This window comes from Plecotus auritus, assembly GCF_963455305.1.
Source record: "Plecotus auritus genome assembly, chromosome: 4".
Lineage (NCBI taxonomy): Eukaryota > Metazoa > Chordata > Mammalia > Chiroptera > Vespertilionidae > Plecotus > Plecotus auritus.
In genome coordinates this window covers 81687493-81759581 of record NC_137775.1, presented here as the reverse complement: position 1 = coordinate 81759581, position 72089 = coordinate 81687493, and the positions used below count along the sequence as shown (strand labels likewise).

Here is a 72089-nt window from a genome sequence, read left to right as displayed (position 1 = left end):
CCCCAAGAAGCCAGCCTGCCCCTTACCTACCCCACTATCACTCTCCATGCCACAGCCTCACCATGACTGGCCCAGCAAATGCAATTGATGTGACTTCATTTCCCTTGAGCCCTTCAGTTGTATGTTCGTATCTCTCATGCAACATAGACTCTGTATTTCTGCCCTGACTTCTCCCAGAAAGTAATCAAGGCCGGACTTGATACTTCAGTTACTTCTGTGGTTCTGTCTAGATTTTAGGTTGTAAATTCCTATATCCTCCTCATCTTGGAACATCCCTCCACTACTCACTGACCTTTCCCCAGGGGGGCTAAAGTATTGACTAAATTTGGTTGAATTTATGCCCCCTTATTTTAGAGGAAGCTTAAAGAAGAAGTGGGGTTAATAGGGTTGTCAGGTAAAACACAGGATGCCCTGTCAAAGTAAAATTTCAGATAAACAAAGTAACTTTTAGTATAAGCATGTCTCAAAGGTTGCATGGGCTATACTTATGCTAAAAAATTTGTTTGTTGTTTATGTGGAACTCCAGGTTCACTGGATATCCTGTATTTATATTTGCTAAATCTGGCAACTCTAACTGGGAAACATGTTGAGAAAGGCATCAATGGGGAAATACAGCACATTTGTTTGAAGTGTGCTGGAGGGAGAGACTGGAAGGAAATGTCGTTGTTTGACCCTCTTCTGAGAGAACTCTATGATTTTTATGTCTGTTACAGCATTCACCTGTTCCACGGTGGCATCATCACTCAGCTGGAGGGCAGTGGGCACACAGGCTGCTGTGCCCTGAAGCCCCCTGGGATGTCTGTAGGTGGTCCCAACCGGCCACACACTTGCTCCCCGCTCACACTGTTAATGAGCCAGGTCATCGAATCCCACAGAAGGAAAGGATCAGGGAGGTAATTTTTCTAGAGAAAAGCACTAGGTTAACATAAGTGATGTATCAGGCCACGAATGTCCTCTTTCCCCTTTATTGGAATAGTCTTTTGTACCCCTTTTCCATCTACATGTTCATTTCAAACAAATGAAGCCACTCCCTCTCACTAAAATGTTTTCTCTTTCCTAACATAATATCCTTGTCTCTTTCTTCAACCCCGGAACCCCCTTTTAAATATGTTTTCTCTGCTGTTTCACACCTTCATGCATTTCCGAGAAACAAATTAAAAAGGTTCATTTCTGTAAATAACCCTTGAAAAAATAAGATGGTAAGCGTGTGCGCGCACGCGCACACACACTAAAAGACCTTGCAGTTCCCTCTGATTACTCTGAACTCCACTCTCCCAGGCAAACAGCAGAGAGAAGTAAGTGCTTTTCCCTCCGTGGGGCTCAGCTTTCTGAAGAGCGGAGGAGGCAGCGGAGTCCAGCAGAGCACCCGGCAGGGAGCAGAACGCACTGCCCTCATCCCCAGTCAGTACCAGGCAGATGGCATCTTTGGTTTTTTATCTTTACTTTCATTGAAACGAAAAGAAGCACCGAGCCCCAGTCCTACTCTTCTGTTATTTTAAGATGTAAAATCGTCTTTGCATATCACAGTCATTTTTAATGTAAATTCCAATTTTTTAAAAATTTCTTTTTCAGTTTCCATTTACATTCAACGTCATTTTGTGTTAGTGCCAGGCCCACGATTCTAGTCACTCTCCAACGATTTCCGCTCCGCAGCCACGTTTTCCTCTTTCTCTTTCCCCTTAACTCTGTGAAGTCTGCCTTTTGCTGCTAATGGCTCAGCTGAAACTGTTTTCTTCCAAAGGTCACAGTAACGAGAGGGGCACAACACAGATGCTTCTGAGAGGGAAGGAGATGCTACCAATAATTGTAACAGTTAGGACCACAGGTGTGAACACAAACTGTCCCTGTCGAGGGCCTCCCACCTGATGGATCCAAACCTCTCTGCCCAGCATTGCTCTGGACCTTCCACGGCATCTGACAGGCTCACCACCCCTCCTTCTGGAACTTTCCACTGATCTCTTTGACAGCCAACTCTCTTGACCTTTATTGATCTGACTTTTGTTGTTAATTCTTGTTAAAAATTTTGTTTTAAATCATGCTGCCTTGGGTATAGGGATCCTCAAGGGGTGAGTGCAGCCGCTCACGGGCACCGAATCTGCCCTGAGACTCAGCAGGCAGGGCCCTGGCCCTCCTGGCACCCCACCGCGTGACCTCTGCAGGGGAGGGCACAGCTGGTACTGAGCGGGGGAAGGTGATGGGGCTCCCAGCAGCCGCCAGGGCTGTGAGAGAGGTGGGACGTGAGCCATTGTGAGCCATTGTCCCAGCGGATCAAGTCAGATTTAAACTATTGAGAAGGCTAAGGCCCGAGCAGAGTATTAAGCCCCTCAGAGCCCTGTGAGGCCACACTGGTCACAGGCGCGCGATGCCCGCCGGGTGGTAACAGGGTGAACAGGACAGAGGGAACAGCATGAGCAAGAGAATGGGTGAAGGTGTCTCAGGGTCTGTGATTGCAGGGAGAGGGGCCTTGGAAAGGTTTCCCTGGGGCAGGACCACAGCTCAAGGTCTAATCTAGGAGCAGCAAGTCACATCTCTTGGCCAAGGCTGGAGACAGGGAGAATGAGGATAGAAGCAAAACATGCAGAACTGTGAGACCTCATCATACTGGATGGGAATCGGCCGAAGTATTTAAGAGCTGCTTTGCCTCTGTATCTATGATTCAGCAATTATTTATAAGAAACTATTACGTGCATGACACTGAACTAGTGACTGTGGAACCCACCCAGGGAGTCAGACCTTGTCTCAGTGTCTGAAGAGCTTTTAGCTACAGAGGAGACAAAACACAAATATACACTGAGTGGCCAGATTATTATGATCTCTGAATGCATAATAATCTGGCCACTCAGTGTATATGCTTCCTATATAATAAAAGGCTGATATGCAAATTGTCCCCTCGACCAAGAGTTCAACCAGCAGGCAGGCTGGCCAACCGCCCATGTCCCCTCCCCCTGGCCAGGCTAGCCAGACCCCACCCATGCATGAATTCATGCACCGGCCTCTAATACACACACACACACACACACACACACACACACACACACACACACACACTCTGAGTGGCCAGATTATTATGCGTTCAGAGATCATAATAATCTGGCCACTCACTGTGTATGTATGCTTATATAAATTAAGGGCCGAGTGGGAGTGACTTGGAAAGCCCTTATTAGCCAAACCAAGCTTCCCAGATATACAACCCTCCCCCCTCCCCCCGCCCCACTAAAGAGTCAGCAGTGAGCTCTTCTTGATGCAGAAGGAAAACACGAAAGAGAATAATGCATGGTAGAGTCGGAGCAGGAACGGCTGCCTTAGACCACTGCTTCGTCTTTCTTCGGAGACATTCCCATATTCTTTCAGTGGCTATTCATTGAAGACCTACTATGTGCCAGGCCTGTGATATATTGTAAATAGGCTGGAATTTGCAAACAGCAAAGGGTAGGGAAGCAGTTCATAAAATTCCAGGTTGCCATTGGAGACTTTTTAGCTTTGAGTCTCCAAGAAGAGGCTTTCCGACGCCCAAAGTCCTGTTATCCAAAAACTTAGCAGCCAAAGCAGAGCAGTGCCCTTGCTTCCCTGAGCAATGCCCTGGCTGGTGCCTGAGTGGACTGTAAAAAAAGAGCGTAGGAAATGGATCTTTGCAAAGCAGCCCAAGAGACAGACACAGAATTCTTCATGGTTGTCTCTTGGGTTTGACCCAGGGTCCTTAAGGAGAGAGAGATGCAGGGCATGGCTAGAGGCACAGAATATCGTGTTAGAAATCAACTAGAAACCATCTATAGCCAGCCACTGTTTACTGGGCACCCTGCATGCCAGGCGCTGTCCTAGGGGCTTACGATGTGCTGGTGAACACAAAAGCCCCTGCAGACTTACATCCTACTGTGGGAGGCGGACAATGAATGTAACACATAAGCGTGAAGCATAAAATCAGACCTTGGTATGTGCCATGAAGACAGACCGCAGAGGCAGGGGTAGAGCGAGATGATGTGTGCAGGAGTGGGCGCACACTCTTTTACACAGGAGTCAGTGAAGGCCTCCCAACAGGGCTACCTTTACGTGTGAAGAGGACGGAGATGAGGGACGAGTCCTGTGAATAGTGGGGAGGAGAGCAAGCCTGGCGGAGGGAACAGCAAGTTCCAAGGCCCTGGGGCAGGGCATGCTTGGAAGCAGAGGGACAGGCCGGAGCCCGGTGTGTCTCTGACATAAAGAGATTGTTATGAAAGGAGAGCAAAGAGGATCCTTGCAGACCAAAGTAGTGATTTTGAAATTAAGAGATACTGACTCTTCTCATTTTTGGAAAATGAGAAGAGTCATCTAACAGAAAAGGAAGAAGAAATATTCTAGGCAGAAAAAACAGCACATGCAATGGCACAGAGCGGGGGCTGCCCAGCATTGGGAGAGTTGCTGAGAGTTGATATTGGTGGAGGCCAGGTCAAGGGGAGGTGAGCCTGTGGGGGACGAGGCGGCCAGGCCACAGTGCACCTACTGTGTGCAAGGATCACAGGCTATGAACGGTCTCCTGGGCAGGAGGTGAGTACAGGCTAGAAATCAGGCTGTCAGCAGGGCCACGCTCCCTCCGAAGGCTCTAGGGAACCTGTCCTTGCCTCTTCTGATTGCCTTCAATCCTTGACATTTCTTGGCTCGAGGGAGAATGACTCCGGTCTCTGCCTCCAGCTTCACATGGCTTTCTTCCCTGTGCATCGCCAAATCTCTCTCTCACAGGGACACCAGTTATTGGATTTAGGACCTTCCTTAATCCAGTATGACATTATCTTAACTACATCTGCAAAGACTAATTTCCAAATAAGATCACACGCGCAGATAGTGGGGATTAGGACTTCAACATATCTTTTTGGAGGACACAGCTCCGCCCACAGCACTGGTTTACATCCATGGTGTGCCAAGAGGCTGGTGAAGGGCACAGTCCACTCACATACAGGCAATGAGACATGCATTGTCCACTGAGAGTTTAAAAGCCATACAAAAACCAACTAAAAGCCAGTCTTTTTTTATTATCACCATTCTCCCAAAATTCTGAACAACATCAGTAGTGAAACACTCCTTCCTACCGGGTGACCATTCCCGCCACACCCCACACCTCCCCACATGTACAATGGTGTTGGTGCACCACTCAGATTCATTTCCTGAATACAAAGCACCTCAGACTGGGTGGTTGAAACCAGCGGTCGCCAACTGGTGGTCCGTGAGGTCCGAGAGGTTGACAACAGCTGGTTTAAACCACAGAAACTCATTTTCTCCCAGTTCTGCAGGCAAGAAGCCCAAGGTCAAGGTGTTGGCGGTGTTGGTTTTCAGAGGCCTCTCAGCGGACTTATAAATGGCCCTCTTCTCCCTGTTTTCACATGGTCTCCTGCTGTGTGTGTCTGTGTCCAAATTTCCTCCTCTTACAAAGGACTCTAATCATGTTGGATTAGGGCCCACCCTAATGACCTCATTTTCATTTAATTACCCCTTGAAAGATCCTATCTTCTAATAGTCACATACTGAGATACTGGGGGGTTAGCACTTCAATATATGAATTTGGGGTGGAGGGACACAATTCAACTCCTAACACCACTGACACCATCTATGTAGTATTTTAGGTTGTACAAAGGTAGTGACAAAAATCCTACTTTTGCCCTAGCTTGTTTGGCTCAGTGGATAGAGCGTCAGCCTGCAGTCCAAAGGGTCCTGGATTCGATTCCAGTCAAGGGCATGTACCTGGGTTGCAGGCTCCTCCCCAGCTCCAGCCCAATTAATGTGTTTCTCTCACTCACATTGATGTTTCTCTCTGTCTTTCCCGCTCTCTTCCACTCTCTCTAAAAATCAATGGGAAAATATCCTTGGGTGAAGATTAGCAACAACAGCAAAACCCTGCTTTTCCCAGGACTCTCAGTCACACATTTTCTAGCATCTGTGGTCACAGCTGTTACCGCAGCATTTCACTGATGGGCTCCTAGGAACAGTTTCACAGCCATTACTTGATAAAAGAGGTTCACAGTTAAATACATTTGGAAACAAAACAAGTAGCAGGGTTCCCCAAGCTTATTTTATTACAGAACCCCTTTCTTATTGGCTTACCTGCAAATGCCTCTCAGAGGTGCCCTGTGGAACAAAGTAGAAAAAATAAAAGCTTATTTATGGCAACATAAAAATTGCAATGGTATTTTTAGGAGTATATTTAATTGCTCTTACTTAAAACGCACACACACACACACACAAAAAAAATAATGCCACTTATTAAAAATGTAATAATACTCTTGTGTATGCATTTTACTGCAGACAACAAAAAGATAAATAAAAATGTGTACTATTGTCAAGACTACATTTTATGACTTGAATCTAGGACATAGATATGAACTTGAGAGTTGAAGAAGAGCTGACTGATGGTAGCTCTAATGTCAGCGAATTGAGACCCGCTGGCTAACAGTAGTTACTTCTCACCTGGTATGAGGCTGATGGTAAAGATGGCATGTTCCAGCGAGGCCCTGGAGTGACCTTAGATCCACTAAAAGAATAGTATAAAGAGTAAAATAAGCCCTAACCGGTTTGGCTCAGTGGATAGAGTGTCGCCCAGCAGACTGAAAGGTCCCAGGTTCGATTCCAGTCAAGGGCATGTACCTTGGTTGTGGGCACATCCCCAGTAGGGGATGTGCAGGAGGCAGCTGATCGATGTTTCTCTCTCATGGGTGTTTCTAGCTCTCTATCCCTCTCCCTTCCTCTCTGTAAAAAAATCAATAAAATATATATTTTTTTAAAAAGAGTAAAATAAAATCACCCTGAGTTGGACCAACTAGAGGAATCATCGTGCATGTCTCGCATTGCTTTCCTTCCTTTTACTCTGCTCACCACATTTACGCTGTGACGGTAATTATGTTGCATGTTAAATTCTATGTCCTGTTTTAGTACTTAAATTACATCACAGCCTGTTGGAAGCTGCCCATTGCCTTCACTAGCAGAGAGGTGTGGACAAGGAGTCCGGAAGGCTGGTCAACCTTGAGGCTCTGGCAAGGGTCAGAGCCATATACCCACTGTCTAGTTGAGACAAAGGGAGCTGAAGCAACTTCCACCTTTTAGTCTCATGTAAATCCTTACTGATAAGATAGTCTGCCTGTTACTGGAAATTGCCTGCCTAAGGGCTATAGGTGGATCCCAAACCAGAATAAAAGGGATCGCAAGGCCAGAGCAAAGCGGAGTCCTCTCTTGGGCTTCCACCTGGCCCCCAATTCCCAAATTAGTATTTTCTTGTCTTATCTCTTTCATTTGCGTGCGGCCTCCTCCAGAGCCCGAACCCTGAACCTGAACCCCACACAGGACGTGGGGGGGACACTTGCAACAGCCACTTCTCATGTCATTAGAAATTGTTCATAAATATCATTTCTAACAATGCTACATAACACTTATTCTACACATTAACATGTAAAACCATTTCCTTGTTGGTAACTTTGGGTTGCCTAATTTTTTTTTAATTACAAACAACACTGTAAGGAGACATCTTCAGAATATATATATATGTGTGTGTGTGTATATATATATATATATACACACACACACACATATACTCTGTATTTCTGATAATTTCTATAGAATAGATTCCTAGAAATAAAACTACTGAATATGAAATATAAATATTTAAGGCTTTTAAAATTAGTGCTATTGAAGTATAGGAAAGTGCCCATTTTGCTATGTCTATGTCAGTACCATTATGATACTCTTAAAAAAACAACTCTGTTAATTTGATCAGCAAAATTGATTTTATTCTAATTTTTATTTTCTTAATTACAAATGAGTTTGTATATTTTTCTTATATATAAATTTGACTACTCTGACTGCCCATACAAGTGGCATTAGACAATGTTTGTCTTTTTGTGACCGGTTTATTTCACTTAGCATAATGTCCTCAAAGTTTACCCATGTTGTAGCATGTATCAGAATTTCCTTCCTTTTAAAGGCTGAATAATATTCTAGTATATGCACGTACTACCTTTTGCTTATCCATTCATCGTTGATGGACACATGGATTGCTTCCACTTTTAGCCTGTTGTAAAGAGTGTTGCAATAAACACGGGCGTGGAAAGATTCCTCTGAGACCCTGCTTTCAGTTCTTTGGGGCATATACTCAGATATGGGATTGCTGTGTCATATGGTAGTTTCATTTTTGAATTTTTGAAGGATTGCCATGCTGTTTTCCATAGCAGCCATGCCATTTCACAGTCCAGTGCACAAGGTTCCAACTTCTCCACATCTTCACCCCCATTTGTTTTCTGTTTTGTTTTGGTTTGTTTTTATAGTGGTCATCCGAACGGGTATGAGAGGACATCTCGTTGTGGTTTTGATTTGCATTTCTCTGACTAGTGATGCTGAGCACCTTTCATATGTTTGTCGGTCATTTGTATATCTCCTTTGGAGATTTGGCTATTCAAGTTCTTTGTCCATTTTTTAAAGATGAGTTATTTGTGTGTGTGTTTGGGGGGGGGGGGTTGTTGCTGTTGTTGTAGAATTATAGAAGGTCCATATATATTCCAGATGTGTAAATTCAGGTATATGGTTTGAAAATATTATCTCCTGGGGAGAGGGGGAAAGAGATCAACCGAAGGACTTGTATTGCATGCATATAAGCACAACCAATGGACACAAGACACTGGGAGGTGGGATGAGGGCATGCGACAGGAGGTAGGGGAGACTGGGGGAAGGTAAATGGGGGGGGAAAAGGAGATATATGTACTACTATGTGTAATACTTTAAACAATAAAATAAAATTTAAAAAAAAGAAAGAAAATATTATCTCCCATTCCATAAGTTGCCTTTTCACTATAATGATTATTTCCTTTGATACACAGAAATGTAAAGTTTGGAATAGCCCCATTTATCTATTTTTGCTTTTGTTGGCTGTGTTTTTGGTGTCATATCCAAGAAATCATTGCTAAATCAAATGTCATGAAAATTTTCCCTCAAGTTTTCTTGTAGGAGTTTTATAGTTTTAGGTCTTGGATCTAAGTCCTTGGTCCATGTTGAGTTGACTTTTGTATATGGTGTAAGGTAAGGGTCCAACTTTATTCTTTTGCAGGTGATATTTAGTTTTCCCAGCACCATTTGCTGAAAGGACAGTCCTTGCTCCTTTGAATGGTTTCGGCACCCTTGCCAAAAATCCTTTGACCATAATTGTGAGGGTTTATTTCTGGGCTTTTTATTCTGTTGCATTGGTCTATATGTCTGTCTTTATGCCAGCCAGTACCATGCTGTTTTGAATACTGTGGCTTTGTAATAAGTTTTAAAATAATGAAACCTCCAATATTGTCCTCCCTCCCCCCTTTTTTCCCCAAGATTGTTTTGGCTACTCAGGTCCCTTGAGATTTCATGTGAATTTTAGGATGGATTTTCTATTTCTGTAAAATACACCATTGAGATTTTGATATAAATTACGCTAAATTTGCAGATCGCTTTGGGTAGTATTGACACATTCATGATATTAAGTCTTCTAATTCATGAACACTGTGTGTCTTTCCAAGCTTTATCTTTTTAAAAATACTTTTTTCATATACCTTACCTTTTTTAGGCTATCTTAATATCTTTAATTTTCAATGTTTATGAATGCTTTAACATTTTGTCATATTGTAGCAAATATTTTCCTAGCTAGTTATTCACCTATCCATTTTCTTGACAATTTTTAAAAACCTTATTAAATTTTGGAGGATGATATTGCTTTAAAAAATATGGGTTTCAAATGTACAATTCTATAATACATCACCTGTATATTGCATTATGTGTTCACTACCCAGTGTCAAGTCTCCTTTTATCACTATACTAGAGGCCCAGTGCATGAAATGTGTGCACTCGGCAGGGGCGGGGTGGGGGAGGGTTCCTCAGCCCGGATTGCAAGAGGGTGCAGGCCAGGCCAAGGGACCCCACTGGTGCACATTCAGGGCTGGGGAGGGACGCGGGAGGTTGGCCAGCCAGGGAGGGACCTTGGGAGGGCTCCAGGGCCTGTCTGGCCCATCTTACTCAGTCCCGATCAGCCGGACCCCAGCAGCAAGCTAACCTACCAGTTGGAGCATCTGCCCCCTGGTGGTCAATGCACATCACAGCAACTGGTCGACTGGTTGACTGTCTGCCCCCTGGTGGTCAGTGCACGTCATAGTGAGTGGTTGAGCGGCCTTAGCATATCATTAGCATATTACGCTTTGATTGGTTGAATGGATGACCAAACCAGACACTTAGCATATTAGTCTTTTATTATATAGGATATGGGGTGTCCTTCCAAAAAATGTAAACACACACTTTGAATAATTATAAAGGCAGTGTTTACTAAAATACATTTCATTTTTTAAATTAAGCTATCAGAGGAGAAACCAAGATGGCGGCATAGGTAAACACCTAAACTGCTGCCTCACACAACAGTTTCAAAACTACAACTAAAGGACAAAATGGACATCATCCAGAACCACAGGAAGGCTGGCTGAGGGGAAATTCTACAACTAGAAGGAAAGAGAAAAGCACACTGAGACTCACAGGAGCTTCAGAAGGCAGAGGTACAGAGGCGCGTGTGTGCTCTGAGAGGGCTGGCAACTGAGTACGCAGCTGGCTTTCTTAATTGGGAGGGAGACAAAAGCTCCCGGCTGCTCTGAACTCCAGTTCCAGGTGAGACTCTGGGGACCCAGACTCATACGGGGAGAAACTGGACTGTCTGGCAGCGGGCGAAACTTGAGGGCAGCTTTCTCTCAGAGGTGCTTGCAGCGATTACCACGGGACACTGAGACCCGGGCCTCTTAGGGCAGGGCTGACAGGAAGCCATTGCTGTATGCTCCGCCCTGAGATCCCGCCCCACGAAGCCATAGCTGTTTGCTCTGCCCTGAGACTCCGCCCAATCCAAGCTGAGCGCAGAGGCTTTGCATATGAATGACCTGGTCCTTTGAATTCTAAACTTACCTAACAAACTGCAGCTGAGTCAGTGAGACCCAGAACATCCAAAAGAAGGCCCAAGGCACCGCAGCAGCTTGCATTGCTTAAACAACTGGGCCTCATCTGGGCACCTCCAAAACCCAAACAGAAGAAAAATCTGCAGATCTCTCCGTAGCTCCTGCTGGGTGGCCTCAGGCAGAGGCTAAATTAGCACCTCCTTGGAGATCCAAGAGCCAGTGTACCCAGGGGTGAGAGTGGGACCATCCAGATTACAACTCCTCAGATCCATAAGGGACACACTCAGGGGGCAGACTCAGTGAGCACCAAAGCCCCACTGAAGCAAGTCTTGTCTCATAAGGGTGTCTCCACCACAGAAGTTCTCCCAGCGTAGACACAACTGATCCTCACAGCCAATTGGCCTGGAGGTCAATTCCTCCCAGTGATACCAACAACAATCAAGGCTTGACTACAACAAGACTGTGCACACAGCCCACAAAGGGGTGCACCAAGAGTGTCCACCTCAGGTAACTGGGGAGGCTGAGCCACTGGGGCCTATAGGACACCTAGCACACAAAGCCACTCTATCAACACAGGGAAGCAGCCAAAATGCGGAGACAAAGAAACAGGTCACAAATGAAAGAAATGGAGGAAAGCAAACTACTGGATATAGAGTTCAAAACCATGGTTATAAGGTTACTCAAGAATCTTCTAGAAAAGGCCGACAAATTTAGTGAGACCCTCAAGGATATCAAAAAGGACCAACTAGAAATTAAACATACACTGACTGAAATAAAGAATAATATACAGAGATCCAACAGCAGACTAGAGGATCACAAGAATCAAGTCAGAGATTTGAAATACAAAGAAGCAAAAAACACCCAACCGGAAAAGAAAAAAGAATCCAAAAATATGAAGATAGTGTAAGGAGCCTCTGGGACAACTTCAAGCGTACCAACATCTGAATTATAGGGGTGCCAGAAGAAGAGAGAGATCAGGATACTGAAAACCTATTTGAAGAAATAATGACCGAAAACTTCCCCCACCTGGTGAAAGAAATAGACTTACAAGTCCAGGAAGCACACAGAACCCCATACAAAAGGAATCCAAACAGGACCACACCAAGACACATCATAATTATAATGCCAAGAGCAAAAGACAAAGAGAGAATATTAAAAGCAGCAAGAGAAAAACAGTTAGTTACCTACAAGGGAGCACCCATATGATTGTCAGCTGATTTCTCAACAGAAACTATGCAGGCCAGACAGAGGTGGCAAGAAATATTCAAAGTGATAAATAACAAGAACCTACAACCAAGATTACTCTACCCAGCAAAGCTATTATTCAGAATTGAAGGTCAGGTAAAGAGCTTCACAGATAAGAAAAAGCTAAAGGAGTTCATCACCGCCAAACCATATTATATGAAATGCTGAAGGGTATTCTTTAAGAAGAGGAAGAAGAAGAAAAAGGTAAAGATAAAAATTATGAACAACAAATACATATCTATCAACAAGTGAATCTAAAAATCAAGTGAATAAAAAATCTGATGAACAGAATAAACTGGTGAATATAATAGAATCGGGGCATAAAAAGGGAGTGGACTGACAATTCTCGGGGGGAAAGGAGTGTGGGGGGTGCAGGAAGAGACTGGACAAAAATCGTACACCTATGGATGAGGACAGTGGGGGGTAAGGGCAGAGGGTGGGGTGGGAACTGGGTAGAGGGGAGCTATGGGGGGGGGAAAAAGAGGAATAACTAATAATGTGAACAATAAAGATTTATTAAAAATAAAGATAAATTTAAACAAAAAATAAAAAATTAAAAAATTAAATTAAGCTATCAGCTGTTAAAGTGTGCATACATTTTGGGGGAACATCTGTATTTGACCTCCTTTACTCTTTTCAACCTCCCCCTCACCTCCCTCTGGTAGCCACCATATTCTTGTCTGTGTCTATGAGTGTTCGTTGGTCTTGTTTGTTGCTTTCAGTTTTATATCCCACATGTGAGTGAAATCCTATTGTTTCTTGACTTTTTCCATCTTTTTTCACCTGGAATGATATTCTCAAAGACCACCTAGGTTGTTGCAAATGGCAGTCAGTCTTTCATCTTTTCTTATGGCTGAATAGTATTCCATTGTCTATATCTACCATATCTTCTTTTTTAAAAAAGTATATTTTTATTGATTTCAGAGAGGAAGAGAGAGGGAGAGAGAGATAGAAACAACAATGATGAGAGAGAATCATTGATTGGCTGCCTCCTGCACGCCCCCTACTGGGGATCGAGCCCGCAACCTGGGCATATGCCCTGACCAGGAATCAAACCGGTGACCTCTTGGTTCCTGGGTCAACGTTCAACTGGTGAGCTACACCCAGCTGGGCTACCATATCTCTTTTATCTAGTCATCTAACAAAGGACAATTAGGTTGTTTCCGTGTCTTGACCACTTTGAATAATGCTAAAATGAACACAACGGTACACATATCTTTATGAATAAATATTCTCAAAATTTTCAGAGAGATACCCAGAAGAGGGGTTGCTGGGTCATATGGTAATTTTATTTTTAATTTTTCTGAAGAACCTCCATACTGTTTTCCGTAGTGGCTGTACCAGTTTACATTCCCACCAGCAGTGAATGAGGGCTCCTTTTTCTCCATAATCTTTCCAACACTTATTATTACTTGTCTTGTCTTGTTGATAATAGCCATTCTAACAGGTGTGAGATGATATCTCATTGTGGTTTTGATTTGCATTTCCCTAATAGCTACCCTGTTTTCCCGAAAATAAGACAGTGTCTTATATTAATTTTTGCTCCCAAAGACACGCTAGGTCTTATTTTCAGGGGATGTCTTATTTTTCCATGAAGAAGAATACGGTACACATTTATTGTTAAATGAAAATAAAGGAAATTTATTACCTGTATACGGTACGGTAGTACGGTAGTTGTCAACACAAACCAGACAAACTGTGAATCCTACAGTATCAAGAATTTACTCATTTATTCAATGACAATCATGTCATCATCTTCTGGAACATCATCATAACAATCCAATTCCTGAATTTCCTGGTGAATTTCTTGTGACTCCATTTCTTTCAGAATCAGTGGACCAAATCTCTCATATTTAGCAATAGCACTGTCTTTAAATGAGTACTTCTTGTCAAGGTAGCCTGCTCGCAGTGCATTTGCAATGCAACTGTCAGGGATTTTCTCCCATGAATTCTTCACCCAAGTCACAACTTCTTGCAGTTTAGGTTTCACAAAGTTTCCACGCTGATTTCTCTCCATTCTATTTTCAATGTAGTCATTAATTTCCATGCGCAAATTGTCTTTGAATGGCTTGTTTATTGCAATATCAAGAGTCTGGAGATAGGCCGTCATTCCTGCGGGAATCATTATCTGATCTATTTTTCTTTCGTGAAGAAATGTCTGCATGTCTTTAGCTTGGTGAGTGCTGGCTGCATCCCAGACTAGCAGACCTCTTTGGCTCCCTCGCATAACAAGCGGCAGCATTAAATCAACCCACTTCCTTATAACTGCTTGTGTGGCCCAGGCTTTTTCAGTTTCAAGAATAAAAACGCCCCAAACACGTTCAATCTTTTCCTTCTTGCCCTTAGAAATGATTAAAGGTGGGATTTTAGTGCCATCCAGACAAATTGCCAAAATACAGGAAACACGTGCACTTTCGTAAGCAGTGGAGGGAATGTACGCCAAGGAGGCACCCTGCTGTTCAATTGTTGTTTGAGATGATTGGCCCATAAACACTGCAGTTTCATCCATAGCAATCATGTTGGAAAGATTGTATTTAGAGAAGTCAGCATCATCAATAAAGGACTTGAATGCAAGTGCTCGCTTAATAACTTGAGTATCTTCCAACCTAAACAATGTTGTAGATCTTCTTAAAGACAGTTCACTTCGCTGAAGGAAATTATCCAGCCAGTGTTGTGATGCTTTGAAGTCTTCGGGGGCTATGTCAAACTGTGGTGCCATTGCAAGGGCAAATTCTTGAATCTGAGCCCTATTCACAACCAAAGCCTTTGCTCTCCTGTCAACAACCCATTCACAGATCAGGTCTTCCAGCTCGGAAAATAATGGTTGCCGACCTGATCCACACTTGCGCTTTTTAGCATTTCCCTTGTCCACTTGTTCAATGAGGTTACCATACTCTGCTCGCCATTTTCGGACCAATCGGATACTCAACATCTTCTCTTTGCAGAAAGCAGTAAGATTTTGGCCCCAAGAGTCTTCCACGATTCCTTTCTTGTACTCCACGGAGTAGCTTTTTCTTTTTGCGCTCATTTCTAGGGGTAAAAAAAAAGGAATTGGGGTATCAAGGTGGGGGGAGGGGGAATCACTCAAAATGACACAGGGGGGATCAGAGGGGGGAATCAAAATGGCACAGGAGAATCAGAGGGGGGATTACCATTTTAGTAACCCCTTTTGATCCTCCTGTGTCATTTTGATTGCCCCCTCTGATCCTCCTGTGTCATTTTAAGTGATCCCCCTCCCCCCACCCCTGTGCCACTGAACACCTTCAGCAGACATCCCCCCTACCCCTTTATCAGACATTTACCCCCTGGGGCCTGCCTGGGGACTGTCACTGGGCTTGCTGGGGCCTGGATCTGAGCTGGAGCAGGGTCTGCCACTGACTGAGAACCTTCAGTCATCATGAAGGCGGCCGCGAGCATCAGGTAGTTTCACCAGAGACAGACCAGCACTCACCACCTTCGCCGCATCCCGTCCGCTCTAATCCTTCTGTTCTTCTACATGCATCTGCGAAAGTCTCCTCCTCTCTCTTGCCCTGCGCTCACCGCTCACTCCGACCTCCGCTCCGCCTCCACACAGCAGTGACGTCAGGACTCCGCATAACGTCACTGGTTGCTAGACACCAGTCAGGGCGGCCCTAGCGACCAGTTTATGGTAAATTAATTTTCATTCTGAGACAGAGCCTGGGGGCCTTACTTTCAGGGGATGCCTTATATTTCACTCAGAAGGAAACCTGTAAGTAGCTCTTATTTTCGGAGGATGTTTTATTTTCGGGGAAACACGGTAGTAAAGTTGAGTATCTTTTTACATATCTGTTGGCCATCTATATGTCTTCTTGGGAGAAGTGTATGTTCAGGTACTCTGACCATTTTTAAATTGTATTGTTTGTTCTTTTGTTGTTGTTGTATGAGGGTTGTTTTTTTGTTTGGGGTTTTTTTTTTGCGGGGGGGGGTGCTTTTTTTTTTTTTTTTTTGCTGCAGGACTTTTATTTAGATTCACCTACTAAGAAGGAAGATGATCTGGAGAAAGTAGCTTCTAAGTCATATATATATATATATATATATATATATATATATATATATATATATTTAGTTCTTTATCTATAATAATAAAAGCATACTATGCTAATTAGACCAGGCATCCTTCTGGATGAAGCCAGGGCTGCAAGAGAAGCCTGGATCCTGGGTGCCAGAGGGAAGCCAATGCTGGCAGTCGGGGGAAGGAAGGCCTACTCTTGCATGAATTTTGTGCATTGGGCCTCTAGTATATATATATATTTCGTTATTTGTATATTTTGGATATTAACCCCTTATCAAAGGTGTTGTTTGCAAATACTATCCTTTCCCATTTGGTTGGTTGCCTTTTTGTTTTACAGTTTTGATGGTTTCTTTTGCTGTGCAGAAGCTTTTTAGTTTTTAGTCTCATTCACTTGTTTTTGCTTTTACTTTCCTTGCCTTCGAAATCAAATTCATAAAATCCTAAGACCAAGGTCCATAAGTCCGGTAACTGTATTTTCTTCTATATATTTTATTGTCTCATATCTTTATATTTAAGTCCTTGATCCATGTTAACTTTTGTGTGTGGTGACAAATAAGTTTCATTCTTTTGCATCTGGTTTTCCAGTTTTCCCAGCACCATTTATTGAAGAGGCTTTCTTTACTCCATTGTATGTTTTTGGCTCCTTTGTAGAAAATTATTTGCCCATATAAATATGAGTTTATTTCGGGGCACTCAAATCTGTCCCACTGGTATGTGTTTTCTTGCCAGCACCATGCTGTTCTGATTATTGTAATTCTGTGGCATGATTGTAGCTCTGAAATCAGGTAGTGTGATACCTCCAGCATTGCTCTTTTTTCCCCTCAGGATTGCTTTGGCTACTTGGGGTCTTTTGTGGTTCTGTACAAATCTGATAATTTTTATTTTATTGCTTTTTTAAAATGCCATTGGGATTTTGATGGAGATTGCATTAAATCTGTATATTGCTTTGGGTAATATGGCCATTTTAACTATGTAAATTTTTTTTAATCCATGAACATAGGATATCTTTCCATTTCTTTGTGTCTTCTTTAATTTCTTTTAAAAATGTATTACAGTTTTCAGTGTATCGGCCTTCACATTCTTTAAGTTTATTCCTAGGTATTTTATTTTTCTGTTGCAATTGCAAAATGAATTTTTTATTTCTTTTTCTGGAATTTTATAGCTAGTATATAGAAATACAATGGATTTTTTATATTGATTTTGTATTCTGCAATTTTACTGTATTTGCTTGCTGTTTCTAATAATTTTTTTGTGTGTGAGAATATTTAGGGTTTTCTATATAAAGAATCATATTGCCTGGCTGGTGTGGCTCAGTGGTTGAGTATCGACCTATGAACCAGAAGGTCACAGTTCAATTCCTGGTCAAGGCACATGCTAGGTTGTATGCTTGATTCCCAGTAGGGGGCATGCAGGATGCAGACAATCAATGATCCTCTCTCATCATTGATATTTCTGTCCCTTTCTCCCTCTCTCTAAAATCAATAAAAATATGTATTTTTAAAAAGAATTATGGCATCTGCAAAAGGTGGCAATTTTACTTTTTTATTTCCAATTTGGATAACTTTTATTTATTTCTCTTGCCTGATTGTTCTGGATAGGACTTCCAGTACTAGGTTGACTAACAGTGGTGAGAGTGGACATCCTTGTCTTGTTGCTGGTCTTGGAGGAAAAGCTTTCAGTTTTTCACCACTGAGTATAATATTAGCTGAGGGTTTGTCATATATGGCCTTTATTATGTTGATGTACTTTCATTCTATATCCATTTTATTAAGTGTTTTAATCATAAAAGGATGTCGTATCTTGTCAAATGCTTTTTCTGCATCATATAATTGCTACCCTTTATTTTGATCTATTTGCATATGTTGAACCAACCTTTACTCTCGATGTTTTGATATGTTTTACATCAAGTTAAAATTTACAATAGTTTGTAATATCTTTTTTCATGTAGGGTTGTTATTGTGATATAATTGACATACAGCATTATAACCGTTTCAAGTGTTCAGCATAATGCATTTAGGATAATTTTTAAAAACTGCACTCAGCTAGGATAACAGCTAACGTTTATTGAGTGCTTGCTATTCTATAGGCACTGTCTAAAGTGCTGCACACATACTCGCTCTTTCATCCTTACAGCTCTATGAGGTTGGTGCTATTATTATCAGCCCCATTTTACTTATGAGGAAACTGAGGCATGAGGAGGTTAGGCAACTTGGCCAAGGTCACACCATTAAAGCCACAAAGTGAGAGGTCAGAGACCTCATCCCTTTATCCCGATGCTCTATTGCCTCCCTTCCTTACTTGAGCTCTCTCCTTCCCACTCACGTCCATTCAAACTTCGTTTAGATTTGTCAGGGAGAGTGAATAAGGAGCAGAGAGACTTTGCAAGCTCGAGGTAGAATCGTTGCCAAACAGGAGCCGTGGTGTCCCGCAGCAGTGCGACAAGATCGCTGCAGGCCCTGGGTCTGGCTGAGGGGGGCAGGGTAGGGATTTGTTCCTAACAGGGTAGGACCAAGCCTCCCCTAGAGCAGTAGCCTTTTTAGCTTGGTGACAAGAGAGGCAGGAACAACAAGCTGTGGGAGGAAGGAACATTAAGGAATGTATTTACAATGTCACATGGCACTGTGTCAGTAAGTGTCAGGCAAATGACTTCTGAAGCTGAGTGTGCTCTTCATGAGCCCGGTTTATTGTGAGTGACACGGATAATACCAGACGTTCACTTTCCCAGTGGGCTTTTGAGCAGGAAAGGATCTTCCCTATTTTTGTGTTCTTTTTGTCTTTTTCTTTTTAAAGCTTAGCACTGTGCTAAGTCTATTCTTTCTCTGTCTATCAAAGAATGCACCCTAGGCTCTCTAGACCAAACTCAAATATTTACTCAGACATATATTCAAAAGGCAGAGAAAACAGTTAAATGATTTGGTATCAGGACCAGCATGACCCTAAAGCAAACCTGGATCCTCATCTGAGATGGGTTTAGCACAGGGCTGAGCTGAGGCCATCTCGTTTCTTTTTCAGGGAGAATCTTATTTACACGTAGACCTTGAAAACGTTGCTCCTGTCTGTTCAATTGTGTAAGTGATGCTTGTGGTAATAAATGCTCCGGTGTGTTCTTTGGGGCTGTCCCGCACATGCTCACATGGCTATCACCTCCCATACTTGTCTGACCTGAGCCACCAGACTGTGGGGCCCAACTAGGGATATAATACCTGGGAAGTGACAACAATGCCCATGGTGGCAAAGCGATTCAACCTTCAGCTCATAATGGACAAGAGCGTCCTCTGCCCTGTGGTGGTGTGTTTTTTTAAGGAATAATAGAGATACGGGTGCCCCACTGTTCTAAAGGCCTTTGAGGAACAGCTCTTTTGTGCTCTCCATAGATGTTAGACGGAAATCCAGAGGGGCTGGGCAGTGGGAACAATCTGAGTCCTAAGCCCTATGTGTGACAGGTGGCGTAGACTCACGAGAATGCAGAGTTCTTGAGAACAGGACTGTGGTCTTGGCCAGCTCACATCTCCAGTTCAATGGTCTCTGGCACTGAGTGGACACTCACGTCAATAGCTGTTGGCTGCCAGACACAACTTAGCATGGCATTTCAATGCTTCCTCAGCCACAGGGCATTGGCGCCCTAAGAACACCCGCTCTCCCCGCCCCCCCCCCCCCCCCCCAGCAGCTCCAGGAACAAGGAAGGTTTCTCCAAGCAGAGAAAGAGACCTAATGTCCCATCTCTAATGGGGTGATTTGATGATACTCCAATAGCCACCCTAAGATGAAGGCTTCCCCAGTGGTGCCTGAAATTCCATGAATAGAGTTTTTTCGGTTTGTGTTATCCTCACTAACTTCTTTGAAAATGCCTCAAGAAGAGGCATCCACATTGGGCCCTTGAGCCTTCATGAGACTGAGTTAGTCATATAAGTTTTCTTCATGAGACAGACCATTAGCAGGAAGGGGCAGCTGCCCAGGAGGGAGCATTAGACTCACCTGCTCCAGTAAACAATGCTTGTTTATTGCTTTTTTTTTTTTTTTTTTTTTTGTCCTGACCAAGCACTTTGAGAAACCTTGTCTGAATTATCCTTCCCAAGCAGGTGGGCTCCAGACTTTCCTACTCAAACTTCAACATTGGCTTAAAAATATAGGAGCTACTCACACCCCCTCTTTCCATAAGCCTATCTCTTAGGAACAGTAACACCCTACCCCAGCCCTTGCAGGCACCAACAGAGAAAAATCAGTCCCTGGCTAAGCAGCCATAATCGGGGTTGTATTTCTTTTCCTTCATAGGAATATCAGGTGTTTTCTATCAACAGTCCCCTCGGTGTCGTTGTGACTTGCATTGAGCCCAGCCAGAGGACCTGCTTACAAGGCAGTGGCGGCTGGCATTGACTGAGCACCTGCTACGTGCCAGGCACCTGGCCAGATGAGCACTGCCTGCTGCAAATGACTTGGTTAGGCAGATGTTATCATTTCCAGGCTGAGAACCGAGCTGAGGTTCTGAGAAACAAAGGATGTTTGTAGAGTCAGGGAGCTGGGCTGAATTCCAGAGACTCAGTTGTCTACCCATTCCCGTGGGGGCAAGGGACAGTCATAAATTCTTTTTATATCCCCACTGGACTTTGCACAGGACCTTGGCGCCTCTCACAGGGAATGCTTGTAACAGAAACCGAGTCAGAATGAGCTGGAACAAACTTGTGTGTTTATTGGGAGGGTTATTGGGTACCTGCTAGGATCGGATCGGATGGAGAAAGGTCGACCCAGGGTCAGCAGTGGGAGTGCTTGGGCTTTCTCCCTGACACTCCACCCAGGAGGAGGCTCAGTAACCTGCACCTGTTTTTTAGTTGGCCTATCAAGGGAGAGAACCCCATTGGCTGGCCTGACTCCTTCAGTGTCAGGTGTTCACGTCTAGTCCCATCAGCTATGACAGAGTCATGAAGTAAAAACCTGGTTTCTAGGCACTAATTCTGTGGATACATGAAAAAGTTCTCTAAAAAAATACACACACACACACACACACACACACACACACACACACACACACTCCTGTGCTGGGCAGACAACCCAAACATATATTTGGCTGAAGTTCAATAAATGCAATAAATGTTAGTTGTTTATTGCTTTTTGTGGGGGGTGGGGGGTGGTCCTGACCAAACACTTAGAGAACCTTGGCTAAATTATCCTTTTGTTTTTCATTTAGTCCCTAGGCAGTGTTCATATGTGGTCAGGAAAAAGATGTGGCATTTCTATATGCCAGTTGTCCCCTTGTTTATAATCACTGGGGCAAATCAAAAAAGGAGAAATGGCCTATTTATTCTAAAAGGGTTGGTTTTGAGGGGACAGAGGAAATGGGGAAACATCTGTGGCCGAGGCTATTGTGTTTGCTGCTGGAAGGCCACCAAGGCCAGTTATTACATGGGTGGGAGGCAACAAGTAGGTGCTTTGTTTTTCCCATAGGAAGTTATTTTCTGTTTTGCAAGTTTTTTGACTCTCTATTGTGTCTGGGGTAAATATCCTGAATGCCTGAAACTCTTTCTTTCCCTTCAGCGTGCCCTGACTTTGTATTTTACATAACCCCAGAGCTGACCAAAAAGCACGTGAAATGACATGACCTACAGGTTAGCTCCTTGGCGCTGAAGGCTGCAAGCCCATGGATTAGTCTTATACTGCCACCATGTGGGGGCTTCTGGAATTACAAGGCCCTTTTGGTTACAATGATTTGTTATACAATGGAATTTCAGAAACAAAATGAGCAAGTAAAAACAAAAATCGTGATGGAACAATCCTCCTGCTAAAAAATGACCTTCTGCAAGGCTTAAAGGGATAGACAATATTGCTAGGTGTGGCCAAGTTAGGTAGGTGAGGGTTTGAGACCTGCCTCAAACTACCATTATCAGTGAGTGTCCTTAGACCAGCCACTTGGGTTTTCTAAGCCTAAAGTGTCAAAAAAAAAGCAGTATGAGTATCTATTTCACAGGTTTTGTATTGACTAAATGACCTTCCTGTGCTAATCTTTAGCATTTGGAGAGCACTCAATAAATGACGGCTATTGTCGTCTGACATTGGCCATGCCTGGAAGATTAGATCTTCCCCAAGAAGAAACAGAGAAAGGTGCCAGGATTGGGGAGAGGGGAAGATGTGCATCAGTAACACAAATAAAACTGAAAACTCAACATATGCCCTAGAGCAGAAGTGCAATAAACATTTGAAGGGTTGGGGGAGAGGGAGCAATGATGTCACTGGAGATGGTTCTACTTGTCAAAATGGGGATGAAAAGCATTCTTTTTTACTACTCATTTTAGTCATTTTAAGGCATTCTAAAAATATCGAATGCTCATGCAGTAAGAATTCTAGGAATGTACTCCTATTTCCTTTTTTCAAATAGAGCGATTGAGTGGTTGGATCACTCCTCAGTTAATATGTAGTTCCAAACTGAGATTAGAACCTAAGACTTTTGGCAAATAATCCAGTGCCCTTTCCATAGGCTGAAATAGTGCTCAAGACTGGCCAGATCAGGACTGCCCCAGGTTTTTTTCAGATGTTCACGGGTGTGATTACCTGACAACTGTCTTACAACTAAACTGTCTCCTGCACATGACCAATCGGCCTTGGCCACTTTCAAACCATTGGCTTCCTAACTCTGGATCCCCATGGTAATAAACTCTTTAATGGCAAGAACATGTGTTACCTCTTTATACCTCCTGGCACCTGGCACAACTAACCTTTTTAAACTTTATTTTGAGATATAGATTTATATGCAGTTGTAGGAGACAATACAGAGAGATCTGTTTTTTACCCAGTTTTCTCTAATGAAAACAGTTTAAATTATAATACAGTATCACAACCAAGGTGTTGACATTGATATAAGCCACTGATCTTTTTCAGGTTTTCCCAGTTTTCATTGTACTGTTATGTGTATCTATACAATTCTATTACACGTGCAGGTTCATGTGTTCATCAGCATCTAGATGCAGAACAAGTCCATCGTTCAGAGATCCCTTGTGCTGTTCTTTTACAACCATACCCATTGCTCTCCTGCACTCTCCCCACCCCGTCCCTACACTCCGGTGACCACTAATGGTTATTGGACCTTTTTCACTCGACATAACTCACTAGAGATTTGTCCAGGTTGTTGCTGTGTCAATAGTTTGATCCTTTTTATTGCTGAGAGTATTTGGTGATGTAGATGTACCACTGCTAACCATTCACCTCTTGAATGGCATTGGGGTTGTTTCCTGTGCTTGGCTACTAGGAATAAAGCTGCTATGAAAATTTGTGTACAGGTTTGGGTGTAAATATAAGTTTTTATTTATCTGCGATAAATGCCTAAGAGTGCAACTGCTGGATCGAAGAGTAATTGCATTTCCCCTTCCACACACCCCTCCCCTTTGGCAACCATTGGCTTGTTCTCTATATCTATGGGCCAGTTTCGGTTTTATTTATTCATTTTGTTTTTTAGGTTCAATATAAAAGTGAGATCATATGGCATTTGTCTTTCTCTGACATGTCAGCATAATACCCTCTAGTTAAGTGGTCGGCAAACTCATTAGTCAACAGAGCCAAATATCAATAGTACAACAATTGAAATTTCTTTTGAGAGCCAAATTTTTTAAACTTCTTCTAACGCCACTTCTTCAAAATAAGACTTGCCCAGGCCGTGGTATTCTGTGGAAGAACCACACTCAAGGGGCCAAAGAGCCGCATGTGGCTCGCGAGCCGCAGTTTGCCAACCATGGCTCTAGTTCTATCCATGTTGCAAATGGCAAGATTTCATTTCTGCTTATGGCTGAGTAATATTCCATTATATATGTACCACATCTTCTTTATCCATTCATACACTGATGGACATGTAGGTTAGTTCTATATCTTGGCTATTACTAGTAATGCTGCAATGAACATAAGGGTGCATATCTTTTTAAATCAGTGTATATCTTTTTAAATAAGTATTTTTGTTTTCTTTGGGTAAATACAGATTTCTAAATGAATAAATACACTACTGAATTACCCATGAATCAAATAAAAAATTACAAGGAATTAGGAAATATAACTAAACAATGAAAATACAACATAAAATGTGTGGTTATAGCTAAAACGGTAATAAAAAGTGAAATCCATAGCTTTAACTGATTATGCTAGAACACAAGCCCATTTCCATTTTAAAATGACAGTAGAAATAAAATAGATTTCAATATGGAATTTCACTTTATATTATCTTTGTTCAGAATGTGTTTCCGAATAGCTGTAAACCAATGAAACTAAATAAAAAGGCAACTACAGAATACACCACTAGAGGGCACTATTATTTAACACCATTGTGAAATAATAAAAAGAAAATCTAATTACCATCCACCACCAGACACAGAAAGATTATTTTTCTCTTGTGGGAAACTTTTAAGATCTCATAGCACCTTTCAGATATGCAGAACAATATTATAAACTATAGTCACCATGCAAGTTTATACCTTTTGACCCCCTTCACCCATTCTACCTCTGGTAAAAACCAATTTATTATATATATCTGTGAGCTTGGTTGTTTTTTTAAAAGATTTTTATTGATTTCAGAGAGGAAGGAAGAGGGAGAGATAGAAACATCAATGATGAGAATCATTAATCAGCTGCCTCCTGCATGCCCTTTACAGGGGATCTAGTATGTGCCCTTGACCCTGAATTGTGACCTGCTGGTTTATAGGTCGATGCTCAACCACCAAGCTACACAGGCCTGGCTGAGTTTAGTTTCTTGGTTGACTTTTGTTCCACATACATGAGATTACATGGTATTTGTCTCTGACTTATCTCACTTAGAATAATGCCTTCAAAGGGCCACCCAGGTTGTCGCAAATGGCAAGATTTCGTTTTTATATGGCTGAGTAATATCCCATTGTGTGTGTATATACATCTTTATTGATTCATACATCAATGGGCACTTTGGTTGATTTCATCATTTTGACTATTGTAATAATGCTGCAATGAACATGAAGACGCAGATATATTTTCAAGTTACTCTTTTCATTTTCTTTGGATAAATACCTAGAAGTATAATTGCTAGGTCGTGTGATAGTTCTATTTTCAATTGTAGGCGCCTCTGAACTGTTTTCCGTAGTGGATGTCCCAATTCACAGTCCCACCAGTAGGGCAGCACAAGGGTTCCTTTTTGTCCACATCCTCACCAATACTTTTATTTCCAGTGCCGCTTATCAAATACCCATTCTAACAGGTGTGAAGTGAGGTGACATCTCATTGTAGTTTTGATTTGCATCTCCCTGATGTTTAAGGATGTTGAGCATCTTTTTGGGTACCTGTTGGACATCCATGTCTCTGGAAAAATGTCTACTCAGATCTGCTACCCATTTTTAAATTGGATTACTCGGGGATTTTTGCAATTGAGGTGTTTCTATATTTTGGATATTAACCCTTTATCACATATGATTTGCCAACATGTCCTCCCATTCAGTGGGTTGCCTTTTCCTTTTGTTGATGGTTTCCTTAGCTGTGCAGAAACTTTAATGTAGTCCTGTTTTTCGCTTTTGGTGTCAGGTTTTAAAAAAATCACCACCAGACCAATATTAAAGAGCTTACCACTTGTTTTCCTCTAGAGTTTGTATAGTTTCAGGTGCTGGTTTTCAAGTCTTTAATTCATATTGATTTTCATGTCTGGTGTAAGATAGTGGGGTCTAGTTTTCCCAACACCATTTATTGAAGAGGCTGTATATATTCTTGGCTCCTTTGTCGTAAATTAACTGTACATGCATGGATTTATTTCTGGGCTCTCTATTCTGTTCCTTTGATCTGTCTATTTTTATGCCAATACCATACTCTTGATTATTACAGCTTTGCGATTGGTTTGAAATAAAACGTGGGTGGCACTTAATGCATCTTCCATACTTAGCTTTGTAGTGTTTCATGTCATAGGACAGTAAGAGTGGAAGGGGCTCCGGGGACTAGCCAGCCTAGTTCAGCTCCACACACTGAGAACTGAACAGGCTGAAGAGTGCATCTGCCAAGGCCACCCACCAAGGTCTCCTAACTCCTAGTCCAAACCTCATCAATCCCCTTCTAACTCACACTTTTCTACATATCACTTGGCATGCATGTTCAGGGAACATGCAAAAGCATAAAGGAGAGGAGAGCAGCTGATAGAGTTCAGTGGCTTATCTTCAGGGAAAGTCGGGGGTTGACCTAGAACTTGAAAGGCCTGGCCCTGTGGTCCCTACCCGCCACAGCAAGGGCTACCGGCTGCTTGAAGGAACGTCCACTTTCTCTCTTTGCACGGTTCCAGGTCCCCAGAAATTTCCCTTCAGCTCCTCAGAGATGTGGCCTAACCTGTACCACACCCTGGATTTCCCCATGTCACTTGGTTAATTTTGTGTGTCAGGAGGCAGTTCAGACAGAGGTGGCCACGGCGAGCTCCATTTCTGAATGGAAAGGCTCATGAGCAGCCTCAGGAAGAGCCAAGTGGTAGGGGCAGAGGCGTCCTGAGACCCGGAAGACGCTGTTAACACAGGAGCAATTGATGGGGCGGAGACTAGACTTGGGGTAAGAGTGGGTGAAGTTGTCTTCTAAGTGAGGGTCTGAGTCGGGGCTCAGCCAAAGGGAGAAAGCACTTTTTACTTATCTCAGTGTTAATAGTTATTGTTCCTGAAACGGAGTCCTCAGCCGTGTGCAGGTGGTAAAGCTCATGAAAGGCGCAACTCACTTTGTCTTGGAGACAGAGCACCGTTACCTGGTTTTCAGTAAGACAAAAAATTCTAGATACAACCGATGGAATGAAAAGCAAGTGTCATTTGAGATATACAAGATATGTCTACAACTTGGGTACAGTAAGTCCATGTTACTCAGTGTGGCCCACAGATCCAGGCTGTGCCTGTTAACAAGACCCCCCAAGAGATTTGTATGCAGATTAATCTGACAAGCACGGCCCTAGGGCTGTTCAGGTAAACACAGCTGAGAAAAGCAGACTGGCCCCAGGACAGGCATGACCACAGGAACGCAGGGTGAGAGGGTGCTGACGCAGCCATGGGTTGAAAGGCGCTCTCTGCAGGACTTGCAGATTCCCAGCTTAGGTGGGAGTGTGCGTCAGCACCCAAGTTCCTCGGCGTCCCCGTGACCACTAGCTCAGCTAAGCAGTAGTGTGGAGTAAAAAAAATTCACTTCCTGTAGCTCAGGCGTCACTTCAGCCAAATATCAAGCCCCCCTGTCCCCTCCCCTCCCCTCCGGGGTTGACAGCTACAGGGCAGATGAGGCATTTGTTTTTGTCACTATGCTTCTTTCTGAAAACCTCTGAGGATCGCAATGAAAACAAGCTCACAGAATATCTGAGATGATTAAACAAGACACGCCACCATCCCTTTAGTTGCAGAACTCACACATTCAACCATTTTCAGGATTCTCATCCCATTCTTTTATTTCCTCATCCCACAAACATTTAGTTTATCTGCCTTTTTACAACCTGATTTACAAGCAAATGAAAAGCAGGCATTCATTAATCCTCCAAAGAGCATGTATGAAACATAGCACAAACCCTAGTATTTATACCTAAGCAGACTTAGCGGAAGCAGCTTTGTCACAATCTCTTAATTCACATTAGTTTAAATATTGATGCCTGTTAAGGTTTGCATAATCACTGTACATAGTTATTTCTGAAGCAGGTTAAGACTTTAATTGGAAAAAACCTTCAACAAAATGCTCTAACAACAATTATGTGAAACTTATTTACAGTTAAACACTTAGGGGCTCGGTTCACAAAACTTAGTGCATATATCATGATTTACTGAAGAGTTTCACGGAGAAGGGCATAAGCAGCATGTAGAATATCCTCCAGGTAAAACCTAAAGCAAATGGCTTTTATAAGAATGTCTACTGGAAACTAGAAAGAAGTAACAAAACAACCTTCAAGCAACTGCACCTAATTTGCACATTTAAATACACAGCAGCAACCAAAATAGACACAGGAGTGGGTGCCATTTTTGACAATACTCTGTATATTATGCACAGGAGGAAAAAAATTGCCCCCCCCCCCTTTTTCTGTTAACAACAAAAAATCGCCCCCAAATAATCACTACATGTGAACTCAGGGTAAAGGTCTCCTGCCTTCCTACAGAGTTCTCTGTAATTCCTGTCTCATGAAATTAAATAAAAAAGGACAGTACCTTTCCTAACAGCCATTAGCAATGGGTTTCCGTGGTGGTTAGCTATTCCGATTACAAAGGAAACAGATAAGGTGCCAGAACCCAGGGTTACCCTTGAAGCCCTTGAATGAATCCAACAGTGATTTTAAATACAAAACAAAGGAGATGACTGAAAGAACATCAACAAGACAAACTGGTTTTAAAGTGAAGTGATCAATTTCAGTGAATCAGGTCCAGGTAAAGTCTTTTAAAAACAAAAGCACAAATATTTACAGTAAACATTTTGAACTCTGGAATGCAGGTATAGTACAATTACTAGAACATTACATTTACAAAACTACTCGGGCAGTTGTTGCTCCAGAATGAGAATTGGAAAATGTACAAGCCAGTCCACAACTTTAGATGTTATTAAAATACATTGTTAATCATAAAAATACTTTACTATGTACATGTTCACTGTAAAAACTCTAGATTCACCTGCTGAAGGAAGCCCCTCACTCCATTTCTGGCCCAGGACACGGTACAGTCCTGTTACCTGGTGTTCACGCACGCTCTGGCTGGAGCTGCGGCCAGTTCTCCGATCAAACAACAAGCGTGTCCCTCTGCAGGGTCTAGTTGGAAGAGTCCGTTTTACTTCCGCTGTATTTTACTCTCCTAAATGCTGGTCCAAGTAACTCTGGGCATTCACATAATTCATTTGCAATTTGGTTGCACTTTAAAATAAGGCTATAGTTTATTTGATCGGTTATTACACTGTCTTGCTTGTAGTCAGGATGGTTTGCAATAAACTCCCTCATCCATTTGGCGACTGTCATTAGTTCTCCTGAAAAAGAAAAAAAATTAAGACACTTTAATAGTAGTGCTTTTCAAAATAGTAGTGCTTTTTAAAATATAAGTTGACATTTGGCCAGGATGAACAATCCTGAAGAAAAACCAGCTTGACCTTTTGGTGTGGCCAGGTGGCAGGGCTGGGAAAGCATGCTTTCCATAGTGTTTGCAGGACTCCTCCTGGGAAGGAATTCCAGGTTGCAGGCAGCAACTAGACCACACACATCCCCGTGCTGCCTGGCAGATGCTACCCGCACACTGCCAGCTCGTAAGAAACAGAGCCAGCACGTGCATTAAGGCACGCGTCCTCCCATTTGGCCAGAGGGCTAAGAACACATATGGCCGTGTCATGAGACTGCCCCAGAGGACAGCAGGTCCAGAGTTTGCCAGAGCGATCTTTGGTCAAAGAGGTGGGGGAAAAAAAGAACAGTAAGTGGAGTGAATGGAGAGAAAAACTGGCAGACATACCATTGCGGGTACATCCTTTGTAAAATAGATGCCATTACCACCATCACTGTTGCTCTTGTTCACACCTGATGGCTCCCCTAGGCTAACAGAGCAGGGGCTCCTAGGGGTCCTCACTGTATGCAGCAGGCTGAAGACCCCGACGCCCTCGCTGTGTTGCTTATTTACCTTACAGAGTTACCCAGCCTAGAAAAAGAGCCCATGATGGTGCACAATGAACACAGCTGGACTTCAGTGACAACTAGGCAACCTAGACACTGTGTCTACAATGCCATCAACTTAAAGTTGCACCAATTTTATGAATCGATATTAAAAAACAGCACTGCTAATTAAACTGTGACTATCAAAGATTGTAAGGTGCATCTGATTGCAGAGATGTCAAAATGTGAAAAGGTGTGCATTAATAAATGTATCCTTTAAAGCAGCGGTCGCCAACTGGTGTTCTGTGGACCGCTGGTGGTCCGTGAGGTCCGAAAAGTTGGGGACCGCTGCCAAAGGCAACTTAAAGAATCTGAGTACTATAAGATTGTGCCTACATTATTTGTTTTTAAAGAAAAAGGAAAGGAAAGGATACCATACCAGATGCTCTCTTCTTAATCAGCTTTAGGTAGTTCAGAATACTACATCTGGTGTCCACATCCACTTCCATGTTTTCCAGGTAGGAGTTGAGAATCGGGATCAGCCCAGGAAACACGCCTTCCTACAAGAAGCAGGATGTGCCATGAGCTCCCTGCCTGTGGGTGTCGGCCGGCCGGAGTGGGCACACAGGACCCTACCTTCCCATTGATGATGGTGTCTATGCTCATCAGGGCATACTCCTCGTGCTCCTCTGTGGCCAGCTCCATGCTCTGCTGGGCCTTGCCACAGCCGTCCACCACAGCATTGCCACCTGCTGGTGATGGCAGAGCAGCGTTAGTGGCCTGTTGTAGCCTAAGTGAGTAGCCTAAGTGACCCCAGAAATCCAAGAGGATGTAATACCTTTGCAAATATCTTTCCTGAAGTAGAACATTCCCTGCAGGACAGCATCTCGTTTCTGTGCGACTTTCATGTTTTCATCAACCTAGGGGAGAAAAATAACATGCCTAAGTCAGAACACTCTTGACCAACCAGAGCTGTGCCTTCGTCACTTCTGCCATCAGGACTTGCCTCCCTCAAGTATTCTACTGTCCTTCCCGCGGTTTCTGGTCAGAAGAGCAGACTTTTCACTTTTATGTGGGGACTGTGTCACTCAACCACAAGTTGGTATGTGCTTTTTAACAATAATGGGGGAAAAGAGAAACTCACCTTAAAAAAACAAACAAAACAAAAACCTATAATCACGTAGGCTGCCTGCATTTCAAGGCACCTTTGTGACTGACCTTCCAGGAAACCTGTCTTGAGGGCAGGTGGCTGGCTCCCTTTACACAGCACAGGACTCATCCAAGACCCCAGGTGAGGAAAGGCAAGGAACCCAGCCCTGGCTCCCAGTTCAGTGCTCTGACCCTGCCGCCCCTGGGGGTTTGCTGCCTCGCTTTGTTGTCAGATCTGGACCAAGCTTAGCTCTCCAGGGGCAGAAGGTCAGCAACATGGTTAGCCCTGGCCATGTCCACTTATTCACCAGACCTAAACCTCTCCATTCGTGAATTCTCCAGAGACTTTTCAAGACTCACAAAGAGCTTTTAAAACTTCTTAGTAATCTCTTACTTCCTATAATGAAATCTGATGGAAGACACAATTCAGAAGGTCACATTGAACTAGCATAGGCTATACAAAGTCTTTGATTACTTGGCCTCGTCACCATATTCATTAATTCCTACTGTTGTTTTTTAAAGACACATATGACCTGAATAATCTAGATACTTCTAGAAACATATTCAAATAACTGTCTAAAATTCCACCATGGTCACTGCCCTAGCCGGTTTGGTTCAGTGGATAGAGCGTCGGCCTGCGGACTGAAGGGTCCTGGGTTCAATTCCGGTCAAGGGCATGTACCCTGGTTGCGGGCACATGCCCTTGACCGGAATTGAACCCAGGACCCTTCAGTCCGCAGGCCGACGCTCTATCCACTGAGCCAAACCGGTTTCGGCCCAGCTATCTTTTTCAATGATAGCTCTATTTTCCACACTGTCCTTATTTTAGGCATCTCATACACAAACAATATATGCCATTATGTTGCTATTTTATATTACCTGTTTCAGCTTTTTAATAGGAGAGTTTATTCAAATTCGTTTTTTTTGTGTTTTTTTTTACCATTTTATGCTCTCTGGGCTATCCTGTCTTACACTCCCCTGACCCCACACCTTTTAGCTGCAGGTTAATAGTAAGTAGTTAATAGTAGGATTTACTATTAACCTGCAGCTATCTATTACTAGTTTTTCTTTTAAACAAGTAGTTTCGAATTCTCTCTAAATGCCAAGCATTAAAGAGTACCTACCATCCCTTCTCCTCCATTGTCCCTTCACTAGGTAAGACTTCTGGCATACTTTTAGCCCTAATAATCTATCAAGTTTTATTAGAATTACTATAATTTAAAGAATATTTGACTGGAAGAGAATTCGATGGTTGTGATTTTTAACCCATCAGGATTCTGAAGACCTTTCTCAATCTCTTTTACTATTTAATGTTATAGATGAGAAGTGATATAAACTGTTTGTTTTTTCACCCTTTTGGCAGCTATCCTAATTCTCTCTCCTATTTAGACAGCTGTTATTTTTCTTTGAGATTCAGAAATTCCTAGTGGGTTCTTCTTTAAATATTTATCTCTCGACCTAATGGACTCTTACAGGGAAAACTGTCTTATTACCTTGATTACTGTATCCTGCATCTCTTTTATAAAGACAGGGGTAGGGAGCATCTGGCTCATGGGCCATATAAGGCACAAGAAACCATTTGGTCTGCCCCTGCCAAGGCAACTGCACGCAGGACTCAAAATTCAATAAATTTAGGAGCTTTTTACATAGCAACATAAATGTATATTAAGCGAATACTGTTATAAATATCCAAGTGGCCCTTGGCAGAAAAATGGTTCTCCACCCCTGATATAGACCATTCTTTTCTTCTAAATTATACAAACATTGAACTTTCCACAGCAATTCTCCATGTTTCAGTTTTTCATTTCTTTGCCATCTGCTGGGATGGACCCCACTTTGGCTTCCTAAATCACTTACTTTGATCTTCAGTATCTGCTCTACTGGGGCATATACTGAGGTGTGGTTTGTTTTTTGTTGTTAATCCTCACCCGAGGATATTTTTCCATTGATTTTAGAGAGTGGAAGGGACGGGGAGAGACAGAAACACAGATTGGTTGCCTCCCCAATGTACCCCAACCAGTGCTGGGGACTGAGCCTTCAACCGAGGTATATGCCCTTGACCGGAATCAGACCCTGGACCCTCAGTCCGTGGAAAGGCACTATCCACTGAGCCAAACTGGCTAGGGCCATTTACTGAGTTTTAAAATTGTGGCTACCATTGTTCTTTTGTTTCTAAAAACTGTTCTCCAAATGCTCTGTGGTCCGCAGTGCCTGCTTCATGGATGAGCCTTCTCCAGAATTTCCTCTCGGGCACTAGTTAGAATTTCTTTAAGAGTTCTTTCCAATTTTTTGAATTAACTATGTTTCACTGAGGATAATATACTTTTTGTAGGCTCTTTAAGGCCATTAAAAGTTCTTGGTTTCCTACTGACTTTTAGACATCTATTGTAAACAAAGGCTTAGACTGGTAGCTTACATGGACTGTGCCTCAGATGGGTTGCTCTCCCCAACAGGTACACCCAGTGTGCAACGTGGGCCCATGGGATTCCATGGTCCCCTTTGGCCTGGGTGTGAGAGCAGGCAGGGACGAGCTGGCAGCCAGACTACCTCCAGGGTGTGTGTGGGGACAGGGGCAGCTGCAGTGCCCCCTGGGGGAGAGCGAACAGAGGTCTGTGGTTTCTTCCTCCTTCCACATTTGCTGGGACAGGGCTGCTCTTCCTCTTGCTCTGCCCCAACACCTCACCAGACCCCTCGTTCTACCTGGCAACGTTTCCCAGCCTCTCTCTCTGGCCTGGGAACCAAAATCTTCTATTTGCTGCCTCACAGCCTGGAACTATTCTGAGGCTCTGCCAGAAAACTGCTTCCAGAAGATTCCTTTTCTGTTTTTTATTGGGCTGGGGCTGATTAACTCTGATTTGTTTTTCTGATGGTCCAAGCCATCACACTCTCCAGGGACAGCTCCAGTTCAGCCCCACTGCAGGGACTGTCCCCTGCACTCCAGCAGCATCCTAGGTTTAATACTGTAACCAAAATGAGATCGTGTGGAGGATGAAATCTATTTGTGGGACGCACTCCAACCACCATCTTTCAAATGGGCTGAGTAAGGAACCACTGTTAGCCCTTGTTTGTTTGTTTTTTCGGTAGTCTCCACTAGTGTAGCATCAAAAAGGAAAAAAAAAGAATAGGACGGAGGGAGAAGCATTTTATTCTAAAGGATGAACAATTCTAAATGAGGTCACATTTAAAATTAATATGATATATAAATGAACAGAGTAGTCTACAGCTATCCAGACCCACTGCTACCCTTTATCACACTCTTACCTTTGACAGTGGAATGAGAAAATCTAATTTGTATGAAAGGATCACTCTCGTGAGCAGCACCACAAACACCACATACGCTGAGTTCTCGAAGTCTGTTAACTGAACCTAGACAAGCAGGAGCCCAGAAGTTAGCAACCCACCACACAAGCAAGCCATCCCCCAACAAAGCCCTCCTCGGATCGCGTCATCCCCCAATTCCCCATCGGGGTCTGGGTCTGCTCACAATCTATTCTCAGAAATCAACCCTCCTTAGCTTTTGGATGTGCTCACTGCGTGCACACACTTGATCTGTATTGGCTTCCAGTTAATTTAGGAGCCTCTGCTAAGAGCGTCAGAGGGTCGTGGGCAGTCAGAAGACGGGTGTGTGTGAGTTCGCTCCTGCTGACCCTCGTCTTACCTCCATGGGCCGGAATTCCACTCTCCATCCAATGTCTGAGTTTGGAGGAGGAGGCTTAAATCTCATTGTCTGCCAATTTGTGGACTGAATGTTCTATAATAAAAAAGGCAGAGAATAAAACCAACTTTCCATAGGCCACAGAAAATACTAAGATGATTTGATAGTTAATGAGGGAAGACTGTTTACTGTCCATACCTATACTCTTCAATTTATAAGTACAAAAAGGTACAATTTAAGATTTTCTTGGAATGTGACCTGCTAGGAAAACAAACAGCAAGTGTTTAATAAAAGCTGGGTGATATGTCAGCAGCACTGAAATAACTGACCAGGTTATTTTTAGGTAGCATGCTTGAACTTTTCACCATGCTGCAAACAGGAGAAAATATTGAATAAGAAATTTAGAACTGGAGATATAACCTGTAGGAATCATAATAAAAGTACCTTGAACCAATTTAAAATGTGTCTTGGTTTTTTTACTGCACTAGATAATGACAGGCATAGGAGGGTTCCACTGGCCAATTTCTCAGACATAGAAAACTGCCTCTGTCTTGGTGAGATAAAAATGCATTTAAAACAGGAACTACCTCAAAATGGTCAGACTCATTGGCATCATCCAGGTGTATTTTCTCTTCAAACAGAGTCAGCGGGTCTCTAATAAAGAGATGAGCAACATGCTGGGCCAGGAGGTGGTCAATGCCTGAAAAGAGAGGTCGCACTGGACTCACTACACAGCTCAAGACTCCACTGTCCTCTAAGTCCCAAAAGAAGACAGGACAGCTCAGGAGGTTGTAGAGCGGCTATCTAGAAGCTCAGGCAATGGCTGGTTTGTTCGGTATTCTCATGTCGCCCAGGACCTTATCCTACAGGAACTTATCCTACGGGCCCTGGGGAAGCGCTGGAGTTTCATTCGCTACTTACACAATGCCTGTTGGGGCACTGGTGGGGACCTAGATACAGACCTCCAAAGTAAGTTCCTTTTGCTAAAAGTCAAGAAGATCTCACAAGTATTTGGAACTTGAAACTTTAGGAACAAGCAGCCTCCTAAGAAAAGTTAGAGACTTCACACTAAAAACAGAAACCAGACCAGGAGTCAGCAAAAAATTTGAGAGTTTTGAAGAACTAAAGACGTACAATCAAATCTAGGGAAAAAAAGGCAGAGATGCTCACCTTCCTGCAACAGCTGGTGGTAGATTTCTTTATCTATTGTCAAGTCGATGTCATTGTATTTCTCGCCACACTCGGACAGATAACTGTCTATTGAATCATATCGGGATTTACTAATCCTATAGTTACTGTTCTTCAGTGGCTAAAATTTAAAAAATGTGAATAAATGCCATATAAAATCATCTGGAAATAAACTAATGCCCCAAATAATTACATTAAAATGCCATATGTTTTTATATATAATAATTATATAAAAATGTCCAACCTTAACATAAGACTCTGAAAAATAAGTTAACACTGAAAAGTAGTATTAAGGAAAATTATATTTAAAAAGCCAGGAAACAAATTAAGTAGCCTTTTTGCCTGATGATTTAAATATACCTTAACTTTTTTCTTTTTTAAAGCACATCACCTTCATTCTTATTAAGCTTCAAAAATAAATGCCAAGGTTGACAGCAAAATAATTAATAATAAGAAGAAGCCTATACTATAAAAGCAAAATAGCAAAATGATTTCTCCTTTAAAGTTCACTTATTTTTAGAAAGCATGTTCAACAATTTATGAACAACTGCATAAAGAGCAGAGCAGCAGTAGTGTGCCCTGGGTCAGAACATCAGAATTACTTGGGAGGGCTCCTTTAAAAACACCTATGTCAAGGTTCCAGTCCTGGAAAACTTATTAAAGGTCTGAGATGGGCCAGGGGTCTATTTTTTAAAGATCTCCAGAGGTGGTTCTGGTGGATATTCTTGGTTGGAGAAATGCAAGGTCACAGTTCAGCAGGCAAACAAGAGGCACTGACTCTTATAAGGCAAAGCCTAACCTTCATATGGGGCAAAAAAATCTTTGACAACAAGAGTACACTTTCCACGGCAGAAAGCATCATATACAAAGCACTCATGTAGCGCCAACAAGCATTTGATAATACAGCCATCAGCAGTGACTGCCAGAATATTAAAAAACAAAAAAACTACACTATTAATTTTAGAAGATAAAACAAAAACCGATTTCAACAAATGATGAAAATTAAAACCCCAACCAAACCAAATCACATTTCCCACATGTTCACCCCAGAACAAACACTATAAAGCCAAAGACCAGAGAAATAGGTTTATAACCCATGAATTTCTTCCCATATGTGACTAACCTACTCAAGATAAAAATTTGAGGGAAACTTCAAAATCACAAGTAGTTATTACAATAACTCTGTTTGATCTGCTTGATATAGAAAGACTATTAAGGAAAAAATCATTCCCACCTCCAGTCCTCTCTCCTCCCGAGTTCTATCATCTACAGATGCAGAAATCACGCCCCAGCGACAATCAACGTCTGACACATAGCCTCGGTAAAAAGGAGACGCAGCACTCAAAGCCATCTAAAAATAAACAGAAGTCAGCACCTGCAGGTTCAAAATGTCACTTTCATGCTGAAAAAAAGCTCCATGCAGTTATCCTGGTCACGAAGAATCAGTTATGCAACATAGCTCTACAGCACTAGCTGTGGCTGTTTCTCATAGTGAAATACCCCAGGAGTGACTGAAATCCCTGGATCTGATACATTTAACTTCCTCTTTCTAATGCGAGGACATGAAGATGGCTAACATTCGAACTTAACACATTAGCACATAAATGTCTTACTAGCAACAGTAACGGTCTACAGCTTAGACTTAGTCCACTGTTCTTAATCTACATATTATCTGGGTTAGTTCATTTCTGAATGAAGTCTTCAATGGACTTAACTAGCACACTCAGCAAATTTCGCACATGCGGTCTTTATTCTATGCAAAGAAGTATTTAAAATAAGGTATGATTTCTACTTACGACAATTGGGCAGATAGTGGCCAACTGATCATACAGGTATCTAGCCTCGGAAATGCTGCAGGCTTGGAACGTTACCTGTTTAAGAATTGCAAGTTATTAACAACAAAGAATCATTAACATCATCCCCAAGGAGTGAAGTCTAAGAAGAAGACTGAAGAAGGGAGGGGCCTGGTATGTAATGGTCATTCCATTGATGAAATATTTAATACAGGAGTTTGTTTAAAAGCTTGTCCTAGATGAATTTTGCTAGAAAATGGTATTTAATCATGTTCAAAACTAATATAAATAAATTAGATCTTAAAACTTGATAAAGAAAAATAAGACACTAGATAAATGATCGAGTTCATTACGGCATTTCCTTTTCTACTGGTTTCTTTCAAGCGCTTCCCATTCGCTTCAGTTGGCTGAGAGGTTACATGCATTTTGGTAAAAAGGGGACTTGGAGATACTAAGGATGGTTTCAGAGTACACTGGGCAGCATGAGGAACAGCTTGGCAGGGGCAAGACTGGAGGAAGGCAGAGAAGTTTAAACGCTGCAACCGCCTAAGAAAAAGTTGAGCACACCATAATAAGGCACCCAGCTCTGGTGGCCAGGGGGCAGAGTGAGGGTGTGACTTAGAACTCGGCTTGGGTGCTCCCAGGACAGACAGGAAGAAGAGGCAAAGGCTTACAGAGCCAAGGAACAGACAGACAAAGAAAGCCGCCCTTTAAGTGGCTGGGTCCAGAGCTGGTGCCTAGAAGAAAAACCTGGGCTGGAGAAATATTTGGGGAGTAGGCTCAGACGACGACCTGAAGATGGTCAGATCACCCAGAGAGTCTGCACACGATGGGTACGTAGGACATTTAAGAGTTAGGCAGAGAAAAAGATCACATAATGATTAGTACAAATCCTCCACAAATCACAAAAAAGAAACTAAAAAAATGTTCCACCTTTTTTGGGGCAGGACACTGGGAGCAGTGGATGGGAGCAAGGGATATAAATGTGGTTGTGCTGGCACATCTGTATTAACTGCAAATTGGGTTACTGGTCCTGATCTTCCTGCAATTCCTATGCTAAGGCTATGTTTTCATTAAAATGTAATAATTCACCAGCCATTACAGATTAATTCAACCCGGAGAAGAGCTGAGTCATAGACATCAATGAATAAGAGTATCAAAGGTTAAAACAGATAAAAATTGAGAAGGGCTGGCAAGTAGGTCACTGATAACCAGAAGGGTCGTTTCCGGAAAGAGGCGGAAACTCAGAAATTAGTCTGTGCTGGGTAAGGGTTAAACGAGAAGTGAGGAGATGGGGGAGGGTGCATAAAGTATTTACACGCTTATCTGCTGTGACCCCACCACAGAAACCTCCAGGACAGCAGGGATCTCTATGCCAAGTGTGAAGAACAGTGTCTGACACCTACTTAGTACTTAATAGATATTTATTACATTTATATAGTATCTTGAAGGAATGAGGGTGCTATAGAGGAGAACACAGGGGCAAAGGTAAATTTTATTTTAATAAAATGGTGAGATACTTGTAAAACTGTGACCCCATAGGCCAAATTCACATGGATTGAGATTACAAGCACCTAAATGTTCCCCAAGTGTTTTGACTGAATTCTTTTGAATAGACTTCTCTAGTTTACTTAGGTCTATTTCAGCACTTCTGGAAATTTTAGTGTGTGACTGTGGCTTTTGTCTTTAAAAAGATAGTACAGTGAGCATTGTTTGTAAAAGTTCTGTGACTGGGTTCTGTTAACTGGCCTACTGCATACTAGACCATCCACAGGCAGATCCTGGAAAAGCCAACCCTAGATGAGTGTGCTTAAGAAAATTAGCACCTGGAATCCAACAGCTGCATTACAACAACACAGGGACTTATTCTAAACCTACTTACTGTCTTCCTCACTCTAGAGCTGACACCACTGTTACTAAACCAAATGCAACATCACTGCAGATAAAGGCTTTAGTGGAGGAAGGAAAAAAGTTCTAACACCTTAAAAAGGTGTAAATATATGAACAGTTGGCTTCTGGTATCCGTTTAAAGGATATAAAGAAGAGAAGCAATGTTACCAGGAAACTGATGAGAGGGAGAAAATGAGGAAGTATGAAAAACAGATGTTAAATACCTAAATATTTAATCCGAAATTTATCTAGGCCCAGCCGGTGTGGCTCAGTGGTTGAGCTTTGACCTATGACCCAGGAGGTCATGGTTAGATTCCCATTCAGGGCACATGCCCGGGTTGTGGGCTCGATCCCCCACAGGGGCGTGCAGAGGACAGTGGACTGATGATTCTTTCTCATCATTGATGTTTCTATCTCTCTCTCCCTCTCCCTTCCTCTCTGAAATCAATACAAGTATATTTAAAATTTATCTAGAACCCAGTTTAAAGCCACATGATTTTCTGGGGTGTGGGGAGACCTCTTACCACACACAGGAACTTAATGACATGAACTCATTAAATGATTACTGAAAAGCTCCCCAAGAGTCAGAATTTGAATGTGGTTAAATGATTCGTCTTGTATATTTTCCATTAATCTTCAATTACTTTTAAAACATTTTTTTCTGCTTTACCATAATAAGCAGTTGCTAGTGTTCCACTAAAGAGATTCACAGCAGGAAATTCTGTGTTGATTTGTGGAAGCTGTTTCTGCCACACACTTCATATCTGTGCCAATTTTTTCAGTATTGAAACTGGGGTGTTGGACGTGCCATTGAGAAAAAGAATCTTAAACCCATGACAAAGCTTAAATTGGATGGAAAACTGTATCTACCAGCAATAAAAATGTTGCTGGTAGATACCACGAGACCGCATTTATTTGTACAAATTCAGCATTTCAAGGGAAAGAAGAGCCCTTTGGAACAGAACAACTGCGATGTCCCTGGCAAAATACCCTGGTTTAATATTAAACCAAAAAAAGGCAAGCGGTTCTCCCACAGCGCCGATAGAGTTTTAAAGCCCTGCACTGTGAGTTCTAGAGCTTAATGGTTCTCTTTGGAAATGTTTGTAATTAAGATAGGGAGGCAGATATGCAGTTAACAGTCAAAAGGTCTCTTTTTTTATGAAGTATGACCATGTGTAAGGAAACTTTCTGGCCTATGTTTATTTGGAAGTCACATATTTTATACTACCTCTGGAAGTCAGGGAAAACTGTGCCCTTGGCCATGGTTACTGAAACACATTTAGCATGGAAAACTCGGACCCTGGCAGCTGATTTTGATTCCACATAGCTGTGAAAATAAACGCATTAGAGATACGGTGCAGGAAGCCATGTGCCTGTGCTGCAGCTGTTTGAGATGATGGGGAGGCTGGTTTCCTGGCACCTGTGTCGAGAGTGCTCAGGCTGGAGGTCCAGGGGCCCTTACGTGGGAACAATGCCTGGTGCTGCTCCAAGAACAGTTCCTAATCAGCTGAGATAATGAGACCTAGATAAAATCTCCTTAACAAGAGGCTCCTTTTTCTTTGATTTTTTTTCAGATTTTCAACTCCAGGTCTAAGAGGATTTTAAATAAATTAAAGATTAAAATAAATACTTCTGTTCATAAAAACAATGAAATAAATATTAGCTTGGAGTCAGATCTAGAAGGGGCCTTAATATAAACCCTTCTTTAAACTGAGAAAACAGGCCAAAAAAAGTGAAGGAAGTTACCCAAATACCAGAGTAGCCCAACCCTGCACACAGGCCCTGTGCTGCCTGAGGAGTCCCGGACTCTGCTCCCCAGGCCCTAAGTGAGCCTGGGCACAGTCCCTGCCAGGGGCACCGTGATCTGATTAGGTCAGAAAGGCTGTTCTACCTCCTGTGTAACGTAGCCAGGGGCAGGGCAAACTCGGGCTGCTTTCTTTTTATTCTGCTCGGTGGCTTTGCATGAATATAAAAATTTAAAGTCCAAACAGTCCTTCCCTTGACTACAAAATCACTGGAATGCATCCATTAGACATCACTTTCAGAAACAAGAGATTTAAGCCGTCTATAACCTCAAAACTAAACTGTCGCTAGATGGCAGCAAAAATCAGGCATATAGAAAGAACAGAGACAATGACCTGGGAACAGTTCACATTTTATGTTAATTAACAACTACACATCTTTGTAGTGGAAAGGTAGATTCTGTCAAGAGGTAGTTTCCAATGAATTTACTAAAATAACTTCACTGGTTTTCAGAAAAGCATACCAACTACCATTTCAACCTGATTAAATATGATTTTTAAAAAGGAAACACAAACCTATAAAGGAGGTTATAAGAGAAGTGGGTGAGGGCACTCGCCTCTGCCTATGAGCTAGTACCTGAAGACAGCAATTGCCCATCCCAAATCCCATGGCGTCCATGTAGATGTGATCTGGCTTCGAAGCCATCGCTGCCTCTTCATCCTCAGGAAATGTTTCTATAAACGGAGACGGTGTGTTCTTATCTTTAAATACTGTATTAAAAAAAAAAAAAAAAAAAAAGGAATGGGTGCAAGCCAAGGATTAAACAACACAACAGGAACCTCTCCCACCCGCCACCCCTGTGGACTCACTTGGCGTATTGATGACCACTTTTTCTCCTCTCCTATGCCGGATATTTCTGGTTAGGGTGCTGAAACAGACAACCAAACGCTGTAAATCAGTCCCATCGGTACCAAAGACCCATTATGTAAAAGGAAATTTGATCATATACAAGTAAATGAATGAAATCCTGTACCTTCAAACTAATTCTGAGGCCACTCTGTAGATAATTTATATGGATCAAGATACTCTGAGGGATCCTCTGAAAAAGGGCTTTACATTAATACCACTTCCCTGGGTGCTTACTCAAGACTGCCATTCTCTGCCCTGCTTAACCCCTGCTTCCCCAGCTCCTCCTAACTCTCCAGATCAAGTGTTTGGAGTCCGCATGGTCTGGTCTCACCCTGCACTTCTAACACTTCCCATGTTAATCAAGACTTCAACCAAACTTTAGTGCTTGCTCTCCCAGGCATCTCTGGAGCCCCAAGACCTCATTCCTGCTGCCCGCAACCTGCAGCTTTAATACTTATCCTCTAGACCTGTGATGTCTAATCTAGAAGCTACCAAGCAAATGTGGCTACTGAGCACCTGAAGTGTAGCTAGTCCTGATAAAAATATGCTGTGAGGAGAAAATACACACCAGATTTTGACAACTTAGTATAAAAAAATTTCATATTAATACTTTAAAAATAGAAATTAAAGGTGAAATAATATGTTAGGCATATAGGGTTAAATAAAATATATTATAAAGCCAAGTCTACATTTTTAACTTTTCTAGTGGCTAATAGAAAATTTAACATCCTGTTTGGAGAGTGCTGCTGTAGACTCGGTAGTGCCACCGCCTCACGAGCCTGCATGGATCCTCTCAGTCAGAAGCACCTACTCTCTCCCAGGAGGACCCCTGCACTCCCACTTTTTTTTTTTTAATCTCACCAGAGGATATGTTTATATTGGCTTTTTTAGAGAGAAAGGGAGAAAAAACCATCAGCTGTCCCTCATATGTGCCCCCATCGAGGATTGAACCCACAATCTAGGTATGTATATGCCCTGAATAGGAATCTAACCTGCAACCTTTTGGTGTGCAGGATGATGCTCTAACGAACGGAGCCACTGGCCAGGGCAGTGCTACCATTTTTTTTTTTAAGAGTCATAATCTTTTCTTGCAGCTGAATCTCTCTTTTCCCCTTCGCACACTCTAACATTTGAAGTTGGGAACTATGTCTATAAATTGTCCCCGCCAAAAAAAACTTTGCAGACCTCTTTAAAATAAATACTGAGAAATCCCAACATCCCTAACTCTAGGTCAGGTGCCCAGGTTCAGGATGAAGGGTGAGACTCAAGGTACAAGGTTATTAGACTGGTGTGGGCCCTGAAGCAATTTAAACCCAAGAATTAAACAGGAACAGACCTAGAAGATAATAGAACAAAAGGTGGAGAGTGCCTATTATATGCAGATGTGCATAATTTACCTTATTATCAGGGTATACAGAATGGGGAGAACAGATCACAGACACTGGTGGTAACTTAGAGGGGAAAAGGTAGAAATAACTAAGGGAAAGCTTCCCAAAACAGGTGTTTACAGAACTAGGATGGAAAATAATCTTCTCACAAAAGGAGAAGACAGTGGCTAAGTTAATGACTTTAAGATGAGTTGGAAACGGGCAAGTCAAGCCTGGCCCCAGAAGCAATAATCAAGCAGCCTTGGACACACAACAGGTAGGTGTGTAGGTGTGTAGGTGTGTAGGTGTGTAGGTGTGTAGGTGTGTAGGTGGTGGTGGGGGGGGTGGGGGGGGGTGTGTGGGGGTGGGTGTGTGTGTGTGTGTGTGTGTGTGTGTGTGTGTATATATATATATATATATATATATATATATATATATATATAGAGAGAGAGAGAGAGAGAGAGAGAGAGAGAGTGTCTTCTCTGGTTAATTACAGAGGAAGCCAGAATTCAGTAAATGCTTGAAAAGGATTCCCAGGCAGGCATATCATTCTCTCAGAAGGCAGAGATCTGAGTGAGAGGCACCTGTATTTAAACACAAAGCCATACTCACCTGAAGCGGGGGTGCTTGTTTATTGCTTCATCAGGAAAGAAGAGGGACCTGGAAGCTCCTCCTTCGACTGGGTTGGGTTTGAACTCGGGCAGCGTGAACCCAGGACAGCCTAATCTACAACAAATTGAGTTAATTATGCCTCGTCATCATTGCACCTGTTAAGATACCTAGCATCTATCATTCCCTTTTTCAGAGGGTCAAGCACACAAATGGTTTGTAAATATTATGCTCCATTACAACCATGCCTCTGCTTTTCTTACTCACCAAGATCTTCTTTTGTGATTCCAGCCCTTTACTAACCTCATCAGAGAACTTCGTTCACTCATCGCCCACAGAACACCCTCTAGAGCAGAGGTTGCCAACCGGTGCTCCGCGGACCCCTGGTGGTCCGTGAGGTCCGAAAGGTTGGTGACTGCTGCTCTAGAGAAGGCCCACTTGCATCCTACCCATCTCTTCATTTAATAGCATCAACCCACAGCACAGGTACGTCAGGGGCTATAGGTGCCCCTATCCAGCTGCCGAGGCTTCTTTTACCAGCTCTAAACTCTCAGCTTTATCTTTTGACCCCTGTACTGGCCCTGCCCCCAACCCCCTGATAAGCTTTGCCTGAATCTGAAAGGGGTCTCCTGTTTTTTGCCTCTGCAGGTCACCTCACAAATCCCTCAAGATTAGATTAAGTAGTGTCTCCACTGGTGTCCCCATCCACCCCTGAGATCTCTCTCTGAGGTCTGAAACCCAACCCTATTATCTATTTGACCTAAAGAAGAGTTTTAGTTCCGACACAGAAAAGGGAAGCTCTGTATGCATCCCTGAGCGGAAAGCTCCAATTCCACCTCACTTGCCATCACACCACCTGTTCTTCGAGTTAAGAATTTTAAGGTCATTGGTTAAGTGTGCTGTGAGGGAGGACAAAGACAATCAAGTTAGTGAAAGCAACACAAGGGAGGCTCTTGTCAGGCTATAAGATCAGTGGTAGGAAACTTGGGTGAGAGCCAAGACTAGCCCCCACGCCTCACTTCCCCCTGTGAACAATTGAATTTGCTGATCTTATCTAGAAAATAGTTCCCAGGGTTGCTGGAACTCCTGTGGCACATGCCATGTGGGTTAGGGAGAGTCCTTTAGGGGAGTGACAAGTTCACACGGGCATTCTCCGCCAGGGGGTTGATCTGGGGGTCAGAGCTCAGATCCTCAGACTTCTGCACAGCTTTGCTTTGCTTCTGGACCAGCACCCCCACAGAACCTCCTGCCAAGACAGCCACGTTAACAACTGCGCTGTCCACTCTCAGCATGTGGTCACTAGCCAGTGTGACTGGGAACTGAATTCTTCATTCCCTGAAATTTGATTAAACCCAAAATGTCATGTAACCATTGTTTTGGACTATAATTCCACACTAGAGAATTTTTGCCTCTTTACAGAGAGAAAAATCATACTGTTTTACACTTAAGAAACCAAGTACTATTTTTACTGTTGATCCCAAAATAAAACTTTATCATTTACTACAGATGTAAGGTGAAGCTTCTACAACTAAATATTATTCTTGTTTTGTTTTTAAGTCTAAAACATATGGTAGGCTTTTTAGAATAAAATTTATTTCATTGTTTCAACTCTCCCTCATAATGACTTAAGAAGCTAAATCTTAAAAACAAAGGGGGGCATGGGTGGCAACGGTTCCATATAGAGCCATTAACAGGAAGAAAAGACCCGTTAGATTTAATTTTAAAAAGTCCGTTTGCAGCCCACTGCCACACTACTAAGAGAAAACAATTCTGGTTTGTATTACAAACCTCTTTTTCTTCTTAATTTGCTAAGTGAAAGGTAGAATCCTCTAATGTTAAGGGGAAAAAAGGAAAATTTAAGATACTGAATTTTCCAGTTCACTGAAACTTGTCAAAAACACCTGTAGCCTACTTATTATTCTAAATTTCATAATAATTACTTAACCAACAGCCTTGCCATCTCTTCTCTCCACCCCACGTTTGCTGATTTTGCGGTCTCTTCATCTATCCATTTTCTCCATCTCCACCACCCACCCTCTGCAGGCTGCCCTCATCTCCCCACTGAGCCCCCTGCTGGTCTCCTAGCAAGCCCTGCACCCATCCTACAACCACACTTGACACTACAGCCCAAGTGCGGGGCTGTAGAACTAAAACGTGATGCAATCTGCCCAACCCAACCTTCCCAAGGCCTCCCACTGCTTTTAGGATAGCAACTGAAATTCTTAGTTAACACAACTGGCCCACCAACTACCTGCCCGGCGTCACCTTACCCCACACTTCCATTTCATTCTCAGCATCCTTGTCACACTGGCCAGCCTTATTCCAGCTCTGAAGGCTCGGTGCTCCCCTGGCTCATCCTAGGACCTGTGCCCATGCTGTGGCCCCTCCCTAGTACAGCCTTCCCTCGCCCCTCCTATTAAGCTCCTACTAGAACTTTGGATGTCGCTACCATCATCCTCCCTGGGCGGCGCCTTCCTCTACCGCACAGAGGCCATGAGACAATGACATCTCTCCCTCTCTCTCTCTCTCTGTGAGCCACACCCCCTCACTACTTTCCCTCATGGTTGCATCCTCACTGTGTGGGTCTGGTGTGGAGCAGGCACTCAGGTGTCCTGTGAATGGCAGTCATGATTTCCTTACCCCCTTCAAACAGTGGGCAAAGGAACATGCCAATTCTCTTCCAAGCACACCTGCCCACCCTCCCCAGCTGGGGTTTTTATTTCTGGCAGGGAGAGGGGAGTGGCCTGCACAAATGAACAAAGGAATCACAGAAAATAAGAGATGTTTTTCTAAATGTTTGATGAGTTGCTTAAACAGGTTTCTACTATTTAGATGTGACCATGGAAATGTTAAAAAATAAAATTCTCATTCAAGTGTCCTTCTGAGACCAATGGTATGACTCTGAATGCCTGTGTTCATTACAGACATTTATCAAACTGTTCCAGGACATAGATACTAATCCCCAAAGCTCTTCTGAACTTTGAGGAGGTGAGCATACTTGGTCACACTCTGACGGATATTTAGCATAGATCAGATTGACGATTTGGTAGAACTGTATTCTTACGTACAGGTCCTACATATCATTGTAGCATATTTATGTACCTCATTGTAAGCTAAGAACATAATCTCACTATTTCTATTAATATTTATGAATTTTTAGCCATTACTAGATTAGGTATAAATGAAGCTAAAAACTGCTTTACATTTCCCAATTAGACAAATCTAAAATTTTCTTTTCCACATAATATCCAAATATATGGAAGAGAAAATTTTCCACGTATTTTTATTTCTGGCAGGGAGAGGGGAAATATGACCTAATGTCCCCTCCGCCCCTTGTTCAATGCCAATGGTGCCCTGGGGGCACTGATGGTGGCCCTCCAACAGGTGATTTCTGATAGGCCACCAATGTCACCCTTTACCAGTAGGCAAACACATGTGAGGGTGCAAGGAGCACTTGATCAGGGGACTCACTATTCCTCACAAGGTCAGAGTTGCATGGTACAGGATGCGCTGCTCCCTCCACCCTGCCTGGGGGGAGGCTGCCACACTGCTACCCAGCTGCCGAGAACCAACTCCAGCATGTATTAATTACAGGAGTTTTACCAAAAGGTTGGTAAAGCTTGGGGAGCTCAACAGGGTTGAGTCACATGTAGTTTACCTGTTGGAAATGGCTAAGAGGCATCTCCCCCAAACCTGAATAGGATGATTGTTAGTTGCCAGACAGCTCAGGGCATTTTATTGCCTCCTGTTGGCCAAACACCTGAACAGCTGTAGGCTATTCCCGAAACTGACAATCTCTGTAAACCCTTTGATACTGTGCCCTTTGAAGTGTATATTTCCACCTTGCCTTGGGACAAATTGTGTTTAACAAAAGCACGGGTCCTTAGTCAAGGAGGAGAGTCTTCTAGCTCCTTCAGCTGGAAGCTCTTCTGACCCCCAATGCCTTTCAAAAATATTTTTCGTCCACGACTCCTTCTTAATCATCTACGCGCAGCCCTTTCTCCAGAATGCTGAACGCTTTGTAAGGCTGGGAAAAAGAACCCCGGCACCCAGCCACAGTGGTCCTCCTGGTCTTTCCCACCAAGCCCAGATACAATCCTTACCACAGTGCTCCAGGCCACCACCATCCACTGGAGCTGGTATGCAATGTCTGCCTACAGCTCTAACAAGAGGCTGCCTAAGGCAGTGCTGTGAAGAATGACCGGTGGTCTGTAAAATATGAGAACTGTAGAGTCAAATGCTTGGTCATGATTTGCTCTTTAAGTTCACGTAGAAACTAACCTGGGAAATGAAGTTATTGTGCAAAGAGCCTGATTTTCTTTTAATAAAGAAGTTGCCTCCTTCCGGCGCTGTCTCATGTTGTCTTCAACTGTATTGAACTCGGACATGGTTCCTCCGTATGGCTGTCCAGGCGTCCCTTCAATCATGTAACTCCCATACTCTGGTCTCCAAAGCGTAGGGTGGCTACAGAGGAGGAAAAAAATTTGCTTCATCTTATTCTTTGCTGCAGTCTACTCAATTCTTAGAAATTCTTTTAAAGCATTGCCTCAAAAATGTTAGAAACTATTAGGTATAAATGAAGCTAAAAACTGCTTTATAATTCCCAAAGGCCATTAATTTTCCATAGCTCTTCAACTATAAAAGGGTTAAAAGTACTAGGCCCAAAATATTTATAAGTAACTGAAAACACACACAGGACACTCTCTGTCCAGACAAGCTAGTCCCTGTGCAGGAAAGGAGATGAGGCCCTAAGGGCTCTTTCAGTTCTGGGCTGAGGTGAGGAGAAAAATTAACTGCAGAGTACAGATCCCCTTCCCCTCTTTGTCTAGTTAAATAAATATTTAGAAAACATCCCACCAGCCAAACAAAACCCATCTGCAAGTTTAATCTGGCACCGTAGTTCGTGGTCTCAGTAACACTATGGCAATTTTTAAAAATAGTAAACAAGCTATATATTGCCTTTACGGTTCTAAGTGCTTTAATATATTAATGGATTTTAAAATGTCAGCACTCTACAAGGTAGATATCATTATCCCTACCTTACAGATGAGGAAACTGAGGCACAGAGGAGTTAAGTGACTTGCCTAAGGTTACCCAACTATTAAGTACAGGAACCAGGATTTGCACCCAGGCAGCTGGGGATCAGAGCCTGGGCTCTAAACTGGTATGCTATCCTGTGTCCTTTACATCTGAGGAAAGAGTCTATTCTAGTAGTTTGACAGTTTCTGAAACGCTAAAACAGCTTACTTTGGGTTTGTCCTTTCCCCCTTTTCTTGTAGAGTCTCAAGGACTTCTTCTCCAGACAGGACCAACTGGACTCTTTTGTTTTCATGATCAAAAGACACCAACATGTATTCCACCTATTGAAATTAAGGAGAGAAAGATAAACATTCTTACAGGTTGGTGCTCAGTGTGACCTTTAAGAGAAGAAGGCGGGGAAACATGGAGGTTGGAAAGGATCGACAGTAACTTTAGACTCACATTTCCTGACACAATAGCATAAAATAAACATTTGTTTGCATAATATGAAAACCTGGAGAAAATGCTTAACAGTGGCACTGAGGACCACTCTTATACCTCAATTCCTTCTTTCCCCTCTTATTCTTAACATCCTAAGCAAAGTCGAGATGCCCATTTTGGAAAATAGTACTTCAAGAGGGGAGTATTTTAAGCTAAGATTCTATACATTACACTGGCAAGAAGTTGCATTTTAAAATTTATTTCCTCAACTGGCTTACTATAAAGTGGGTTATCTGGGCATTTTGATCCAAGGTAGGTGATCCTTACTTCCTGGCAGGTTATTTAATAATCCCACTTAAGTCCCAATTCTGTAGCGTTCAATCATCAACACACCAATACGGAGCAGTTATTTTAGGAGTTTCAACCAGTTAGTGCAAGCATGTCAATTCTCGGCATGCCTCGTTTATTTGGCCCGTGTTAGCCTTTGAGTTTGACCTGCTTGATTTAGTGTTTTTCAATAAAAATGTAAGACAACTTTCCGACTCTGAAACCAGATCAAATTGACAATGCAAGGTGATCTAGTGTAGTGGTTGGCAAACTGCAGCTCGCAAGCCACATGCGGCTCTTTGGCCCCTTGAGTGTGGCTCTTCCAGAAAATACCACGTGCGGGCGCGCACATACAGTGCGATTGAAACTTCGTGGCCCATGCGCAGAAGTCGGTTTTCGGCTCTCAAAAGAAATTTCAGTCATTATACTGTTGATATTTGGCTCTGTTGACTAATGAGTTTGCCAACCACTGATCTAGTGTATTTATAACAATACCTGGGGGAATTCTGATAAAAATCAGAGTTCAATACCAAAGTAATCAGGTACTTTAAATCATGATTATTGATATGAACAGTGAAGATTATGAATCTCCACAACTGAAATAAAACACACATTACCCATATGTAAGTGAAAGGTATGGAAATGGATCTTCCAGGCAAACACTTGAGAGTACCTTTTGCACAAGACAGAGAAGATGAGGCAAACTGATGCCCCACAAGGCAGACCAATACACAGATGTATTTTGTTTGGCTTATCATAGTATTAAAATAAAAAAAATTTTAAAAAGGCAAGCAACAATACATCTACTACCTGACAGCTGCATGTCAATTCAGATTCCCAGCCTTAGAATCACACACCCAGAGCCCAGTACTATGTCAGGGTCCTGCAGGGCTGGGGCTGGGCTGCTCCCCTTTGGGGGGTGCTCTGTGGTCTGCAGTGGCCTATTCCCTTTTTATGTGTACCTGTCCCATCTTGGAAGGCATTTCAGCCAGCCTTCCTTAGCACAGAAATGGTACCCTGCAAGAAATGGTTTTGCCGTTCAGCTAAGAAATAGAATTAACGGGGAGGTGGGGGGAAGGGGGAGGGGGAATGTTAGTAACCATAGGAAATAGCCTGCTAAGTTTAAGCAACAAAATAATGAACTTTCAATTAACTTTTGTTAACTGTTGCTATGGACTGAATGTTTTTGTCCCCCCAAATTCATATGTAATAGTATTTAATTTCCAATGTAATAGTATTTGAGGTGAGGCCTCTGGGGGGTAATTAGGTCAGGAGAGTAGAGTCCTCATGATGGGATTAGTGCCCTTAGAAGACAAGTGATCTCTCTCTTCAACGTGAGAGGACACAGCAAGAAGGCGGGCATTTGTAAGCCAGGATGGGGCCCTTACCTGGAAATAAATCTGCCAACACCTTTGACCCCGGACTTCCCAACCTCCTGAACTGTGAGAAATAAATGTCTGTTTAAGCCATCCAGTGTGTGGTATTTGTTACAACAGCCTGAACGGACAAGATAGTTACTTTATCAATGAGTCTAAATTCCCATTCACGCTTCTCCATTAGAATATTTTAGTTCAAAAAGTAGGTAAGACTACTTGATTTAGGTACACGAGCCAGAAGTGTGAGATTGCACTCCATGTGAAATGCCTGAAACATGGGCGGCAGAATCTGGAACTGCTCCCAATTTTAAGTACAGGCTTTCAGATAGCATCTACAGACCCATGACTTCTGAATAACTAAAACATGATGGAACAGGAACCTTTAAGTCTCAGGATGAATATATAAAGTATCATAGGTATAAGAAACAAATTTACCTCTAAATGTTCATAATGAGAAAAGGTATGCCATGAACTTTCATTTATGGATTCTGATCTTCAAACCCATCAAGCAAAGTTGGCATTTTCACCCTTTTCCAGGTAGGCAAAGAGGCTCAGAGATGCGGAGTAAGTTGCCCAAGGCCATAGTATCAGAGCAGGGATTTGAACCCAGCTCTGACTGGCCTCAAGGCCCACCACACCTTACTGCTAGGACTATAGAGGATGCCAGTCTTGGTTAGAAATAAGCTTTTAAAAAAATTGTTGTAAGCTACATGAGGCGGGGGAAAGGTTTTAATACTGGCTGAAAAATCTCTCAAATTGATTATGCCTCAATTTTATGAGGTAGGCCTGACAATGTATCATAGTAGCTGAGATATAACAGTATGGTTACAGATTTAAATAGATGGGTAGGCCCATCTCTTAGGCTCCGGACGGAGCGCACATGTGCTCTATCCAGCATTCCTAACTCTCCCAGTTAGAAGGAATCTTCTCCTTCAGTACTTCTCCTTCTATCACCTGTTTCAACATATCTGCCTGGCAGCATATGTTTTCAGGGTTATCTATCTTCTGAAAGATGAAGAGAAACTTCCTAGCTTACTGGGTTCCCATCATTTACTATCACAATGAACAAGAACTTTTGTACCAATAGCATAACCTAAATTGCAATTACTTTCGTTAGTTTCCTAGTTTTTAAATAGTTGAAATCCTTCGTTTTCAAAAATCACTCTTAGCCCACAATTTAGAGCATGGGAGGTCAAAAAGAGCAAAGCACTCAAACTCAGTTTGAGCTTTACATACCAGCCAAATGGATGATACTTAAAATGCTAACAAACCCAATTCTCAACTAAAAAATATTCAGCCTCGATCTCATTAAGCAAATGAAACAGAAGAACATCAGAGCACTTATCAAATGAGAAAGAAAAACAAACTTACTTCTGGAAAAAAAATCCAAATTCAGTTAGAAGCCTTAAGAATTCCCTGAAGATTTTTCAAACTCAAGTGTAAGGCGTTCTGAAGTAACTGTCCCTACAGCCACCTTGACCATTCAGTACCAGGGCCCAAAATGGTTCTTTATCCTCTTGCCTTTTTGTTATCTTATTTAATCCTTCCCCCACCAACTTCAATATATTTGTATGTATTTCCAATTCTAGTTCATACAAACACTCAAATAATTAACTCAATCTTTAAGAGTCAAACTAGAGCTGAAACGAATTTTGGTTCAGTAACCTTGCTGTTGAGAGGCAATAAAAAGTGATACAATAAGACAATGCTTTCCCAATATAAAATACCTAAAACCACAGTGATTTATTTTATTCCTCCTGGAGTTTGTCCCTATCCTAAATCTTTCTGCATACAAAGGATGAGAGGAAAAGATAAAATCAAAAGGAAAATAACAAAACAGGATATACAGGCCCTTCCGTACACAACATAGATTCCAATGATTAAATTGAACCAGCTTCCTGACTTCAAATAGCATATAGGCGGTACACCCAGAGTTATAGCAACATCTATGTGCACACATACACAAAACTCTAAAAGTGTATGCCCAAAGAACATAAAATGGACTGCAGAGTGACTAATCCAAATCTGTGTAATTAACACATCATTTGGAAAAAGCAAAAATAGCCACTGTACTATTCTCAGTACACAGATCATAATGCCCTAGATGTAACTTAGGGACACTGCTATTTGGTGCCCATCAGTTGTCTTTTTTAGTGGAGGGAGAATAAGCCCCATAAAAATAACCTACCACTCTTTGTGAGAAACTCATCTTTTAAAAATGCACACTACTCTTTCTACAAATGAAAATCTTTTGAATTTCATTCTTAAATGGCTAGATGTTATCCTACTAGAATAACAGTCACTAATATCTCTGAGCTGTTTAATCAAAGGCACATTCAAAGACAATTATATAGTTTACTGTTACATAGCATTGCTAGGAATTATCTGTACACAATAACCCTCTAGTTATTTAATGCAGGTTTGCACAAGCACAAGATGCTTTATTCATCTGAAATTAGGCCAATAAATATAATCTTAATTGAGGGTGATGTAAGTACCCAGTACAATGCTGATCATATAGTAGACTGTGAAATATTTGTGGCATTAAAGTTCAAGATAATAGTAAATATTAACTGTCAATATTAAACTTTTTAGTATTTATGTTGTCTTTAAATGGTATTTACCAAGTTTAAAATAAAAGTTTTCCTTTTTAATACTACAACAACAAAAACATTCTGATACTCTACCATTAAGGTGCGGGATACAGGGAACTTAGAATGTCCAAGGAAAGGCTAGATATTTTATAAAATATATATTTTTAAATTTCTACTCTCTGGAGGTGAAAACTGTGCTTAATTAGGCAAACAATCTACTCCTAAAAGACTCAGAAGCAGTTACAGGCACGTCCCTAGTTAGGGAGGTTATACTTTGAGAAAATTCCTTTGTCTCAAGTCACCCTCCTGAATTCAGGGTTGGGGGCCAGCTCCTCGATTCGCTGTTGGCTCTCTCCCACGGGCCCAAGCCTACAGTCCTGACTCCTAGAACTACCTGCTGCTTCTCAGAGGCCCAGGTTTCTCCTTACACTAACTCCAAAAAGAAACCCACTGCCCTTTGAGGGTTAAGGTTCTAGTGAGAGTTGATGACCAAATCAGTGCCCAAACAGCATCTTGCTGCCCCCTCTGCCACACCCGACTCCCTTAACCTCCCATCTGCTTGGTCCTTTCATCCACTCAAGAAAGTCCTGTGCTGGGAATACTGTGAGGAGCCAGGCAGGTGTGGTTCCTGTTCTCGAGCTTACACTGTGGCTGGAGCCACAACCAACACTACAGAGCTAAATGACCTGCGTGAGTGCTGGAGATGTGCACATCTAATAGGAGAACATGATGCCGTCTGGGAGATCAGAAGGCTTCTGGGAGGAAGGGGACTGCCCCAAAGGAGAGGGTCTGCTGATGCTTCAATATAAACACAACCTCCCACGGGATTTCCCTGACCACCATTCTGACTGCAGCAGAACCACCTGTCTGGATGGTCAGAGATGCAGATAAACTGGCCCCATACCACAGAGATCATGCCACAATAGTCCTTCTCTAGATTATAAACTGTTTTAAAGCTAGTGACCATGATTTCTGTCCAGAAGATTATTTCCTCATGTGGCAAAATATCAATGACTAATATTTTTGTGCACTCTCAACCATCTAGTTGGATGGCACCCTTTTCCATATCTAACACAATACCCAAACTTGGAAGACCCAAAAAGGCACTAGCCACAGTGACACTTAAAAAAAATAAAAAAAAAAAAATCACCTATACTTAAATAGGGAAGACCTGACAGGACCAAAAGAGCAGCTGAGCTTAAAATAGTGGTCAAAATTCAGTAAGAAATTCTAATATAGATGTAATAAAGTTTGATATGGCTCAGAATTCGGTTTAAGACAAACTCCCAGGTTAGATATGTCTAAGGATGATATTACTAAATATCAAAACCAGTTTTATGTAGTAATATTTGAGCATTTGGGGGAAACAAGTATGAAGCAGAAATTGTAATATGCTTCTGTATAGTTGGGTACATGATGTTTTAAACTGGTAGCTGTTTATATGTCAAATTAAACTGTGCTACATCCCCCAAAGAAATGTTTTAGCAGCGTAGTCTAAAGGTATGTAAATTTTCATAATAGGACTTCCGCTTCCCCCTTCAATATGAAATATCATCTCATACCGCAGAATTACACAGGTGAACTCTAAGGAAGTTTACACTTCTGAAACCAAAATCAACATGGCCTCACTCTGACCTTATCTTTGTGGGCAGCCTGCAGAGCAGAAGAACAGCAATGAATTTCCTATACAATTAGGTAAAGTAACTTCCTTAAATTATTATCTTGGTCCACATTGAGTAAACAAGTTCTTTACGTGCCAAGATTAGTGGCATGAAGCTTAAGTGACAAACGTGAGGACTTTAAAAGAGAGAAACTGGGAGCTGCTGGGAAAATGGTGGTGGATCTCATAAGAGGGACAATGACACCTTTCACTAAAGGGAAGAAAAAAGTCATGCTGTCCATTACTAGGCACATGTGGCTATTCAGAGTTAAAATTAATTAAAATTCAGTTCCCTAGTCCCACTAGCCAACAATGGCTAGCCCAAATATTTCTATTACTGCAAAAAGGTGTACTGGACAGCACTGGACTACACCCAAGAGAGGGCAGAACCCTGGAACTGTACCTGGACATACGAATTCATCACACGGGCAATCCCCAAATATAGATCTGCTGTTTCATGGTCTACAGATGGAATGAGACTTTCATTTCTGGCCCTGAGAATTTACATTAGCTGACTTTTTTTTTCTTTTTTTTTAACCATACCACTACACTTTGGGCATAAGAAATTTTCATTTTCTTATGGTTAAGGCACTCCTATTATTTCTGAACCAAATCTAACAGGACCCAACTAGTCTTCTCACACAAATGAACCTCAGAAATAGTAGCACATCAATGGTGATGTTTGCTACGGCTGCCAAGTTAATGCAGAGTCTGCAATTGAGAAACCTGAACCTAAACCAGAAGACTGCTCCTCCTAAAGAAACAATATTTTAAATATAAGTAATTTTTATTTACCCCAAAACACCTGTACTATGCTTGAGTATAGAGCTTCTGAATTCTAAGGACAAGTGAATTCTTTGGCTCATTCCAAGAACATACTCCCCCCTACCAGAGTCCCAGTTACAACGTAGTTGACAACAAAGAGGGTATTCTGGTTCCCAGATAGAGGCTGCTTTGGATCAACTGCTCTGGAGTGCTCAGCGGGAGATGGGGTAAGGGGAGTGTGAGGGAGTGAGGCCGCATCAAGAATCTATAGAGGGTAACGTCCATCAAGAACCTCTATGGTGGTCCTACCAGGTACAGAAAGCTTAGGACATTAGCAGAGGCAGGAATGTTGCTACAGAACACACATCCTCCACAGGGGACCCCAGCTCAGGGCCTGATACACTACTAGAGATGAGCAAGTGAGAAAGCAAGCACGTTTCCTTGTGACATATGCTTATAAATTAGATTGGCTTAAATTCAGGGACTGCCCGTGAGAAAATCAGAGTTTTAGTTCTTAGGAACCGGCGGTAGATTAACCCAGACAAAGAAGAAGGGGGGGGGGGGGGCGGGGAGAGAATGCTTTCTAAAGAGAAAGAGAGCAAATGCTACCACAGAGGAATTCTAACTCCAAAGTAACTGCTGTGCTCAGAGGGGGCCCACCTATGCCCCCATGACAGTGATTCAAGACCTCCACATTTAATGTTCTTCCACCATCACAAGAATCTGAGCAGTTCCTCTTCCATGATCACATCTCATAAGGGCAGCATTGGGGCTCTCCTTCAGGAATTACTCCTGGATGGTAGGGCAGAAGCCACCAATAGACCTGCTTCAAGATTTGGAAGATGGAGACTATTGGTAACATAAACTCATTCACTGCCATATTTGAGATTTGAGTGAAAGGAACAAACTCTCAAAGAGGTAAGTCAAAGCTCCTGACTGGGGCTCTGATTCTGGCCAGCTACCTGCTATCCTGGGATGAGGCTGGCACAGTCTGCTTACCCATCAGGTGAGGTCAGCCTGATCTTCATGTAAAGGGCCCGTCCGCAGCTGCCTGGTCATAGGGCTCTGCTGCCAGCACATCAGCTGGGATGCTGTGGCCACATTACCAAACCTGTTAACATTTGTCCTGCAGCCCGAGAAATTGACAAATCATATTCAATATTATAGTTTTGAAGGAACACTGGCATTCACTAAAAGGGAATCATTGGCAGCCATCTGGTAACGAAAAATACTTAAAGCTGCGTCTGTAGCTCTAAGACAATTATATTTTCATTCAGAAACAAAATCCTATTTCTTTGTTGACACCACCCCTTCCTCTATTCTTTCTTCTTTTCCTTTCACCTTCAATCTCACCTCAAGTTGCAGCCTATAAACAGTCACAGAGCTCTTTTCCTTCAAGGTATCTGGGAGGTGGTCCCTAAGGGAGCAGCTAGAGGAGTGTAGGCTTTGGAGTCAGTTTGAATCTTAGTAACTTCTGAGTTTCAGTTTTTCTCTTTTGTAAAATGGGGAGAATAGCTACATCATAGAGCCACTGGGGGGACTTACATGAAACAATACATATAAAGTGCCTACAAGAGTAGTATGTACAAATTCCTTTATTTGTCTTACAGATGAGGAAACTGTGGTCCAAAAAAATTTAAGTTCCATATCTAAGATCACACAACCATTTGAGAAGAATTGGCCTCCTATCTTCAAATTAAAGTCCATTCAGAAAGTAGATGCAAACATTCAAAATAATACCTGGCCGTAGGATGGTAACAGTGGTATCAAGTGTTGAACATTACAGCATAAGAGCGAAGAAAATCCTGATTTTAAAAATCTGGCTACATCTTAGTTGCTGGAGATATAACCATGAGGGTAGCCAGCCTATGGACAAAGTTTAGAGCCAAAGTAGTAGAGCTGAAAGAACAGGAAAACTGAAAGACTTCCACTTCTGATCAAGATGGTGTAATAGCAACCAATTTTACCCTCCCACCTAAACAATGGAAGAGAAAGAGAGAGTGTGTGAGAGAGGGAGAGAGGGGGGAGGGAAAGGAGAGAATGGGAGAGCGAGAATATATATAAAAATAGTTTTTCTTTTTTCTTTTTTTAAACATATTTTTATTGATTTCAGAGAGGGAGAGGGGAAAGATAGAAACATCAGTGATGAGAGAGAATCACTGCTCAGCTGCCTCCTGCACACTCCCCCCTAGGGATCAAGCCCACAACCTGGGCATGTGCCCTTGACCAGAATCGAACCCGGGCACCCCTCAGTCTGCAGGTTGACGCTCTATCCACTGAGCCAAACCGGCTAGGGCTATAAGAATAGTTTCTCAAGACACTGGACATCAGATAACCAAGGGCAGAGATCCCTGAGATATGGGGTGAAAGGGCACAAATTAAGTGAGCCCTACGATAGCCCCAACTTACTGATCAAAAAGAAGCTCTACATTATGGGCAGGGAGGTGAACCACAGCCTGGAGGACTCCCTGAATTGAAGAGATGGAGCTGAAGGTCTGAGGAAACCAAGTCAATTAGAGGTCACAAGAGCAACTACCAAAAAGAAAAGAGCTGCTCATAAAACCCTGGGTCCCCCTTAAAGATTCACTAGTGAATTAACCCACACATGTGAGGCAAGAACTCAAAGCTGGGGCAGGGTGTGTCCCCACAAGTCATAATGGAATAACTCCTAATTTAGGATCACTGGGGAAAGTATTCATGAAGGTCTTGTCTCAGTAGAAGGGAATTAGCCATAAACTGAGACTTGTCCAGATCTGCCTAATAAATTGTAAAAGCAGCCCTAGCCGGTCTGGCTAATTGAATAGAGTGTCAGCCTGTGGATGGAAGGGTCTCAGGTTCGTTTGCACTCAAGGGCACTTACCTGGATTGCAGGCTCCTCCCTGGTTGGGGCTCATGCAGGAGGCAACCAACCGATGTGTCTCTCTCACATGATATTTCTCTCTCTTCCACCCTCTCTAAAAATCAATGGCAAAATATTCTCGGTGAGGATTAAAAAAATAATAATAAAAATAAGTAAATAAGACATTGCAAAAGCAACACCTGAAAGGAACAAACTATCTCCAAATAACTATATTCCAGGAACAAAGAATACTTACAAATTCTTTTAGGAATATACAAATACCAAATACCCACCAAGGAAATTCATAATGTCTAGCTTCTAATCAAAGATTACCAGACATGCAAAGAAGCTGGAAAACATATTGAAAATGAAGAGAAAAAACATCCACTGAACCTGACCTTAAATGACAAAGATGAGAGTTAACAAATACATTAAAACAGTGATTAGAACTATATTGCACATGTTTAAAAGTAAGTTTAGCCCTAGCTGGTTTGGCTCAGTGGATAGAGTGTCGACCTGCGGACTGAAGGGTCCCAGGTTCGATTCTGGTTAAGGGCATGTACTGTGTTGTGAGCTCAATCCCCAGTAGGGGGCATACAGGAGGCAGCCGATCAATGATTCTCTCATCATTGATGTTTCAGTCTCTCCCTCTCCCTTCCTCTCTGAAATCAATAAGAATATTTTTAATATATTTTATTGATTTTTTTACAGAGAGGAAGAGAGAAGGATAGAGAGTTAGAAACACTGATGAGAGCGAAACATCAATCAGCTGCCTCTTGCACACCTCCTACTGGGGATGTGCCCGCAACCAAGGTACATGCCCTTGACTGGAATCGAACCTGGGACCCTTCAGTCGCAGGCTGATGCTCTATCCACTGAGCCAAACCGGTTAGGGCAATAAAAATATATATATATATTTTTTAAATTAAGTTTAGTAAGGTTGGAGGATACAAGATAAATATACAAAATTTTATTTCTATATTCATGATATGCAAAAAGTATGTTTACAGTTGTTTGTATGGAAATACATTAATAAATAATAATACAAGAATAAACTCTTTCACTTACCACAACTGTATTTGTTCCACTCTGTATTAGCAATGAACCAGAAATTAAAACTTTAAAGGTAATATTATTTATAATAGAATAAAAGAATACAAAACACTCAGTGATAAATCTGACAAAGATGTAGACTTGTACACTGAAAACTACAAAACATTGATGAAAGAAATTAAAGAAACCATAAATATTTAAGAGATGTATTTGTTCATGGATCAGAAGACTCCCTATTATGAAGATGTCAATTTTCCCCAAATTGACCTATAGATTCAATTCAATCCCAGTCCAAATCCCAGCAGGGTTTGTTTTGTTTGTTTTTGGTAGAAATTGCTAAACTGGTTCTAAAATTTATGTGGAAATTCAAAGGACCCAGAAGAGCCAAGACAAGTTCAGAAAGAACAAAGTTGTAGAGCTAATACTATCTTATCGCATGACTTATTATAAAATTATAGCAATAAGAAGTGTGGTACTGCCATAAGGATAAACAGACCAATGAAACAGTACAAAAAAATCCAGAAATAAAACTGCACATACATTGACAATTGATATTAGCTAATGGTGCAAAGGCTGTGCATGCTTTCGACAGTGGAGAAAAGGCAGTCTTTTCAACAAATGGTGCTGGGGTAATATGCAAAAACAACCAAAACCAAAAATCCATACCTTGCACCATATACAAAAATTAACTCAAAATGGATCACAGACCTGATTGTAAAAACCTAACTAAGATTATAAAACTTTTGGGGAAAAAAAAAAGTAGAAAATCTTTGTAACCTGGAATTAAAGCAAGATACCACACCAAAAGCATAATCTATAAAGGAACAAATTGGACTTCATCAATATGAACAATTTCTGTTCTTCAAAAGACACAGTTAAGAGAATGAAAATAGACTACGAGAACATAGATACAAAAGCACATACCTGATATGACTTATATCCACAATACATAAAAAATCTCAAAACTCAGTAATAAGAAAGCATCTCAAATAGACAAATGATTTTAATACTCTTCACCAAAAAGATATAGAGATGGCAAATAAGCACATAAAAAGATACTCAACATCACTGGTCTGTAGGAAAATACAATTAAAAATACAAAATGAAATACTACCACACACCTATTAGAATAAATTTAATGAGACTGAGTATACCAAGTGTTGGCGATGATGCAGACAAACTAGAACTAGTATACACTGCTGGTGGAAATGTAAAATATGGTACAACCACTTTGGAAATGTTTGGTTGTTTCTTTGAAAAGCTAAAACACATCATTCCTAGATAATAATAAAGACTTAAGCATAAGGCCATACAAAAACTTCTGTTTATGTTCATGAATGTTTTGTGTTATTGTAATAGCTAAAATTTGGAAATAATCCAAATAATGAATAAGCAAATTGTAGTATATCCATACAATGGAATACTACTCAACAGTTAAGACAAATGAACTACTAACACATTCAACAACATGAATGAATCTCAAAACACATACGCAGAGTTTAAAAGTGAGACCAAAAAAGTACAAGATTTTTGGTCTGTATGATTTCCTAGATATAAAACTCTAGGAAATTTGAACTAAGCTACAGTAATATAAAGAAGATCCCTTGGGGAAGGGGAAAATTGCAAAGAGGCACAAATACATTTTGGAGGTGATGGGAAGGGGAAAATTGCAAAGAGGCACAAATACATTTTCGAGGTGATGAATATGTTTGGTATTTGGATTGTGGTGATGGGTTGCACAGCTGTATACATATATCAAAATTTATCAAACTGTGCACTTTATATATGAAGTTTACAATGTCAATTATCTACACTAATAAAAGAGAAACATGCAAATTAACCATCACTCCGCTACGCCCACCAGCCAATCAGAGTGAGTATGCAAATTAACCCAACAAAAGAGTGAAGACTGAAGACAGCATAGAAAGAAGAGGGAGGGAAAGCAGAAAGTGAGGCGGGAAAGCGCGGGGGGGGGGGGGGGGGGAGGGGCTGCGGCTGGAGGAAAAGTGCAGGGCGGCGGTGGGAGGGAAAGCATGGGGCAGCAGCAACAGCAGGAGGGAAAGCGCGGGGTGGGGGGCAGAGGCGGCAGGAGGGAAGGGAAAGCAAGGGGCGGCGGTGGGAGGGAAAGCGCGGGGGGCGGGAGGGGTGGTGGTGGCGGGAGGGAAGCCCACTGGAAGCCCTGTTCTTGCAGGAATCTTCCTGCAACGGGCCTCTAGTATCTAAATAAAGCTGTTATTATATTAAAAAATGAACTTGGTTAGCCCTGGCCAGTTTTTCTCAGTGGTTAGAGCCTCAGCCCACAGATTGAAGGGTCATGGGTTCGATTCCCAGTCAAGGGCACCTACCTCAGCTGCAGGCTCAATCCCCAACCTTGTTGGGGTGTGAACAGGAGGCAACCAATCGATGTGTCTCTCTCACATCAATGTTTCTCTCTCTCTCTTTGCCCTCCTCCTTCGCCTACACTCTCTCACAAAAAAAAAAAAAAAAAAAAATCAATGGGAAAAATATCCTCAGGTGAGGATTAAAAAAAACACACAACTTGGCTAAATCATGGAACAGAGAATATTAATTAGCAAGCTCATTAGGATATGGTCCACCCAGTAACACCAGCAACATCAGTAATGCCCCATATATAGTTTAAGTTTAACAATACATTCAGATGACTTGAGTATCTAAAAATGTTCAGAAACACAAATTCTGATGTTAAAACTTCAATTAATATTCTGATATCTTTTTTCAAGATATGGGATCTTAAACTTTACCTAAATTTACACCTCGAAATGAAGCTACACATAGAATACTATTAAGTACATTTGCTAATACCACTTCTAGACATTACTATAAGTAGTATTAGAAGTGATATTCTAGGCATTCCTCTTCACAGAGATATTCGACAGTGATATGGTGGGGATATAGTAACTGACAAACGTTTTTCTAGAGGAGCCAGCTGTACAGAAGTATTAAATCTTTTTCTTCCATTCTATTTTCCTCATGCTTTTAAACTACAGCGAAACCTCTACTTATCCAGAGCCATACATCGACCTCTACAAACTGATCATACCTATTTTCTGCATTTACAACACCTAAGTGCACATAACCGTCACATGCCAATGCTATTTCTCACCTTCATTCCAGCTTCTCTCTCACACACACACACACACACACACACACACACCTGCAAAGGAACACAGGAGCTTCTGGAGGGTGATAGAAGTGTTATATATACACAAGTGTTTTATATTTTTAATTTTGACTGTGTTGGCAGATATCTGGTTATATATACTTGTTTAAAAGTCATTGTATATAAATTACAATTCAATGAAATGGATTTAAAAAGCCAAGCCCAAGCAAAAGTAACACAAAATGAACAGCAAAAAACTAAGATTTACCCCAGAAGCAGTAGTCAAGCTCACATTTAAGCTTTAAATTCTCAGCCTCGATCCCTAATATAAACATAGCGTCAGTTATCTAGTTTCCTAACCTTCAAAAATTAACCTCTTGGTACAAAAGGTAATTTTGGAGAAAAAAAATCACCAGAAGGCTCCAACCATGTTTTACTCTTTTTTCCTTCATTTCATCACTATGCTATTAGTCACAAGTTAATAAATGATATTAAATGATATTAAACTAATATCCGCAGTGACAGCTGAGAAAGAGTAAGATGCAACAACTTTATTTAATGTGCCACAAACCTAAAATCTTCACAATGACTATCAGAAATAATTACTTTTTAAATGCAATTTGGAAATATCACCAAAAGTTACTAAGCTAATGGAATATAACTATATCTAAGCAGGTAAATTTCATTTAATTAGTTTAAAAACCCACATACATGGAATGCCTCATTCCCCAATGACCACTCTAGTTTAAATGAGATATACTGGATATTAAATTTTTTTAGGAAACACTTTAAGTTACCATTTATGAATCTTTAATTAAAAGGCTAGGCTCTCACTTGTAAATTACTTCATCAACATTATTTCATTTAATCTTAATAACCCTACCAGGAAAATGTTATTTATCCCCATTTTACAGATGATGAAAATGAGGTTAAGCGAGATTAAGTAATTGCTACGCAAAACCATCCATTAGACTAAAATGACTATTTTTGTCTATTCCAGATTTATAGCTGAGATTATGTTACTTTTGATATAGGATTATAAATCTTACTAGAAGCCCGGTGCACAAAATTCGTGCACGGGGAGGGGTGTGTCCCTCAGCCCAGCCTGCACCCTCTCCAATCTGGGACTCCTCAAGGGATGTCCGACTGCCCGTTTAGGCCCGATCCAAGTAGGATCGGGCCTAAACGGGCAGTCGGACATCCCTCTCACAATCCAGGACTGCTGGCTCCCAACTGCTCACCTGCCTGTCTTCCTGATTGCCCCTAACCGCTTCTGCCTGCCAGCCTGATCACCCCCTAACCACTCCCCTGCCAGCCTGATTGATGCCTAACTGCCCTCCCCTGCAGGCCTGATCACCCCTAACTGCCCTCCCCTGCAGGCCTGGTCACCCCTAACTGCCCTCCCCTGCAGGCCTGGTCACCCCTAACTGCCCTCCCCTGCAGGCCTGGGTCCCCCCCAACTGCCCTTCCTTGCAGGCCTGGTCACCCCTAACTGCCCTCCCCTGCAGGCTTGATTACCCCCAACTGCCCTCCCTTGCAACTGCCCTCCCCTGCTGGCCATCTTGTGGTGGCCATCTTGTGTCCACATGGGGGCAGCCATCTTGTGTGTTGGGAGTGATGGTCAATTTGCATATTACTCTTTTATTAGATTATTAGATAGGATTACCTGACTAGCGATGCATTTTCTAAATAGTCACTTAAGCACTCTTACACAATCACACCTACACAGGCAAACTTGTAGTTCAAAATCAACAGATGATATACCAACCCTTAAATCCCACCACCTCAGTTTTATTAGTTTTATACATGTTAGTCAAATATTAAAGACATACCATATTTTCCTCTCAAAGTTCACATGGACTTTTCTAATTAGAGGACAGTTTACCTTCTTGCCTTTGAGAGCCACACAACATTGGATTAAAAACATTTAAGGAAAATTATGTTTGCTTTTAAATGTTGTGTTCTGACACCTCTGCAACCTGTAGAGTTTGAACTCTGTAAATGGAGATTTGATGAAATCTCATACATTGTAAATAATCCAAAACCGGTATAATGTGTTTGGGAAATGGACCTGGAGTCAGACAGATTTCAGTTCTGATAATGCCTCTGCCACTAAATAGTGGCAAAGGGCTGGCAGGTAGCTAACACTAGAGTGATTATCAGGGAAAACTCAAAAGTTGTATCTACTGCCACATTTGCACCATAGATTTCATAGGTCTGTCTTTTAATGTGCAGACTCAAGTTATAAACAAAATCTGTACCTGAAAAGTTGTGTGTGAGCTGTGAAGAGAGAAGTGCATACTTTTTTGCACACATACAATGTTTAGCAGCAAGAGCACCCAGGGATATCCCTCTTCTCCCCTTCACCCCCACCCCATCCTGAGGCAAAATGAACCAATGAGTTCCTGGCACCTAGGAGTTAGAACGTCTATTTCCAACCGAGACAGCATAATAAATGGTGGCAAGGGTTAGCACCTGTCACACTAAAGGTAAAAAAAAAAAAAAAATGCATCCGTAAGGTGACCTTGGAATCTACCTATCTATAAGGTGCCCACTTCTTTAGTTCCAATAAGCCAGCATACACACACCTTTATTATACAACCCATTTTTACCATGGCAATTGGTGACAGCCTTCTCTTTACTCAGCAATCGAAAGATTATCTCCAGGTGAGTTTCAAAGACTAACATTCTTATTTGAAAGATGTACATTTAAAAATTTATTCAAACTGTACTTAAACTGTAAAAGCTGGAAGGGAAAGAATGTCCAACTTCCTCGCTCACTTGCCAAATGAGGAAGCTGAGGCTCAGAATCACACAGGCAGTTTGGCAGGCCTTGGAATACAACGCTAGTGAAACTCCAGATGCAGGGTTCTCTCTGATTAAATACTACCAGAGACAGACAGTGTCCTAGTAACCAGGGCCGAGCATTTCTCCTGCCACCGTTTCAAGGCACTTTTTTCTTCTTTTTCAATCCAAGTCCATGATCTGGTAAGTACACCACCAAAACGTCCCACGAAGAGCAATATTTTGGTTTCACATTAACACTGTCCAACATATCGCCTCCCAAACACCATTTTCTGTCTGCCACGGCCACTCTTCATCTCAGGGGCCATCCTACCCACCACACCCTTCTCTACTCTTATCTGCCCAGCCAGTTTCTCAATTATTGCCAGAGACGTCTGATAAAAACAAACTTGCTTGCTGTCTGGCCGGGCCTGAAGACTTCTATTCAGCAAATGTGGTTGTGAATTCCTACTATGAGTAAGGATTAGTGCTAACACTGGAGTAATTACTCCACTGCTCTTTTTCTAAGCCTCATTTCATCAAGGAAGCCTTCCACAATAAATCTGGCTTTCAAACTCCTTTAACTGAAACCATGGTGAGAAATAACCTAAATGTGACCCAATGCACACTACCTCAAATAATAACTCAAAAGTTTGACATATTCTTTACTATGCATGAATAAATCAATATTCTTCATAGTATTCCATTTTTATAAAAGTCCTGGAGAGAAAAAAATTCTAAGGGGTAGAGTAGATAGATCATAAAATACACACAATACACAAATAAACATATAAAATTCCAGATGCTGTAAAGAAACAATTAACTTTTGACTAAAATTGAAGAATTATCACCAAACATATACTGTACCCCTTTTGTGAGAGAAAAAAACACAACATAGTAGAAATGTGAATTACTGGTCATTATACTTTTCTAACTTAAAACAGCACTATACCTTCAAATACAAGAAGTAGAATTATGTTCCAATCTTAGAAACAGGAAAACTAGCTTTTTCAGGGAGAGAGTCTGTATTGGTGAAACAGCACCTTGAGACTTAGGCCAAGAGTGATAGCAATGTCTAAAAGATAAGTCATTTACACCTGACCACGCCACAGAAGGCGAATGATAAAAACACAAAAAATATAAATGGGTTCTTCAAGAAGTCACTTAATTATCCTAACTGTATATACCTGTGATTTTTTAAAACAGGAAGGAGAGCACAAAATGCTTGGGCAGAAAAGAGTTAACTCTAACTGGAGGCAATGCTTTGTAGATCATTCTAATTAAACAAAGGTTCAACATATTGAGAACCCAGAGACATTTCACCTCCAGGCAGAACATATGCTGAAGCACTGATTTGTAAAGTTTAAGATGCTGGATTTAGGCCATGGAAAGGTACTAACAAATCCCAATTGTGTGTGTGTGTGTGTGTGTGTGTGTGTGTGTGTGTGTGTGAGAGAGAGAGAGAGAGAGAGAGAGAGAGAGAGAGAGAGAGAGAGAGAGAGAGAGAGAGATTGGAAAGGGAGGACTGATGAGGAGTTGGAGGTTTAAAAGATAACTGGAATCAGGGGGTGCGGGGCAGAAGGAACATCCTTTAGACCTGCTTCCTAATAACGACGGGCCTTCCTTCCTAGGATAACTTTCCTTTCACATGAATAGCAAAAGTGCATTTTGAGATGAGATCGCGAAAGGCGGCCGGCAGATAAGTATCAGAGACTGTAAACTCCCCGAAGCACCAAATGTCACGCTTTTTCACGGTGGAACCCGCCCAGTGCCCAATCCACATTTACTTAAAGGAGGAGGAAACCCACGTGAATGAATGAATGAGTGAGTGAATGAATGAGTGAGTGAGTGAATGAATGAATGGATGAGAACAGTCCGGCCGGAAGGCTCAGAGCAGGGTCCCACGCCCCAGACCATCCTGGACACCCAGTGGGAGAGGGCAGGGACGGCGACCTGGGGCAGGGAGGCTGCCGGGGACCCTGGGGCGCAGTGCAGGGCGCAGACAGCCGTGGAGTCCTGGGGCCGGGGCCAGGGTCGCAGGTAGGGCCTTGCGGAACAAAGGCGGCGCAGGGTGACCTGGCAGGGCAGTCCAGAGGGGACGGGGGTCGCGGGCGCTCACCTCATCGCCCCACTTGAGCACGTCCTTGTGTCGGTCCTTGACGGCGTGGTAGATGTGCAGAAACTGGAGGATCCCGTGCCGCCGCACGTGGTCGGCGTGGCGCTTGGTCTCCTCCCAGCTCAGCGGCGAGCCTTGGGACAGCAGCCCCATGGCCGCCCCCTCCTCCTTTTCTTGGGCGCTGACGGCGGCCGCAAGCTCCGGGCGCGGGGTGCGAGCCGGACACTCAGCTGCCCGCAGGAGGCAGCAGCGGCGCCAGCTGCTCCGCCCCGGGGGGGGGGCGCCCTCGGGCCGCAGTCGGCTGAGGGAGGGTCCGGTCCGTTCCGGCTCCCCCACGCGCGGTCCTTACCGCCCAGAGACCCGCCCAGGGGTCCGGCGCACCTCGCGGGTTGAGAGACAGAGGACGTGAGGGCAGGCTGTGCGGCTCTCGGCCCGGCAGCCTCGCCCCCCGCCCGCTCCAGCTCCCGCTCCTGCTTCTGCTCCGAGGCGGCGGGGCCGCAGCGGCTCCCGCTTCTCTATGCCTGTGCCCTGCTCTGGCTCCTTCCTACTTGTGACCAAAACCTGCGCCGCCGTGGAGCATGCCCAGTACTCCCATCCGCGCGCCCGCCCTTCCTGGGAGTGATCCGTCGCTCCGGATCTTATAACCTACAGGAGAGGGGGCGTGAAAGGGGCGTGGTCGGAGAACGGGGCGGATCAGAGGAGGGGTGTGGCCTAGCGCCGGAAGAAACCAACTCGGGCTGCGGGGAAGGGCCTGCGCAGGCGTGGTTAGGGCGGAGTCAGAGGGAAGGCGCTCACCGGGGGCGGGGAGTGTGGTCGGCCTGGCTGTAAGCAAAAGCGACATGTAGAAGTCAGTTTTCTCTTACCCAAAGATACCGACTCTGGTTTGGGAAGAAAGTTGAATATTTTAATTAATGAAGGACTCACCGGATTATTTTTTAGGTGAGAGGGGCTTCCCCCTTATAAAAGCAGAGTGAGAACAGCAGGGTATGGCAAGAAAAATATTAACTTGGGAGACAGATGAAACACATGTTCAATTCTAGTGTCCGCCATTTACTACCTGTGAGACCTTGCGCAAGTTATTTTCATACCTGTACAAAATTATATTAACTCTGTCTTTTTTGCCTGTTGTAAGAATGTGCACAATGCACAAGTGCATAGAGTTAATAGTCAATAAATGATCTGGTTATTAAGAAGAATCAATTTGTCTACAAGTTTTTAGACACATGTGTATATTACAAGTATGTGTGAATTCTCTAATTATTTGATGACATACATTCTTTGGATGACACAGACACCATTTATTGCCACAAAAGGGGCTTTGTCAATATCCCTAGATGGGTCATTTGAAGGAATCACCTCCAAAAATATATACCTGGTCCTAAGAGTCATCCAGTGATTACAATAATGTTCATGTGAGTTTACCCTAGGGGTAGAAGATACAAGAAACAGCTGGGGTTGGCCCTACCTGGCAAGAAAGGGAAGATATGAGGCACCTCACCACAAAGTAGTTGTTCAATAAATGTGTTGACAGAGCAATGACATGACAGGTCAGGGAAAAAGTGACAGCAACTAGATCATACATGTACTGAGGCCAGAACGTGTGTACTTACTGTGCCCACTTCCCTCACGCTACAAAGTTAACATTTAGTAAGCACTTATTAGCTGCTAAGTGGATAGATGATAGGAGTCTCTTCTCTCATACCCTTCATATTGGATGTGCCCATCTCAGGGCTTGGGGATATGGATACCCAAGGTCCGGCTGTAATTTCCACAGCAGGTTATGTGTATGTATGGGGGGGGGGTGGAGTGTGGCAGTGTTTGAAGCTCAGGGGATGATGTTTCAATCCCAGGGGTATAGCCTGGATAAAAACCAAGTCTCATTCTAATTTACCCCCAGCTGACTCAAACATCCCACCTACTGCCCTACTCTTCCGGGTACCCTGCCCACCAATCTCTCCAGACCTGTGTGGTCCTGGCTTTCTGTTGTGTCTTTCTGTTTAGAATTCTCCACCTGACACATTCCTGTTCTTCGTTGCAGTTACTCCTTCCTGTATTTTGGTTACATTTGAACAGGCCTCGATTTCTACATTATAATAGGATCATTTTAAAAATATCTCCACATTAGATAGTGACTTCCTCTGGGATAGAGATAATTTATGCCTTTGTATCTTTAATTCTAGAAAAGTGCTTTGCATAAATGTTTGCTTCCTGTGGAAGGCAGGTAAGTGTGGGGGCTAGGGTGGGAGACAGGGTAGGTCATTGTTTTGAATACAGGTGAGGAGGCATCCAAAGGATCATTTTGTTTTTCTCACAATCTCACCGCATATTTGCATAGATCTGCATTGTTCAACACAATAGCCATCCACCATCTGTGGCTACAGTGTTTGAAATATGGCTAATTTGACTAAGAAACTGAATTTTAGTTTTATTTAAGCCCACTTAAATATAAATTTCAAAATTGTTATTTCATGTGTTTGCTGGAAAACTTTTAAGTAAATCTGGAAGAGGTTGGGAATGTAAATCCACTTTTCCATCTGTTCATTTTATAAAACACAGATCAAGAATTTCCAATGAAAATTTAGTGGCCTGGGAGGTGTGATGTGGGTATAATACACACACCCAATTCAAAAACTTAGTACCAAAAAAATGCAAATATCTCATTAATAACTTTATATTGAATATGTTGCTATAGTAGTATTTTGGATATGTCAAGATAAAATAATTTAAATTAATTCACTTGTTTCTTTTTAGTGGTTAAAGGTAGCTAATGGAAAATTTTAGATTACATATGTGGCTTGCATTCCACTTAATTAATGCAGCACAGGTGTAGACTTTTACACTTTGCAAAGCACACACTTTCCTCTACACCTGCTTCATTTCCTCACAATATGGTGAAGCTGGTCTCTTGGGAAAGCGTCAGTTTCGTTTTAAAAAGGAAACAGTAAAGGGGGTGTGTGGTCAGGAAGAGCCATAGTTCTAGTCTAGCTAAAGCTCTACGTGATACTGAATGCAGTGAGAGTTAATACTATCATTTGAGTCAGTCTCAGATTCCGGTTGATCTCACAGGAGGGCCCCCAAACTCCAAACTAGCACCCCAAGAGGGAGCTCCTGGGCTCTGGACAATCCCCAGTTGGGTGCAGTGTGGCGGCACCACCTGGCAGTTATGTACAATTTAAACCATGGTCTCTACAGTGCCTTTGCCCACTACTGTTACAAGGGGTAAAGAAATCCACCACAGATCAACGTAAGTCATATTCCACAACAGTCATTTCCCTTTGTTGGACAGTGTTTTGCATTTTTAGGTTTACTTCTGGAATTCCTTCTGCAGATTGCAACCAGGACCAGGGAGTGGGTTTTCAGCAGACAGCCCCGCAAGCAAACAAGTTTGACATGCTGCGAGTTTGACATGCTTAGGGCTTCAACCAGCCTTAAGGAGAAAAGAAGGAGCTCGAATATTGCAGAATCAGCTCTTCCCCGGGCCTTTCCCAAAGGCGATTCCTGGTGATTTCTTCGGGCGGGGGTGGGGGGGGTAGGAGGGGGGAGGCGGACAAGATTCCTACGGCCGGAACCAAGCCCGGAGAGCGCGGGTTCAGACAGCGCATCCCGGGATCCTAGCACCCAGGGCGGCCGCCGGGAAAACCCGGACGGTGGAGCAGGGCACTGGGTACTCCCGCAGCCGCGCGGCGGAGCTGAGCATGCTCGGAGAGCGGCTCGGTCGCCGGAGGAAGCGCGGGCGCTGCACGCCGCGCGGTTGTTGTGATACAGCCCCAACCACGTGACGGCCCGGGCCCGCCTCCGGGCGCGTGGCGCCGCCTCCGCGTGACTCAGCACTTTGTGCGGGCTCCGTGCTAGAGGTCAATCCCAGGAAGGCTGCTTGGGGGCAAAGTCTGGGTTGGCCAATCCTGACCCCCTGGCTCTGCTGCAGCAGCCATTTCTGACTCGTCGTTTTTCGGGACTCATGGCAAGGAG

The 72089-nt window shown here is 42.6% G+C and overlaps 1 protein-coding gene across 2 annotated transcripts; it reads right to left on the bottom strand.

The window, feature by feature from the left end:
• Positions 1-27533: 27533 nt before the first annotated feature.
• GCLC (glutamate-cysteine ligase catalytic subunit) lies at positions 27534-68745 on the bottom strand. Of its 2 annotated transcripts, none has more exons than XM_080666077.1 (16): positions 68124-68745; positions 49273-49385; positions 48307-48489; positions 44029-44142; positions 42010-42068; positions 41777-41910; positions 37511-37585; positions 36949-37065; positions 35697-35835; positions 35114-35226; positions 34530-34622; positions 34133-34237; positions 30561-30642; positions 30359-30474; positions 30162-30282; positions 27534-29112 (listed from the first exon to the last, which is right to left on the bottom strand). In XM_080666077.1, exons 1-16 carry the CDS (start codon positions 68271-68273, stop codon positions 28901-28903), a joined length of 1926 nt encoding a protein of 641 aa, XP_080522203.1. In that variant the 5' UTR covers positions 68274-68745; the 3' UTR covers positions 27534-28900. The 2 variants fall into 2 exon arrangements, with proteins under 2 accessions (XP_080522203.1, XP_080522204.1); XM_080666078.1 differs by having other exon boundaries at positions 30359-30471; positions 68124-68740.
• Between the last annotated feature and the right edge of the window lie 3344 nt (positions 68746-72089).

Coding starts and splice junctions, on each gene's coding strand:
- GCLC (XM_080666077.1), bottom strand. CDS start 68,273: ATGGGGCTGCTGTCCCAAGGCTCGCCGCTGAGCTGGGAGGAGACCAAG. Junction 37,586..41,776: donor TGGGCAATTGCTGTCTTCAG/GTACTAGCTCAT, acceptor ATTCTTAAACAG/GTAACGTTCCAAGCCTGCAG. Junction 35,836..36,948: donor GGGAGGAGAGAGGACTGGAG/GTGGGAATGATT, acceptor TTTAAATTTTAG/CCACTGAAGAACAGTAACTA.